This window comes from Cydia fagiglandana, chromosome 25, assembly GCF_963556715.1.
Source record: "Cydia fagiglandana chromosome 25, ilCydFagi1.1, whole genome shotgun sequence".
In the NCBI taxonomy this organism is placed as follows: Eukaryota; Metazoa; Arthropoda; class Insecta; order Lepidoptera; family Tortricidae; genus Cydia; species Cydia fagiglandana.
The window spans coordinates 3,044,048-3,116,136 of NC_085956.1; the positions used below are offsets into that span (position 1 = coordinate 3,044,048).

The 72,089-nt window shown below is 40.5% G+C and overlaps 2 protein-coding genes across 2 annotated transcripts; both read left to right on the top strand.

Moving 5' to 3' along the window:
* The first annotated feature begins 9,644 nt into the window (after positions 1-9,644).
* LOC134676738 (zinc finger protein 492-like) lies at positions 9,645-17,486 on the top strand. Its single transcript, XM_063535122.1, has 4 exons — positions 9,645-10,164; positions 10,663-10,995; positions 14,811-16,395; positions 17,474-17,486. Exons 1-4 carry the CDS (start codon positions 9,645-9,647, stop codon positions 17,484-17,486), a joined length of 2,451 nt encoding a protein of 816 aa, XP_063391192.1.
* A 13,636-nt stretch (positions 17,487-31,122) lies between these two features.
* On the top strand, positions 31,123-38,600 carry LOC134676797 (zinc finger protein 271-like). The gene is made up of 4 exons (XM_063535179.1): positions 31,123-31,642; positions 32,133-32,465; positions 32,995-34,964; positions 38,595-38,600. Exons 1-4 carry the CDS (start codon positions 31,123-31,125, stop codon positions 38,598-38,600), a joined length of 2,829 nt encoding a protein of 942 aa, XP_063391249.1.
* Positions 38,601-72,089: the final 33,489 nt, after the last annotated feature.

Consider the following 72,089-nt stretch of genomic DNA (forward strand, 5'->3'; position numbering starts at 1 on the left):
ATTAAAATAACTAACTCAAAATTGGGTGCAATATTCAAAATTTTTTTGAAAAATTCTTTTAAATAAATTTAGCCGCAAGTTGTTACAAGACCATATTTTGTAGGTTACTACGTTTTGATCTTTTTTACACAGTGCGCAAACTCAGTACCACAGTTCTTTACACAGTACCAAATGTATGGGATAGCATTTCCTTAAAATTTGTATGGACACAAAAAACGCAGTAATCCTCCTGAATATGACAAAAGATATCCGTAATAAAGTCGTAAACGTTGTGGTTTAAAAATTTTGGGTAAACAAAATGCTGTAACAGTATTTTTTTTCTTTTTGTAAGCAATTTAGAATGCATTTAATGTATTGCCAAAAATTTTACCACACCCTTAAACATGACTTTAATGGCATCTTAAAGTAAATTGCACGACATTTCCAATGACTAACTAACTAACTATCTATTTTGGCTCAGCGATCCAAAGAGAATCTTGGCCTCCGAAACGAGAGCGTGCCACCTGTCCCGATCCTGCGCAACTTCCTGCCAGTTACTGACGCGAAGCTGAAGCAGATCCGCCGCCACACTGTCTTCCCAGCGATACCTGGGCCGACCCACTGGACCCAATTTCCAATGTATACTTATAAAATGTGAAGATGTTTTCGGGATTCATAAAAGAACATAACACATCTATTATGATGATTTGAACTTTTAAAATCAATATAAGCATTCTTAAGACCAAACAAAACACATAACTTTTGTTTAATTTTCAAGAACATAATTAAATCTTATAATGTTATTGTAGAACCAACTAAAAAATAAGAAGTCCACTTTGGAAAAGACATATCGTAATGGGAGATCAAAATCTAACCAAAGTATAACAACGACGTTTGATTAAAAAAAAGTGGTTTCTACATCCTCTTATAAAATAAAAGTCCACTTTAGACAAAACAAACTTCCATCAGATACCATAAGACCAAATTTTATTTAAGTCACATAAAACCATAACCGACAGATACCAAGAGAGCAGGCAGGCTTCGTGAAGGGCAGAGGAACGCGGGAACAAATACTAAACGTTCGACAAATCATAGAGAAGAGCAGGGAATTCAACAGCCCCTTGGTTCTGTGCTTTATTGACTACAAGAAAGCCTTCGACTGCGTGTAATGGGACAAACTGTGGAATGTTCTACCCGAAATGGGAGCCCCTGAGCACCTCGTTGCTTTGATCAAGAGTCTGTACGCTGAAAACCGTTCGTTCATTAGAATAGGCACTGAATGCTCCAATATGTTCCAAACAAAAAAGGGAGTGAGACAGGGGTGCATCTTGTCTCCTGCACTTTTTAACATATATGGAGAATACATCATTCGGAAAACCATCGAAAATTGGGACAAGGGTTTCCCTATTGGTGGGAAAAGGTTATCGAATCTCCGATATGCAGACGACACCATTCTTTTGGCAACATCAATGGAAGACATGAGTGAATTATTTCAAAGACTCGAATTAGAAAGTGGCAACGTAGGTCTCGCTGTGAACAGAGCGAAAACCAAAGTGATGGTGGTGGATCGAGCCGGAAAGTTAGCAAATGTCACCTGCAACATTCCTGGCATTGATATAGTCGACCGCTATATTTACCTGGGTTCCCAAATCTGCAATGATGGCAAATGTGTGTCCGAGGTAAGAAGGCGAATCGGGATGGCAAAGGATGCTATGACCCGTTTAAATAACATTTGGAAGAAAAGGGGAATTGGTATCAAAACCAAGATCAGATTGATACGAGCACTAGTATTTATTCCCTATCTTCCTGTATGGAGTGGAAACGTGGACTATCCTGGCCAGAGAGAGAAAAAGGATTGATGCATTTGAGATGTGGTGCTGGAGACGAATGTTACGAATACCTTGGACGGCAAGACGTACTAATGCATCAATCCTAACCCAGCTCCGAGTGAAAACTCGTCTATCCACCATATGCCAACAGCGTATACTATCATATTTCGGACACACAGTGCGCAGAGGTGACGAAAGTTTGGAAAAACTGATAGTGATTGGACACACCGAAGGCAGGAGATCACGCGGTCGTTCACCAATAAGATGGACCGATCAAGTTAAAGACTCGTCATCCTCTGCTTTCTACACGGTCGTCGGAGACGCGTTGGACAGAAACCGGTGGAGACAGATCATCCGCTCTAGATGCAACCCTGATACTGACCACGATCCTCAGACATGAGGGACCGACCAAAGAAGAAGAAGAGAAAACCATAAAATCGATACACACACCAATTGCAATTTTACATGCTTACAACTGAAAAAAACTTCCTTTCTGAAATAAAAATAATCACTTTATCCAAAATCCCCGTAATATTTTACTTGACTACAAACACGTCGACTCACTTTCACCCCTCGAACCACACTGAGCGACGGCGCAAACGTTCCAGTAATGGCCGCGATAGCCGCGTTAAAACGAAATAAGGTGCAGAAGTTTAAACCTTACGCCCTACAACAGTGAAGTAATTATTATGTGGTTAGTTTTACTTGATCCTTGTAAACGTAGTAAAAGACATGTCTCTCATATTTTAATAGTGTGTGAATTTGTGTTAAACCACTACTCGACTAAACATTATTTCCCACCAAATAGCGTAACTGCAAGACATTCACATTCATGAGCGGCAAACACGTAGTAACCTACACTTGCGTCAGACCAACGGAGGTTGTAAATGACAAAAGTATAAATTATATGGAATTAAAAATGCTGTAAATACAATGATTTAAATTATTGAGTTTTTTTGCTATTTACTGCGTGTTTGCTGAGTACATTTCAAGAAAAAGGAGAACTTTTTGTGTTCCTATTTTCCCCATTTTTCATCGTATTGGCACGTGGATTCGACTTATCGACGCAGAAAAAAATGGAGATTCCAAAAATGCAATAATTTTTTTTGGCTTATTATTAACCGGACAACTAAAATATTAAACAGGAACTTTCATTGGGCATATAATAGTATAATTTGGCTGTGCATTAATATTTTAGCGCCATAAAAAATATATTAGCCTCAAATATAAGCATCATATTATTAAAAAACTGGCAGCAAAATCTTGATTTTTTTGGGTGGCTTGCCACCCAAAAAATTATGGGGAACTTAAAGTGGTAGGTTGGCGACTAAAATAATAAATTGGCAACTAATATGGTAAAGCGATTATAAAATTTAGCTTTCATCTAGTTTTTCACACCTAAGTAATCAACTATAGTCATAACTGAGCATGTCGTTTCAGCTAGGTAGTATTTTAACACGAAAGCAGTGAAGCAGTTAATTAATGTTGGTCACATTTTACACAAAACACCTCAAATTAATTTACCAATACGTAATGGTCAGTGTACTTATAGTCGAAATTACTAATTATGAAACGCCTAATGGCCGTTATACCACCAGATCTTTAAATTTTTAATTACTAATTTCAATAGTTACCACTGTCTTCTGCTAGAGTCAACAGATAGGTGCGACGAAGAGCGAAGCGAGGAGGAGCGTGTTAGGTTGACCGTGTAATGACCAAACAAAATATTTTAAAAGAACTTCATTTTTGAATGAATAGATAGCCGTTTTCTTTTTAAAATATGCTTCACAAATGGTCTTCAATATAATAATTCGGTCGCCAAATAAATACTTGGTACCTGCCTAAAAATAATCAAAAGCTGTAACTGCATTAAAATACAAATCATATTGATATATTTTAAGGCTCCGTTTTTGTTGCCAAACTATTAATTTTAGTACGCATTTCTATTTTTTTAAACTACCCAAATTCAATTATTTAGTTGACCGGTTAAATACGTGCCAAAAAATTTTTGACCTTCTGTGGGTTACTACGTGTTTGCTTTCGGGCGTCGATATGTATCAAATAAAAGAGCTCATTGTGAGAATCCAAATATAATTTTAGGATAAACATTTTAGAAATGTGCAGTCAAGCGTGAGTCGGACTTAATTACTTCGTTTTTGATCCGACCCTACGGGTTTTTCACTCACGTTTCACATAAAAATACATTGTTAAAAAATGTGTAATTGAATCTGACTCGCACTTGGCCGGTTTTTTTTAATTTTCAAGCAGATGGGTTAATTGATGGTGGCAAATATAAAACTGATTCGTTTTCTTGTATAAATAAATAATTGGTTGATTTTAATAAATAATAAAAGTAATTAATAATACCTTTTTCTATAATCATTCTAAAGCTGCTATAAAAAATATTAAATTAAAATTATAAAATAAAACATTGGAAACTATTTATTAACAAACAGGAAAAAACATGTAACAAACATACACTAATTAATTAATAAGTAGAAAAGTAATAAAAAGCAATAAACAAAAAAAAACATATTTCGGCGCACACAGCGTACTGCAGGACGCAAAATGATTCCTACGCAGCGATACGCTTCGCTTTTTCGAGGAAAGCACTGATATTCTGCCGGTTACAAATAATAATACTCATTTTATCTTGCTGCGACGTTTTCAATTTAACCGGTTTATTTCGTTCTTCAAGAACGAAACGAGAACGTAATTGGTGTAAACCGTTATTTCAAAAGAACAGTTCTTTAACCGGTAACCGCAAACGGAAACGAAATCCATTTCGTTCCCGGGCAAATGAACGAAACCGGTTTGAGCGTTGAGAACGGTTTCCGAGCCCTGGTTCGCGCTGATTCCATAATCATTGGGATATCGCGTTCGGCACGCGGGTTTTGTTCAGACGTGTGCGGTGCTGTTGTTTCCAAAGTTATCCCAAAATTATTTAGAAATGCTTTAAATTCATTAGTGCAGTATTCTCCGCCACAATCTGTACGTAGTACTTTAAGAGGACGTCCAAACTTGTTTTGAATTAGCCGTAGAAACTCCTTGAAGTTTTCAAAGACATCACTCTTGTCGTTTATGAAGTATGCGATTCTATAGCCGGTACATGCATCTTTAAATAGAACTAAGTATTTAAAACCAGATATCGAAGGTTTTGACATAGGCCCGCATACATCTAAATAAATAATTTCGCCAGGGCCGCAGACCCTCTTCTCAGAGTCTGGTTTGGCAGGAAATGGGAGTCGGTATTGCTTTCCACAGGCACATGCATCACAGAAAAAATCTTTAAAATCATTTTGAGAAATTCCTTGTAAAGTTCCATTGTCTATCAAAATTTTCAAATAGTTAATGTTTATATGGCAGAGCCTGTCATGCCAGAGTTTTAAATTACTGTCAGCTGTCACAACATTGACATGGCCACTCAGAGTTTCATGTAAAGCGGTTTTAAATAGTAACCGATACAAATTATTTGGTTGTTTGTGTGCATAAGCCACCAACCTTTTTTCGGCATCTAATACAGTGGAACCTGGATAATTGCAATCTCAAGGGACCGGCCATTTTTTGTCAATTAACCAGGTTTTTCATTTAAGCAGGTCGCGTCAATTAACGAGGTTCAAAAAATCGTTGTGTCAATTATAGAGGTTTTCATTAATAGAGGTTGCGTTCTGACAAATTTCTTTTATGGAGGTGCAAATAACCATTTAAAGTAGATTTACACGCTTACGTTCTGGGTTTCTGGTCTATATATTGCTTGTCTATACTTGCACTTTTACACTATATTAATTACCACTTTATTTTCTTATCATTTGGGTTTAAAAAATTCCCTTGAATTGTAAAAGAAAGTTTTATTAGAATGTAAAAAGCATACCTACTTTGTTTTTTATTGATCAAAACTATTTCACCTACTACAGGCTGTGATAGATACCCAATAAATAAATTGAATTCTGGATGGAGATATAAATAAAATGATCAGTGCTATTAAAATATTGTTTCTGCTGTCTACAACTACATTATTTCAATTACAGAGGTAATAAGTAAGACTCGTTTCAATAATAGAGGTAAAAACAAGAGCAAAAATAACGGATTTTTTTAGCACAGTGTCAATTATAGAGGTCTTAAGTTGCGATGTGGTCAATTATAGAGGCAAAATTACGAAAAGCACTAAAATCTAAATTGCAATTATAGAGGTTCCAAAATTTCAATTATAGAGGCCTTTTGGTCTCAAGGGACCGGGACCGGACTTTTGGTTGCAATTATTGAGGTTTTCCATTTATCCAGGTGCCAATTAACCAGGTTTCACTGTATATGTACATGCCACTTTTCTTTGATAATTGTATAGCCTTTTTCGGTTAAAACACCTTCAGAGATTAGGTTTTTCTTAAGTTGTGGAATATATAGTACGTTATTAATTTCAGAGTCGTACCACTGGTTATTAAGCAGCTTCTTAATATAGACTGTTCCTGCTCCTTCAACGTTCAGTTCAAAGTTGTCTCCGAGTTTCACTGTTTTTGTTGGGCATTCATCAATTTTATTAAAAAAATCTAATCTGCTGGTCATATGACCTGAAGCTCCACTGTCTAAATACCAGATGTCGTTGTCTCCCGCTTGTAAGTTTTCTGTATAGGTTTTGACCATGAATGTCGAGTACGTCATATTTGCTCCTGAGTTCGATTTGTTAAGGCTTCGTTTTCGCGAATAGCAATCATTTGCTATATGTCCTTGTTTTTGACAAAAGTAACAAATGGGAGGCCTTACGAAAGATCTTCTCTCAGGATATGTGCTCTTAGTAACAGTAGCTAAGGCAATAGGATCGGCGATGTCATCATTACCAAGGCTCGCTTCTTCATCCAGAAGCCTTGCAGTTAGGTTAGCTATTGTTTGTTTTGGAGCATCCAACGATAGCCATGCTTGTCTAACATTTCTGTATTTGGTTGGAAGACTGCCAATAATTTTTGTAATAATTGCTGCGTCGCTTACGGTGTCACCGGCCTCTTTTATTTGCTTTGCCAGTGATTCAACTTTTGCAATGTGTTGTGCAACACCATCTTTCTCTTTCATCTTATATGCGTAGAATCGTTCATGAAGAGACATTTTATTGAATTCAGATTTTTGAGCATAAATTGCGTCAAATTTTTCAATCATTTGCCTCGCTGATGTACAGTTTTCAATAATTACCATCTGTTCATATGTTAAAGATGATGTGATTATGAACATTGCGGCCGCATCTTGCCGATCTCGTAGGGCTCCGGCCGCCAGGGGCTCCCCAGTGCCGCTGGTGCTCGCACTCGTGCCAGTGGATTCACTTACTTCACTTTCTATAAACTGCCCTAGACCTTTTGCTTTTAAAGCGCACCTTAACTGGAACTTCCATTGTAGGTAGTTTTCCGCACTGAATTTCTGCAGCATGCCAATGCCCGCTATTAATTCTTTATCCATCTTTCTTTAGTGTAAGCCCATAACCGTTAGATAAAAACACGTAACTTCAATTGTATGTTTATTTTTTATACTGACATATTTGTTTATAAAAACAACCATGGTAACTAACCAGAATAGTGTAAGGAGGTTAGCGTACGTTGAATCCTACCTAATTCCAACAGTTAAGAGCACCCTAAACCGGCGAGCATGTATGAGGAATGTTATGAATGTGAAGGAAGCGAAAGAGGTATGTCAGGATCGTAGCAAGTGGAAATCCGTGGTCTCTGCCTACCCCTCCGGGAAATAGGCGTGATATATCTATGTATGTATGTATGTTATATTTACCTTATAATTTGACATGCCTTACGTCGTTATTATAAGTCAAATATAGTTGGTCAAATCAATTTGTCAGTAAATAGGAACCAAAAAAGCTATACTCAATATACTCATCCTTTTCTTTTGGGTACTAGTTTAAGACAAGGACAGTATGAGTCTCTCTGTCTATATTTGAAATGAGACAGTCCTTTGACACACTATAGTGCGCTCTTGCCGACTTTTGACTACTACAACTACATATTTTTGTTCTTTTCATTTGCTAAATGATATGGAAAATTACATGCGGTATCTTGTGAAGGGGTCGGGTTTCACAAGTGAACATGAAACCAGGATGTGTTCCCACGAAATTTGCATGTCAACCAGACAGAACAAGTTATTACAGGATGTCAATCCTCTTTGCAGTATGGGGACCAATTTAAAAGTCCAGGCACATCTTACACCTTTAAACAAGCAATTCTTATGTATTTCTATGTATATTTCGGGAATTTCCAAAACGGCTCTAACAATTTCGATGCAATTTGCTAACCCTCATGGTTTTCGGGAACAAAAAATTGATCTACTTAGGTTGTAGTTCTGTGAAAACGCGCATTTTTGACATTTGTATGTTTTTATGATTGGATACTTAATACGACACAACCACTTCTTTAAAACTGTCCTGGAGGGGGGATAGGACGCAAAAGGGGTAGAGGAAAACCCAGAGGCAGCTTTTTAGAACAAGTGAAAGAAACAGTAGGGGTTGTGTCGTATCAAAGAGCTGGTGCAAGATAGAAAATGCTGGAAGATACAAGACAAGAGAATAACTCTAGCAAAGCTCGGTCTCCCAGATATTTCATAATATATTTATTTCTGGTTTCATCAAGGTTGTTGTTGGAATTACTGTGAGCTGTAGACCTCGAGAGCGTAACTTAAAACGGAATAAATGTATGGCTCCGCTATTTTGAAATAATTCCAAAAACTGAATCAACAAATAAATTCTATTTAATCATGGAGCCTGTTTTTTATTTATAATTTTAGTTATTGTTATTGTAGTTAGTTGTAGTTTTTAATTTTATTTACACACATATCATAAACTGTCTATGATGCCTTCAAAATTCGTAAATAATGGCCAACATTACGATAAACTATTTTGTTACAGCAAATTTCTTATCTGTGAAAATGTGGTAATAGCTTCATTACTATATCAAAATCGATTTGGTAATGCATTTCAAATTTCGAACATCTCTGAATAAAAAGCAATTTGATTTGACCCCTATTCTAATATCAGTTGAGATGACGTTTTGTTCGAAATCAAATGACAATTGCATACAATATTGACAAATCTCGCATGTAAGTTGGTATCGGACGATATGGTAATCGACCCCGACTCTAGTTTGTCTCTGAATTAAAAAAGAACTATGGATGCGTGACGTGCGTGAAAAAGGTTTTCATTTGCCGCCATTTGACGTACAGTTTATCTTTTAATTAGTTAATAAGTAAAAAATAATTTGTTTTGTTGTTTTTAAAGGAACTATAACAAATGTTTCGTGTAAAATGTGGGATAAAGATATTTGGGAGACGCCATCTCATATCCGAGTTCCGCCAGAGAGCAAAGTCGGCTGTAATATGAAGTTAGTGAATATATCATAGAAAGTTTATAATATGTGTGTAGATAAAGCAGTGTATGTAACTGTACATAATTAGGCATTAAAACACTCGTGTGATACTATTACGAAACTCATTTCATTCGTTTCATAAACCCACACTCGTATTTTAATGCCTTTCATTATGTAGCAGTCACATAAACTACTATTAATTTACAATTTTTGCATATATTACTTACCTTATTTAATAAATTGATTTAATCATTGAACCTGCTCACAAAATTTCACAAAAATCTGTTGAGAAATGCGACCTGTAGAGGAGAACTGTACATAAGAAACCATTTTTGCCCAAGCTTAAATGGAGACCTTAGCTAACGGAATTAGTTTCACTTGTAACAAACTATGAAATAAAATCTTGCATTTCAATTTTAACCTTTTTTCCGAAATTTTACAAGTATACATATTTTTGGGCAGAAATGTAATACTTACTCGTCTAATTTAAATGCTTTTTAACTTGGCAGTGCACATTAAGGAGCAGACAGACTATATGCAGCATTCTGACTGTCAGATGGAGACACAGTGTGCGGAACAAATTAAAGAGGAGTCCTCATGCTCGGAAAGTGAGGAATGCAGCATGAGTAAGGCAGCATTGCCGGCTAGCCTGTGCACCGAACACAAACCCTTATATTCGGACAGCACAAGCTATGGTGTAAGCGAGGCAGAAAAGCTCGCTGATGAGCTAAAGGAGGAGGCACTGTGTTCAGACGGCATGGAGTGTGGCATGACTGGCATGAGCGAGTCAACCATGCTGGCTGGTGTGGATACTGACCATGATGTAAAGGATGAGTTTGTGCTCGGATCAGAGCATGTGAAGGAAGAGCCTTCATTGTCAGAGAGCGTAGAGTATGGAATGAGTGAGGCGGCCATGCTGGCAGACCTATACGCTGACCACGTCGTAAAGGATGAGTTAGTGCTGGGGCCGGAGCATCCACATCGGCCAGATGTTTCTCTGGTAGCCCTCGGTAAGTTATCCTGAGTTGTATGTATTTGTGAGATAGTCAATACTAAAATTTTTCAAGAATCAGTAAATAGGTAATTTTATATAAGTTATATAACAAATGTCAATACCAGTTATGTAATCGAATTTGTTCTGTCCTAAGTCATAAGTCGTACTAACTTAAGCCAAAAATATTGTGTGGTTAACCAAATTTTTTGGCTTAAACCAATTATGTAAATATATTAAAAAAATTTAAACATGAATATTTGTTCCTGAAAATCCTCTGTTATGTAACTATATACGTATATGTATCTGTTTATCTATTTTTGTCTAGTACAGTCGCCATCAGATATATCGGAGCGCTCATCAAGACGCTGACAAATATCCGAACACGCCTCTATTGTCCGATATATCTGGTGGCGACTGTACACAGGCCTAACAGGGACTAGGTTGATTTGTGTTCTTACACAAATCAACCTAGTCTTCAGTCAGTCTTCTAACTTCATGGTTTTATTCTGAGCAGACTGGGCGCTAGCTGACGAGGATGTTTGCCTGCTGGAGTCTCAGGAGCACACCTCACAGCCGGCACTGAAGGACTGCTGCGTGAGGCTCGAGCGCCTCCACTACGGAGCCCCTGCCAAGCACACCATGCAAGACACCACTCGCACTGACAGTGAACCTTATTCTGAAGATAAAATGTACACTAAAGTTGACTGTGAGAGAGTGACTGAACCGGTGTGTGATCTTTGTGGCAAGAAGTTTTCTTTAAATTCTGATTTATTGAAGCATGTCATGACCCACATTCACACGTCTAGTGTGGAGCAAGAAGGCAGCCGGCCTGTTGTCGCTGATTACGGTAAGTTCTTGATAAAATTCAAAAATGGCTGCAGCAGCCCTTATATAGTGGTACCTAGCGACCCGCCCCGGCTTCGCACGGGTTAACAAATTATACACAAACCTTCCTCTTGAATCACTCTATCTATTTAAAAAAACCGCATCAAATTCCGTTGCGTAGTTTTAAAGATCTGAGCATACATAGGGACAGACAGACAGCGGGAAGCGGCTTTGTTTTATATTTTGTAGTCACAGTAAATTTACTGCCATCTATCAACACAGGATTAAAACTGAAATGAAAATGTATAAAAGTATCGAAAAGATTATATGGATAAATGATTTTTTATTTTTTGAGAACGCCATATGACTCTGACCCATGTTCTTTCACTGATATGTGTTACAATTGGGTAGGTAAAATTTTTTGAAGATAGGCAAATTATATTTTTTCCCGATAGTATTCATTATAGCGATCACGGAAATGCAGCTCTTTTAATTTTATATCATTTTATTGATTAAATATAATTTTTTAAATGATCGATATGACGTTTGTGAGGTGAAATGGCAGATTCGAGTAATTAATTCCTTGGCGCGTAGTAAATGGGACGAGATAGAAAAAAAATCGATGTCAACTGTCAGTGTCATTCTTGGAAAATAATTTGCAAATAATTGGAAAATAATGGTCGGACGAAACATTTGTGTTTGAAAAACGAAACAATTGGATGACGGTGTGATTTCTAGAATAAGTATTTTTAACGTCCCTAGCACGATCAACACGGATATTTTGATAATAACGATTGCTTTCGACTACTTGGCACTGCTTCTTGGAGAACATTTTCATTAACGCCTCCACCACGACTCTTGGACTGCTACACGAGTCATTTTGGATCTCAGTATCAACACAATAGATGGAGACGATCCCGGAAACGTTCGAATGGAAATAGAATATTATAGAGATGAACTCAAAGTGCGGCGTACCGTCTTGTAGGAAGTACAGACGTTACTTTCCAAATTCAGCGTATTTGAGCACACCAAAGTCTTTAACAGCGATTCGGTGCCAAGCTTTGAAGATATATTGGCCAAAATGGTAACTTATACGTTTGTGAGGACTATATAAACTTGATTGTTGTATTATACATACATAATGATTAAGATTGTACTAGTCTTATAACTAGGTCGTTATTGGCTATTATATATGGGCTCGGCAAGGTGTTCACAATATCTGAACACGCACGCCCTGATAATAGAGGCGTGTTCAGATATTTATGAGCACCCTAGCTGCACCAATATATCTGATGGCGACTGTACTTTAGAAAACTTATAATATAAATCCAAAATAATATAATATAAATCCAGTAAATTTCGTTTCGTTTTATTTTATAAATCCACAAATTATTATCCTTAAGCATTAACATTACAACAGTATATAGAATCACGCTGTGCGGCGTGGCCTTGAAGAGAGTTGAGAGGTTCAAATATGGTCAATATGGATAAGTATGTCTGTAGGGTAAATGTGCTTCACGTTGGGGCCTGTTTACATATTGATTAGTGTTGATTGCGGGTTTAATACATTTGCCACTCTACACAAGTAGCAAGTGTATCAACTCGCAAAAATTCTACATTTTTGCTTCCATTGAGGTATACATAGTAAGCACTATTCTCAAATTATGCGAGGAAATAAAACAAATTCAATTTAGTAAAGCGTATTTAATAGGGGTAAAGTGACGCGAATACAATTAAAAAAACAACGCATATTCTTAGTTTATATTAAATGTAGATGGCTTTTTAGTTTTCACTTGGTCACAGAAATACGCTAAAAACCACTTTCAGAGTAGGTGTTTCTTGCGTTTTGGCTGTCCTTCTTGTGTCCTTCCACAGCATGAGCATGTCGTAAGTCCTGTTGTATTTGTCCCAGGACTTAGCAGGACTTATTCATTATTAAGTTTGCTTCTGCTTTCAAATGAGGCGGCGTGCCGTCTATTCCAGGTCGTTTTCGTCACTTGAACTCATTTTGTTTATTACGAGTATTAAAATAACAAGCGGTAACTTATTGAGTATTGCACAACGAATAAACTTTGCCGCCTTTTATTTGCATATTTTTTTAAATTATATTACCATAGATACAAAGCATACGGTACGCGCATGCGTCAATCCGCGCGCACGGCGCAGCGCCCTTTCGCGGTGCTAAAGCGGTATCCAGACGGGACTGATCAAATCGGTCGATTTGATCAGAAATGAAATTGGCGTCAATCTCCAATTTTAGATTTATGGTGATATTAGACCCATTTAAATTGAATAAATGCCCCATAACGAAAATACTAGCCTCACAAATTGGTGTTCTTGTGTCTGCACCTCATTTTATTGGTCATTATCGGCGGTTGAATTCGGCGAGCCAAATTGGCGTTTGCGTCCGTACGTCCCGATTCGATCGGGCAATTTAATCAGATTGGCGAAAAATTGACTAATCTGGATACGCCTTAAGCAACATCGAGTTCACGATAATTTGACATATAATAATAATAGATTTTTAGCATAAGTTGTATTTCATAAAACTTAACCCAAATCATTTGTACATTTTCAAGTCAAAGATAAAGACACGTTGGTTTTAAAATTTTAATAAGTATAGACACATAACATTGTCATGATCTTGTAACATTGTTAAAATAAGAGAGTCTCCCATTTTCATTTTATTGCATTTTTTATAAAATGTATTTAGATTCTCGGGATATCTTGGTCCTAATTCGATTGCTCTTTTTTATGGAAATAATTATATCCTTCAGATTCACAGGATGCTCGAGGCTTAGCCGAATAACACTGCAAGGAAGTATGTCATGGCTCAATGGTTCTAATTAGCCATCAGTATAATACCGCCAATGAATGTTTACATCCACCTGAAAATAAGAACAACATTCATAAAATGAGGATAACCACACAAAACTAACAGATGGTTGAAATTGTTAGAAAAAATTAGACCGATTTCTTGTTTACGAACTTAACAGCTCATGGCAATTTAATAATAAAAATCAAAACACAAGTGAAGAAAGTTTTATGTACCTATGTATTTCACGGATACGTACTCCTGTACGGCCATTGCTCCTCTAATTCAACGGCATTGTGCTTATCACTGTTATGATAATAATTTCAAATTTGTAGAATCTGCTCGCAATCTCGTATGAACTCGCTTATTTTTCTTGCAAAACTCTGTCCAAGGGTCAGCGTAGGGGCCGTCGTGTAGGGGTGGGGAAGAAAACGTTGTCCAATAATTATGCAGTGCCAAGTTATCGAAAGTAAATTCAATCTTTGTCCAAATACGCGCAGATGTCGTGGGGAATCAGAAATCCGTGGGTCGTGCTGAGGTCGTCGAAAATCTCAATGATAACATTAATAGCAATTCGCAAGGTAACATGAGGCTTGTCCGTTATTTTTCGGGAATGAGAGCTAAGTGACACTGACAGTTGACATCGTTTTTTTTTTCTATCCCGCCCCATTTACTACGTGCAAAGGAATTACTCGGGTCTGCCATTCCATCTCACAAACGTCATATCGATCATTTAAAAAATTATATTTAATCAATAAAATGAAATAAAAATAAAAGAGCTGCATTTCCGTGATCGCTATAATAAATACTATCGGAAAAAAATATAATTTGCCTATCTTCAAAAAACTTTACCTACCCAATTGTTAAATATCTATCGGTGTCGCCAACGCCATTTACACGACTATAGGCCTAAGGTGTGGCGCCAACTATTCGAACATAACTTTTTCTTGATTTCCGAGGCACGTGTTTTCCTAAGACTTATACGGAGTTAATTAACCGATTACTTAACAATGTGGTTTCAGTATTTGAAGAAAAGCCGTTACAGGAGCGCGTCCTTAGTGGAGACTCTCCGCTCGCGCTCCGAGACTGCTGCGTGCGGCTCGAACACCTCCAACACCACGAGGCGCTCGCCGGCAACGACACAACACGTACTGACACGGAATCTGATACTGAAAACATATATGCTAGAGACTGTATCGTTAACAATCGTACAACAACTAGTGGCACAGACAATGATAATGAAAATATATATGCTAGAGACTGTAAGAGGATGTTTATATGCGATCTTTGTGGCAAAAAGTTCGCTTTGAAGGCGGGTTTAATGAAACATGTTGTAATCCATATACATGTACCTACTAACGCTGGATCGATTGAACCAAATACTTCACAAGACAAAGTAAGCATAAATATCTTGAATGAAAACTCAGATATAGATGAATATGTGTGTGACACTTGCAGAAAAACATTTCGCCGCAAATATGACTTGATTCGTCATATACAAAACACGCACATGCAAACAAGTTCTAAAATAATAAAACCAGAGCCAACGGTCTATGAATGTAATAAAGAAGGTAAGAAAACATATTCCTGCGAGACATGTGGAATACAATTTACACAAAAAATGTATTTGATTACACATAAACGAATTCACACTGCCGAAAGGCCTTATTCGTGTAAAATATGTGAAAAACGGTTTAAAACTTCTGGTTGTTTGAAAATTCATGAACGTGTTCATCCTGGCGTAAAGCCATATTCGAGCGAACCATGTAACAAGCAGTTTCAGGATGTGCGACTATTAAACAAACATAAAAAAGTTCATACAGGTGAAAAACCATATATGTGCGAAATATGTAAAAAACAGTTTTCGAACATACTGTTTTTAAATATACACAAAGTTACCCACACGGGTATTACGTGTGAAATTTGTAAGGAACATTTTAGGCAATGGGAAAAATTTCGAATTCATAAGCGAACTCACACAGGCGGGACGATATATACGTGCGCGGTGTGTAATATGAAGTTTGCAAGTGTCTGGAAATTCAATGCGCACAATCGGACACATACAAACGAGAGGCCATACGCATGTGGAATATGTGGAAAGCGGTATACACGAGCTTCTCATTTAACGAGACATAATCGGTATCACACTGGTGAAAAACCGTTCTCCTGCAAGATGTGTAATAAGAAATATTCGGAACAAGATTCTTTGAGCAAACACATACTAAGCCATACTGGAGCGAAGCCTTATTCTTGCTATGTCTGCAAAAAACGGTTCGCGGATAAGGGCTATTTGAACAAACACATACTAAGACATACTGGAGCGGAGCCTTATGCTTGCAAAATTTGCAAAAAACGGTTCGCGCATAAGGGCAGTTTGAACACACACATACTAAGCCATACTGGAGCGAAGTCTTATTCTTACGAAATCTGCAAAAAACGGTTCGTGCATAAGGGCAGTTTGAAAACACACATAATAAGCCATACTGGAGCGAAGCCTTATTCTTGCGAAATCTGCAACAAACGGTTCGCGCGAAAGTTCAATTTGAATACACACATACGAAGCCATACTGGAGCGAAGCCTTATTCCTGCGATTTCTGCAAAAAACGGTTCGCACACAAGGGCAGTTTAAAAACACACATACTAAGCCATACTGGAGCGGAGCCTTATTCTTGCGAAATCTGCAAAAAACGGTTCACGCAAAAGGGTAATTTGAACACACACATACGAAGCCATACTGGAGCGAAGCGTTACTCTTGCGAAATCTGTAAAAAACGGTTCGCGCGAAAGTTCAATTTGAATACACACATACGAAGCCATACTGGAGCGAAGCCTTATTCCTGCGATTTCTGCAATAAACGGTTTGCACACAAGGGCAGTTTAAAAACACACATACTAAGCCATACTGGAGCGGAGCCTTATTCTTGCGAAATCTGCAAAAAACGGTTCGCGCATAAGGGCAGATTGAACACACACATACTAAGCCATACTGGAGCGAAGCCTTATTCTTGCGAAATCTGCAACAAACGGTTCGCGCTAAAGTTCAATTTGAATACACACATACGAAGCCATACTGGAGCGAAGCCTTATTCCTGCGAATTCTGCAAAAAGCGGTTCGCACACAAGGGCAGTTTAAAAACACACATACTAAGCCATACTGGAGCGGAGCCTTATGCTTGCAAAATCTGCAAAAAACGGTTCGCGCATAAGAGCAGTTTGAAAACACACATAATAAGCCATACTGGAGCGAAGCCTTATTCTTGCGAAATCTGCAAAAAACGGTTGGCGCATAAGAGCAGTTTGAAAACACACATAATAAGCCATACTGGAGCGAAGCCTTATTCTTGCGAAATCTGCAACAAACGGTTCGCGCAAAAGAGCAATTTGAATACACACATACTAACCCATACTGGAGCGAAGCCTTATTCTTGCGGTATCTGCAAAAAATGGTTCACGCAAAAGGGCTATTTGAACAAACACATACTAAGCCATACTGCTGCTTCTGCTGCTACTATTCTTGCTTAAGATCAGATATTTTAAGAATTTAAAAAACCATAATATGCGATGTACGTTAAATGAACTTTTAGCACTCGCCACGTTTAGAGTACATTTAAAATAAACAAATAGATAAAATAAAATAAAAAGCCTTTATTAATAGGGAGTATTACTGCAATGTTTTGCCGCCAGAGTGCAGCACTAGTGACTTAAGTATACCATAGAGTAACTTATACATACTGTACCTTAAACTGTTTTTGACAAGTTTTCACAGACAATCATTAATCAAATATGACATTGATACATCAAGGCGGTTTGTTTACAAAGGGCCTACCGGGAAACGCGAAATCGAACTTCAGCTACCTGCCTCTTTATCACTCGAATATGCAAGAGTGGTCTCTATCACTCTTAGAGGTTAGATAACAACATTTCGACTCTCTTCGTTTGCGGTAGTCCGTTAGATTTTGACTTATTGTGGGAGCGACGCCACCTACGCAGTTTGGCGTAATATTCCCTATTATGTGTTCCGTACTCCACATCGGATATCTTCATTGAGAGAGTAACGCGATCGTTGACCAATGATGCCGCTAGCGTCTATGTAGTCGCTCCGCCCCACGCCGTGACGTAGTTCCGCTTCCACTTCCTGCGAACCGTTGCTCGCTTCCCGCCACTCGCCACCGCCATGACATTGTTTCGTCGACCGTCTTGACCGATGGTCCGCAAATATTTTTTGCGTATATTTTTGCAGCATGGTGCTTTAACATTTCCGATCCAAAGCTCGGTCGATTAAATAGTGAGATATGGCAGAGATCGCCACTATTAGTCTTTTGGCGGTCTCGCGATCGAAGTCATCGAACGGTGCTTTTCGATTCTACCCACTTTTTTCTTGCTAAATTAATTTTCACATTCCATGCTGCTAAAATCGTTACCGTTAACTCGCATTTTCGAGATCGAAGTAGGAAGTGCGTCAGTGGTTTTTGTTAACAAGACGTAACAAGTCGCTCCGCATCGGAGAGGGAACGTGCGGTCATCGTGCCTGCGGCGGCGGCGGCGGCGCGGCGGCGGACGGCCTGCGCGCGCTGCTTTCGGGCGCCGCGCTTCGCTGATAAGGAGGTTTGGATTGTCTCGAACCATCCGGTGAGCCAGTTTAAGATATTCTAATTTTATTGGCGTTCAGAAGTTACTTCGTCACTAAAGGAGGGTTCTCAGGCAGTAGCCTGGGAGTACCTCGTGTTGTTAGTTGCGGCGCGACCGGGGCGCCCCGTCCCCCGGCGCGGGGGCGCGGGCCCGGCGCCCGCCCCCGCCCGCGCGCGCCGCGTCTTCTGCTGTCGTCCAAGGTGACTCCGAGACACCGCGCCGCTGCGGGCCACGGTGGACGCCTCCAGTCCGCAGGACTCGGAGAGACGTCACACGCCCGCTCCTGTTGCTGCAGTCGCGGTGCGGACGCCTCCAGTCGCGGTGCGGACGCCTCCAGTCCGCGGGACTCCGAGAGACGTCACACGCCCGCTCCTGTTGCTGCAGTCGCGGTGCGGACGCCTCCAGTCCGCGGGACTCCGAGAGACGTCACACGCCCGCTCCTGTTGCTGCAGTCGCGGTGTGGACGCCTCCAGTCCGCGGGACTCCGAGAGACGTCACACGCCCGCTCCTGTTGCTGCAGTCGCGGTGCGGACGCCTCCAGTCCGCGGGACTCCGAGAGACGTCACACGCCCGCTCCTGTTGCTGCAGTCGCGGTGCGGACGCCTCCAGTCCGCGGGACTCCGAGAGGCGTCACACGCCCGCTCCTGCTGCTGCAGTCGCTGTGCGGACGCCTCCAGTCCGCGGGACTCCGAGAGACGTCACACGCCCGCTCCTGTTGCTGCAGTCACGGTGCGTACGCCTCCAGTCCGCGGGACTCCGCGAGACGTTACACGCCCGCTCCTATTGCTGCAGTTGCGGTGCGGACGCTTCCAGTCCAGCGGGACTCCGAGAGATCCGCGTGGCTCTGCGCGTCACACGCCCGCTCCTGCAGCTGCGGGCGCATCGCGGGTGGATCGCGCCAAGGTGAAGGCGGACCGCTTCTGCGTCCCGACTGCTCGAGCGGAAGGAAGGTAAGTTACGTGTAAGCAGTGGAAAGGCTACGAGTACAGCGACGATCGCCGCGTTGGTTGCCGGCCGTCATGACGTCGCTGGTGACCTACGCGCCGGTGGTGGCCACCACGATGGCACCGCCGAGGGCAACAGCGTCGCCGTGATGATGCGTGCAACTACGAGCCTAGCCATCGGCGCCTCCCGTGCCGGTAACGTCCGTCACGCGCACCGGCGCCTGTCGAGCTGGCCGCCACGACGGCGCCTCTCGCACCTGAGCCTGGCGACGGTGGCCGCCATGATGGCGCCGCCCGCTCGATGACACCGCCTGCCCCCCGAGCTGGCCGCCACGATGGCGCCTCTCGCATTACGCATCGACGCGGCGGCGGCGGCTGCCACAATGGCGCTGCCCGCCACGATGATGCCGCCCGCCACGATGGCACCACCACCTGCGCACTGGCGCCTCTCGAGCTGGCCGCCACGATGGCGCCTCTCGCCTCACAGCAGTGCCTCCCAGACCAGCCAGCCAGACGGCGACCGCCTCATGCACCGGTGCCTCCCGAGCTGGCCGCCACGATGGCGCCTCTCGCCGCACGCACCGGCGCCTCCCGAGCCGGTGGCGGCGGCCGCCACGATGGAGCCGCCCGCCTCACGCGACAACGCCTCTAGAGCGGGCCGCCACTATGGGTCCTCGCCTCACGCACCAGCGCTTCCCGAACCAGTGGCGGCCGCCATGAGCCGCCCGGCCTCAGGCACCGGTGCCCCACCCCCCCCCCCCGAGCCGGCCGCCACGATGGCGCCCCTAGCTTCACGCACCGGCGCCTCCCGAGCGGCGGCGGTTGCCACAATCACGCCGATGCTGTCCACCGATGCTGCAACTACGACGATGTCGTCCCTTGCTCGCTGGGCGCCACAGTATCAGTTTTGTCCTGTCCACATGGTTCCATTGAGGTACGCAGGCGCCTATAGCTATGGTGCAGGTATAGGTATGGTATGGTACAGCACGAACAGACCGCTAAGCTCTTGGTTTCGGTTAAAGAATCCTCCGGCGACGGCAGACGAGGTCGTAAAGAGCCCCGTCCTAGCGCGGCTCGACTGCCCGGAGTTGAAAGCGGTAAGATATGTCGATACTCAGAGGAAAATACGTCGTGTTCCCGGGCTTCATAAAGGTGCTGATCGACTTCGCTGTGTCGCTTCGAAGCTCCTACGACTTCTCGAGGCCATGGAGTGGTCCAACCGGAGAACAGCTAGCGACAAGGCCCTGTGCGACCGCTCGAAACCGAGGTGAAAGGCATCGAAAAGGTCTGCAGACTTCACATAATTATCTCTACTTGCTCGCGCTCTCCAGCTTAAGTTCCGTCTTACAAAGACGAACTCGTGCGAAAAGCCATAATAAACAAAATGGGACAAATAAACCCGCTGCGCCTGAACAAGCTTGAGTTTCCGGTGCTAAGAGAAAGGGGCCAGGAGGACTCCAGCAGTTTCCATCTGTCTGTATTCGACTTTATCGAAACAGTTTTGTTACGCAAAGCGCCAAAATCGATTTTAGACTTGATTTCATCAGTTCGATTTCCTTAAAAGCATGCTACTAACTCGATGCCCTATACTAACTCGATATAGGGTGTCTCTTCGGATAAAGCGAATTAGACCATCACGCTCCTAGACATCACGTGGGACACGCGGCACAACACACCGATTGAAAGTTTTCTTTTTCGCGACATACAGGCCTGCCTTGCTGCAGAGTTTCTCGCAGAAATGAGACTCAATGCCTTCTGTTCAGTCTCAAATTCGCAAACTTTAGTTCATGGAGGAAGGTGAAGCCTTCGCAGTCCCCAGCAACACGGAGCTGCCGAAAGCCTCGCACCACTTTCTTCCTCATCTTATGCAAGCAGTCCGTTACAATCTCCAATATTGGTAGACAATGTACGAGGTAAGGCCCTTTCAGCGAAGAGTAACCGTTAACGGGCCGCATCTGCAGCGCTGACGACAGAAGTGTAAACATACAACCGCACCGGTACAGTATACATAAAACGACGGCGACACTACATCCCTTCCGTTACTACGGCTGTCGCAAAAACTGCTGATGCCAGCAGATCGTCTACTGGTCGCGCTGGTTGCTTGCTACTTGCCAGGTCGGTACAACCCCCGAGGGCAACGGTTTATCAAGAAGTCACTGCGCGCCCGAGTGGCAGCTGCGCCCAGCAGCCGCCGAGACTGTCTTCACCTGACAGGCGCCTTGTTGGCCGGCCTCCGCTTTCGAGAGCCCTCGCACTGTGCCACGGTATTTCTTAACAGACTCATTGAACTGCTACCACGACCTTTGACAGCTGCCTGTGAGACTTGGCATGGATGTCTCCACCTCCCAGCCTAGTCTGTGTACTGCGACGGCGTGATAAGGAGTCTTAAAGCAGCTGTGGTAAGCTTGCAATTTACTGGCGGTCCTAGTGAACACAACGTCAGACCGCCCTCCCTTACGAGTCAACGACCTTAAGAATGAGGCGTACCTCCTGTCAGATAGGACGCTCCAACACCGAGCTGGCGGGATCAGGAGTGACGTCCGCTACTGGCGTGACTGGCGCATGCATATAACATGCCAAGGTCTAACGCTACGTAGCGAACGAAACGTAACTGTCACTGTCTCACTAATATGGAAGAACCGGATATTCCCGATTCCGGTACTGTGTTTGTATAGAAAACAGTAACGGGAGCCCCTAGATCGTCCGCTTGTCTAGGCTGCATGTACGGCCACAATGTAGAAACGGTATTTGTGGTGCATCAAAAATAAGATCAACTGCCAGGTACCTCTATCCAGTGAAGTAGCGAGCTATCTCAGACGTCTATTTCTATTATCCATGTTAGCTTTCAGAACGATACTCGTTCATAAGCCTCTCACAAGTGCTGTGTATGAACCACTATCGGACACTATGCCTTCTTCCAACGCCATTAATAGCGAGACCAGCGCCTCCCAAAGCACCAGCTTGGGACGCGAGACATCTACTTGCCCTAATTTAAATAGCCCTACAACGTTAGGTACGTTAGAAGAAGTACGATAGAATAGCTGCCGCACTTTTGCTGTTAGCATCAGGCCGCAGGGTCAATGACCTTACTCTACTACACTGTAGCCCGGGCAATTATATAGATAACTTTAACGCTATTATTTTGTGTCCGAAATTCGGCTCTAAACCAGATAACGTGTCTTACCGACTGGACTCTTAGAAGCTCCGGAATAAAGTATAGACCCAGTATAAGTAGGTAGTCTGGGTACGTCACCTTGCGAGAATTACACAAAATGTTAGGGGACACTTCGCTTATTTCTTTCAGCCACAGTCTCATCCAAGCCGGCCTCGCCTACGATTGCTTTTGATCCACGATGTACTTAATAACTAAATTGGCTGGAAAGCTATTCACTTAGCGATATTTTCGCTTATGTTAATTGGGAACATGACTCGCCGAGATTCTGCGGATCGGATGCGATTTCGAATGAGAATTCTCTTAAACCAGTTTAAGTCAGATTCGAACCTGAGATTACAATTTCAATTCTCAATTTCCTGTAATTCACATTATAACGAGTCACTGTGATTTCATGGGTTGCAATATGGTGTATACATATTTATTCGTTCTCTGAGTTCTATGACAGTAGGTGTAGCCCTATCGCTTGCGCGCCCGCTAACTCGCCACCAGGAGATAATAAACAGGTCTCAATGAAGATATCCGATGTGGAGTACGGAACACATAATATAAAAATTTTACCTTCCAATAAAATTATTATTATGTTTCCTATCCACATCGGATATCTGAGTAATGCCTTCCTGGCAGGCTACTAGGCTACTTTTATGCCGACGGTACTTCTCCTCAACAATGACATGGCGGTGGCGAGTGGCGGGAAGCGAGCAACGGTTCGCAGGAAGTGGAAGCGGAACTACGTCACGGCGTGGGGCGGAGCGACTACATAGACGCTAGCGGCATCATTGGTCAACGATCGCGTTACTCTCTCAATGAAGATATCCGATGTGGATAGGAAACATAATAATAATTTTATTGGAAGGTAAAATTTTTATATTCTCTACGAAATTAAAGTATGTTGTATGGAATATCATTAAGTATGTTTTAAAAAAGTTTGTTCGTAAAGACCCTAGGGGGCAGATTTTTGAATTTCTAGTTTCGTTCGTTTTCGAATTTCGCTCGATTTCGTCACACCGAAATCGGTGGAAAAGGGCGAAATGCTAATTTTTGAAATACGACCGATAGAAATTAGGAGAGTCAAGTGGTATTGACCACTCGTTTTAAATTATATTAGTAGAATTTAAATGCAATGTAGTGGAGATATTATTGAACGAAATACGCGAAATCAAGCGGTCGAACTTCAAAAATTGCTCCCCTGGGCCCTGTTTGGCTGAGCGCCTTCTCCAGTTTTCGCCAAGTTTTTCTATTCTTGGCCTTCTGTGGCCAGTCCTTGCCAGCTGTAGCCACTATTTCATCGGTCCACCTTTCTTTCGGCTTCCCGTGTTTCCTGGTCCCGGTGGAACCACGCCATAGCGTGGTTATTATTGACTTCAACTTTAACTTCAAATATACTGTATTCATGTCGGCCTAGCAAGTAGCAACAAGCAATAATTATATTATCTTAAGAGGGGGTAGAGGAGGGTAAATTTTCGGATTCTGTCAAATTATCCCATTACACACAAACGCAGTTCACGCACACTACCTCAATTCACTGGGACAGGTCAATGACCCCTAATGTTTTTTAAAGGTGCTGTTTCGAGTTTGGTATTAACCACTGGCCTCCTTTGAGGAATTGAAACTGGCAAAGCGTTCCTTGAAATGAAATGAAATATTTATTTGTAAAAAAGAAATGGGTATATATAAATGATCTTATTTTATAGACAGTGTCTCCATTTTCTACCTATTACAGACATACAAATTAAATAACCTTACAACTATATTTACAGAACTTTTTATCTATTTTTACATTATTGCTTCATTGCGAAATGGCAAAGTGTTCCGAATTGTTATAATACATTTTTTCTAAACACCAAAGAATATAATACTCACTAGGAGAAGAACGATAACTCCATACAAAAAAATGTCCCCTTCAAAAGTTCGTTTATACTACTAGCGCTCGGTAGGATACCATTGTAATTAGAATTGACAACCCGTTTAGCCTAGCGCCCCTAGTGGGTATTGGCAGTAATCCAGTTCAGGAAGCTAATGGTCCTGGGTTCGAATCCCGGAGAGGGAATTTCTTTTTGTATTATTTTATTTTTTGTTGGGGTCAGGTTTTTAAGAGCCCATCAACGTGCACACTAGCGCCACTGCTGAATACATTAAACTAATTTTATGTTACTGGATTCGTCAACCTACCCGTTCAAAACTAAAGCGGCCGTTTTTGTTTTGAGCTCATAGATTGATGAATCCAGCAACATAAAAACTAGTTTGATGTATTCAAAAGGTACTTAAATACACAATACAGTCAGTAGCGGCCACTTTTTTAAATACCTGTAAAATTTAAATTTAACTTAAATAATCACGATTATTTATTTTAGCAGTGGTGCTAGTGTGCACGTTGTTGGGCTCTTAAATTAGCATATCACAAATAAATAAAGAAATACGTTATAAGATAATGATTAGGTACTATATTTAAAAATTTAAAAATATAAAAGGTTACAAAAAGTTACGAATTATTAAGATATAAATATTTTCATTCCTATTAGGATTAGTGTATATATGTTAGGAGCAATACATATGAATACATACATTGATATGGCAAATGGTTACAAGTTGTTATTACATCTATCCGGTTATCGGACATTTCTGCTCCACAGCTCCACGCAGCGTTCTTGGTCACCGGAAAACTAGTCTGTATATGCAGCAGATACGTGCCCTTTGAGCTTTTTCCAAGAAATCATATGACGGGCCAGGATTATATTATTATCTCACGCTCAAGCCATGATTCACTTTCTAAAACAAAATAGTCACAAATTAAACAATATAATCTAACTTCCTAATTACTAACGTCGCTAATTCCTAAGGTCTAAATTTACCAGCTTACTCGTAAACAATGAGAGGTTTTACATCTATGATGAATTTAGATTATAATTTCGGACGCGATATAGCGTCCGCGGGACTTACGGGGATAGTAAGATTAAATTATTATATTTGAATTTGGTAATTAGTACGCTCATTTTTATTTAAAGATTGATATATTTCTTACCTTGAAATTATCGCTGTTTCTGGTTTACTACAACGGTTTCCACACACACATTAGGGCTTTTCATAATCCGGATAAGAATTGTTGATGAAGTCGCCATTGCCGGATACATAATACAGCAAGGAAGGAAGAGCGACAATGGTTTAAATTTAACTAAGTCTGTGCGAAGACGCATTTAGATATGTTGCTCGTACATATGAATAGTTTTTATTTTTAAATTAATAGGTAAATAAATATATTTCAAGTGAATAAATCGTTTTATATGAAAATTTATATTTTTGGCGTTAAATGACTTAAATGACAGCATTGACATTACAGACTTTTGTCTTTTCTATGTTCTTACCGGCCAGACTCAAATCAAGGCCTATCAAAGAGGCATATTGAAAAAGATTTTTTTTAAATTTTATCAAGGAGGGTAGAGGCACGTCTACCCTTCATAGATTTTATGAACATAGACAAAGACAAACTGAAATAGATAATAATTTACATATTTCAAAAAATAAATAATAATTTACATATGACTTTGACTACTTCATAAAATACAAATCAAAATATATTTGATAAAATAATTGGATTTGTTCCTAGAAATCGTATAGACAAAGCCAGTTCTAGCAATGTTGCTGTAGTAAAATATTTTTATGGTAATTACTGGCAATACAGCTCTAGAAACGGAGCACACATGTACAATTATGAAGGGTCACGTCATTCCAAGGAAGTCAATAGGCCTTGCTAAACACCATCTAAAAATCTACCTCTTAATCAGTTTAAAACGAGTTTGTATGCCTGGATATGTGACTTAAATATTTGTATACTATTCATGAGTTTTTTAATGTAAAATGTATATAATAATGGCATGTTGTAGGATAAGACTTGTAAATAGACTAAGTCTCTGTATCTTGTTGGATCATTAATTTACTAACAATCCACCAAAATACAGATTATTTTTTGCATGCTTGTCTAAGTAGAATATGGTGAGCTTGTAAATAGTATGTTAATACCAACCCTATGTAACCCGTATTCCGCAAATTAAATTAATTAATGAATTCATTATAACTTAATTTTTAGGGCTTTATTGAAAATAAGGTTTTTTTTTCAAAAATTTATTAAAAATATCCTTGACCATATTTCTTTAGGCAACCCTATTGATTTATGTTCTGAAATACATTTTCTTTCATATTTTCATAGTTTCATCCGTCAGACAGATTGGTGAAGGTCGACCATATATGTGGGATCTCCTACTATGATGGGCTCCATAACTTGCTATCAGTTTTGTATTTTTGTTTTACGCCATTGTACCTATCGCCTTCGCCATTTCATCTTTTGGCCCTCCTTGTATTGGCAGCCATTCCCTGGACGAATGGCAATGTTTGCTGAAGCCGTGAAAGTTAATCTGAATATTGTAGGTATAGCTGGTCAAGCAAAACTTGACAGTAGAAAAAGGCGCGAAATTCAAATTTTCTATGGGACGATAACCCTTCGCGCCTACATTTTTTAAATATGCCGCCTTTTTCTACTGATAAGATTTGCTTCACCATCTATAAGAAACTCAATCATAGAAAATACGAAAGTATGTCTGTAGAACCACGTCACATAATTTTGTCTGTAGAGCCCGCTCCACACTCGTGCGCGAATCGCGGCGCGAAGCCGCGAACGCGAGTCTGGAGTCGATTTCGCATATCAGCGAACTAGACTCCACACTCGCGTTCGCGGCTTCGCCCGCGATTCACGCGCATAGTCTGGAGGGCGCTTAGCATCAACGAAGACAACCGAGAGCATAGAAGGTAGGATCCTATAGAATTGGTACACGCGTGCCTCCGTGAGGGACTAAACATAGGCAATGCAACACTATGATTGGTCGAATTTATTTGTTGCCCACTATAATATAGATGGTCAAGCAAATCTTGTCAGTAAAAGAAGGCGCGAAATTCCAATTTTCTATGAGACGCTATCCCTTTGCCTACCTTTTTCAAATCTCAAATATGGAACCCCTGCTATTCTACATATACTGAAAGAATAGAACGTATTCAACGTAAATTCATTAAATTTCTGTGTTTCAAAACTAAATCTCCTTATAGCTCATCTAACTATCTATTTATTTGTAAAAGACATCACTTAGTTCCACTTCAAAAACGGCGGGAAATAGCTGACATAACTTATTTACTTAGTATCACTACTGGTTTGGTGGATAGTCCTGAGTTACTTTCCAATATCTCTTTTAATACTCCCACTCGTTGTAAAAGGTATTATCCTCCTATTTCCGTTAAATTTTCATCGTCTAAATACAGACAAAATAGTTTCTTGTCGCGTGCGAGTAGAGCTTTAAACAATCTGGCAAACCAATTAGATATAGATATATTTAATTGTAAGATACCTTTGGTTAAACATTATTTGACGCTAAAATGTTTTGATTGAGCATGTGTAATAAGTATTTGTTTGCTACTTTTCTATTGTATTTCTGATTGTAGGTGTTTTTTTTTTTTTTTTTAAATATTGTCATTTTTGGATTGTACTTAATATTTACTGTAAAAAAAAAGAAAAAACTCTTATGTTGTGTGTTGCTGTGTCCGAGCGTCGACACTTTTCATTCAAGTAAATTTGAATGTACAATCTGTAGCTACATGTGTGATCCTGTAATTGGCTTTCCATCTCTTATTAATGTGGCATACTCTGTATAGATAGCTGTTGGATCTCCATAACATAAATAAATAAATAAATAAATAAATAAATAAACACACTATCGCACCGCACCAAGGTCTTTGTGCGACGCACCGATAAGTAAGAGCGAGAAGGAGATATCGCTTTCTCGCTCTTACTTATGGGTCCGTCGCACAATGACCTTGGTGCGGTGCGATAGTCTGTTACCACTATTATATTCTTTGACCGAGAGTTACCGAGAAATGGCCGATCGTCGTAATGCAGTCCTGAGACAATTTTTCGCCAATCTGATGAAATTGTCCGATCAAATCAGCAGGTGCGGACTTAAAAATGAAGTTAGTGTCTATGGAATGCAAATTGGTGATTAATGGCCTGTGCACACCGGCTGCGTGTGCGTGACGTGCACGTGCGCGAGCGGCGTTGTAGTATACAGATTCATATGAGAGATGGCACACCGCTTGCGTGACGTGTGCGTGTGCGGCTCCAACATTTTAGCGCACGCACACGCGCACGTCACGCACACGCAAGCCGGTGTGGCTCGGCGTTTAATTTTGTGTACGTGTGGACCATAAGCGCCCTCCAGACTATGCGCGTGAATCGCGGGCGAAGCCGCGAACGCGAGTGTGGAGTCTAGTCCGCTGATATGCGAAATCGACTCCAGACTCGCGTTCGCGGCTTCGCGCACGAGTGTGGAGCGGGCTATAGAAGTAGCATCCTATAGAAGTGGTATACGCGTGCCTCCGTGAGGGACAAAACATACGCAAATGCGACACTGTGATTGGTCGAATTCATTTGTTGCCCACCATTATCAATACTAAAAAAAGGTGGGGAACAAATAAAATGTGAGACTGTGACAAGGACAAACAGCGCTTACGCTGCTACTCCTACTGAAAGATACATAAGACTATCCCGTTCTGTCAGTTATCCCCACCACTCATGCCCAATCCAGTTTAATACTAGATTCATGGTGTGGACGCTAGATGAGATTGGCGTCACTTATTTCCTAATCAAATCGGTCGATTTGCCCATCTCCTCAGGTTTCTACTTTACGCGGTGCGGTGCGATAGTGTGTTATCACTTTTAATCCTACCGAAGACGAGGCAGTTTGGCCTATGGTCTTAACCCGTCTAGAAGGACAAATAAAAAAAAACAATCATTGTCAAGAATTGAGAATGTCAAAATTGTCAAACTCCCACAATAATGTTTTGTGAAGATCACCTTTGATGTAAGTATTGTTTAATGAATGAGATGCCGTATTAAGTACGGTTCACACCGAACGGGCGGTCGGGCGCAGTCGAAGCGCATTTCACATTTGTACGGCCGCAAGCCGGTCCGCTACTCGCGGACGCGTCCAGACGAATTCAATCGCTTCTGCCTTACCCACATAATGTTTAGACACATTGAAAATGCGCTCCGGCGTTGCCCGACTCTGCCCAGTCGGTGAGAATCGTACATTACTCAAAAACTTTGTTTCAAAATGAAATACTTAAGCTTTAGGTTATGCCTGTTTTGACCTTAGCTATCATTTCAATGGACTACTAGTTACCAGAGGTTGGAAAGGGTGAGCTATTTACCATCTATTTATATTTACCTTCTAATTTGACATGCTTTACGTCATATTATAAGGCAAATATAGTTGATCAAACCAGTTGTCAATAAAAAGAAACCATAAAAACTATACTCATCCTTTTGGGTACTAGTTTAAGACAAAGATATGATTCTCTATGTCTATATTTGAAATGAGACAGTCCTTTGACACACTATAGCGCACCCTTGCCGACCTTTGACTACTACAACTACATATTTTTGTTCTTTTCATTTGCTAAATGATATGGAAAATTACATGCGGTATCATGTGAAGGGGTCGGGTATCACAAGTGAAAATGAAACCAGGATGTGTTCCCACGAAATTTGCATGTCCACCAGACAGAGAGCCAGTTATTACAGGATGTCAATCCTCTTTGCAGTATGGGGACCAATTTAAAAGTCCAGGTACATCTTACACCTTTAAACAAGCAATTCTTATGTATTTCTATGTATATTTCGGGAATTTCCAAAACGGCTCTAACAATTTCAATGCAATTTGCTAACCCTCATGGTTTTCGGGAACAAAAAATTGATCTACTTAGGTCTTAATTCTGTGAAAACGCGCATTTTTGACATTTGTATGTTTTTATGATTGGATACTTAATATGACACAACCACTTCTTTAAAACTGTCCTGGAGGGGAGATAGGACGCAAAAGGGGTAGAAGAAAACCCAGAGGCAGCTTTTTAGAACAAGTGAAAGAAACAGTAGGGGTTGTGTCCTATCAAAGAGTCAATGAGCTGGTGCAAGATAGGAAATGCTGGAAGATACTCCACCGACAAGAGAATAACTCTTAGCATAGCTCGGTCTCCCAGATATTTCATAATATATTTATTTCTTGTTTCATCAAGGTTGTTGTTGGAAATACTGTGAGCTGTAGACCTCGCGAGCGTAACTTAAAACGGAATAAATGTATGGCTCCGCTATTTTGAAATGATTCCAAAAACTGAATAAACAAATAAATTCTATTTAATCATGGGGCCGGTTTTTTATTTATAAATTTAGTTATTGTAGTTAGTTGTAGTTTTTAATTTTAATTTATAACTTTTTGCATATATTATTTACTTATTTCAGAAATTTATTTAATCATCCAACCTGCTCACAAAATTTCACAAAAGTCTGTTGAGAAATGCGACCTGTAGAGGAGAACTGTACATAAGAAACCATTTTTGCCCAAGCTGAAATGGAGACCTTAGCTAACATAATTAGTTTTACTTGTAACAAACTATGAAATAAAATCTTCAATTTCAATTTTAACCTTGTTTCCGAAATTTTACAAGTATACATATTTTTGGGCAGAAATGTAATACTTACTCGTCTAATTTAAATGCTTTTTAACTTGGCAGTGCACATTAAGGAGGAGACAGACTATATGCAGCATTCTGACTGTCAGATGGAGACACAGTGTGCGGAACAAATTAAAGAGGAGTCCTCATGCTCGGAGAGTGAGGAATGCAGCACGAGTAAGGCAGCTATGCCGGCTAGCCTGTGCACCGAACACAAACCCTTATGTTCCGACAGCACAGGCTATGGTGTAAGCGAGACAGAAAAGCTCGCTGATGAGCTAAAGGAGGAGGCACTGTGTTCAGACGGCATGGAGTGTGGCATGACTGGCATGAGCGAGTCAACCATGCTGGCTGTTGTGGATACTGACCATGATGTAAAGGATGAGTTTGTGCTCGGATCAGAGCATGTGAAGGAAGAGCCTTCATTGTCAGAGAGCGTAGAGTATGGAATGAGTGAGGCGGCCATGCTGGCAGACCTATACGCTGACCACGTCGTAAAGGATGAGTTAGTGCTGGGGCCGGAGCATCCACATCGGCCAGATGTTTCTCTGGTAGCCCTCGGTAAGTTATCCTGAGTTGTATGTATTTGTGAGATAGTCAATACTAAAATTTTTCAAGAACCGCTAAAAAGGTAATATTTTTATAACAAATGTCAATACCAGTTATTTAATCGAATATGTCCTGTCGTAAGTCATAAGTCATACTAACTTAAGCCAAAAATATTGTGTGGTTAACCAAATTTTTTGGCTTAAACCAATTATGTAAATATATTAAAAAAATTTAAACATGAATATTTGTTCCTGAAAATCATCTGTTATGTAACTATATACGTATATGTATCTGTTTATCTATTTTTGTCTAGTACAGTCGGCATCAGACATATCGGAGCGCTCATCAAGACGCTGACAAATATCCGAACACGCCTCTATTGTCCGATATATCTGGTGGCGACTGTACACAGGCCTAACAGGGACTAGGTTGATTTGTGTTCTTACACGAATCAACCTAGTCTTCAGTCAGTCTTCTAACTTCATGGTTTTATTCTGAGCAGACTGGGCGCTAGCTGACGAGGATGGTTGCCTGCAGGAGTCTCAGGAGCATACCTCACAGCCGGCACTGAAGGACTGCTGCGTGAGGCTCGAGCGCCTCCACTACGGAGCCCCTGCCAAGCACACCATACAAGACACCACTCGCACTGACAGTGAACCGTATTCTGAAGATGAAATGTACACTAAAGTTGACTGTGAGAGTGTGACTGAACCGGTGTGTGATCTTTGTGGCAAGAAGTTTTCTCTAAAGTCTGATTTATTGAAGCATGTCATGACTCACATTCATACGTCTAGTGTGGAGCAAGAAGGCAGCCGGCCTGTTGTCGCTGACTATGGTGAGTTCTTGATAAAATTCAAAAATGGCTGCAGCAGGCCTCATATAGTGATACCTAGCGACCCGCCCCGGCTTCGGACGGGTTAACAAATTATACACAAACCTTCCTCTTGAATCACTCTATCTATTTAAAAAAACCGCATCAAATTCCGTTGCGTAGTTTTAAAGATCTGAGCATACATAGGGACAGACAGACAGCGGGAAGCGGCTTTGTTTTATATTTTGTAGTTACAGTAAATTTACTGCCATCTATCGACACATGATTAAAACTGAAATGAAAATGTATAAAAGTATCGAAAAGATTATATTGATAAATGATTTTTAATTTTTTTATAACGCCATATAACTGACCCATGTTCTTTCACTGATATGTTGTTAAATATCCATCGGCGTCACCAACGCCATCTACATCAGTAAAGGCCTAAGGTGTGGCGCCATCTATTCGAGCATAACTTTTTCTTGGTTTCCGAGGCACGTTTTTTCCTTAGACGTTACTTATACGGAGTTATGACTTTACAATGTGGTTTCAGTATTTGAAGAAAAGCCGTTAGAGGAGCGCGTCCTTAGTGGAGACTCTCCGCTCGCGCTCCGAGACTGCTGCGTGCGGCTCGAACACCTCCAACACCACGAGGCGCTCGCCGGCAACGACATAACACATACTGACACGGAATCTGATACTGAAAACATATATACTAGACACTGTATCATTAACAATCGTACAACAACAAGTGGCACAGACAATGATAATGAAAATATATATGCTAGAGACTGTAAGAGGATGTTTATATGCGATCTTTGTGGCAAAAAGTTCGCTTTGAAGGCGGGTTTAATGAAACATGTTGTAATCCATATACATGTACCTACTAACGCTGGATCGATTGAGCCAAATAATTCACAATACAAAGTAAGCATAAATATCTTGAATGAAAACTCAGATATAGATGAATATGTGTGTGACACTTGCAGAAAAACATTTCGCCGCAAATATGACTTGATTCGCCATATACAAAACACGCACACGCAAACAAGTTCTAAAATAATAAAACCAGAGCCAACGGTCTATGAATGTAATAAAGAAGGTAAGAAAACATATTCCTGCGCCACATGTGGAATACAATTTACACAAAAAATGTATTTGATTACACATAAACGAATTCACACAGACAAAAGGCCTTATTCGTGTAAAACATGTGAAAAACGTTTTAAAACTTCTGGTTGTTTGAAAATTCATGAACGTATTCATACTGGTGTAAAGCTATATTCGGGCGAACCGTGTAACAAGCAGTTTCAGGATGTGCGACTATTAAACAAACATAAAAAAGTTCATACAGGTGAAAAACCATACATGTGCGAAATATGTAAAAAACAGTTTTCGAGCATACAGTTTTTAAATATACACAAAGTTACCCACACGGGTATTACGTGTGAAATTTGTAAGGAACATTTTAGGCTATGGGAAAAATTTCGAATTCATAAGCGAACTCACACAGGCGGGACGATATATACGTGCGCGGTGTGTAATATGAAGTTTGCAAGTGTCTGGAAATTCAATGCGCACAATCGGACACATACAAACGAGACGCCATACGCATGTGGAATATGTGGAAAGCGGTATACACGAGCTTCTCATTTAACGAGACATAATCGGTATCACACTGGTGAAAAACCGTTCTCCTGCAAGATGTGTGATAAGAAATATTCGGAACAAGATTCTTTGAGCAAACACATACTAAGCCATACTAGAGTGAAGCCTTATTCTTGCTATGTCTGCAAAAAACGGTTCGCGGATAAGGGCTATTTGAACAAACACATACTAAGCCATACTGGAGCGGAGCCTTATGCTTGCAAAATCTGCAAAAAACGGTTCGCGAAAAAGGGCAATTTGAAAACACACGTAATAAGCCATACTGGAGCGAAGCCTTATTCTTGCGAAATCTGCAAAAAACGGTTCGCGCATAAGTGCAATTTGAACACACACATACGAAGCCATACTGGAGCGAAGCCTTATTCTTGCGAAATCTGCAAAAAACGGTTTGCGCAAAAGGGCAATTTGAAAACACACGTAATAAGCCATACTGGAGCGAAGCCTTATTCTTGCGAAATCTGCAAAAAACGGTTCGCGCATAAGTGCAATTTGAACACACACATACGAAGCCATACTGGAGCGAAGCCTTATTCTTGCGAAATCTGCAATAAACGGTTCGCGCGAAAGTTCAATTTGAATACACACATACGAAGCCATACTGGAGCGAAGCCTTATTCCTGCGATTTCTGCATAAAACGGTTCGCACACAAGGGCAGTTTGAGCAGACACATACTAAGCCATACTGGAGCGGAGCCTTATTCTTGCGAAATCTGCAAAAAACGGTTCGCGCAAAAGGGCTTCTTAAATATACACATACTAAGCCATACGGGAGCGAAGCCTTATTCTTGCGAAATCTGCAAAAAACGGTTCGCGCATAAGGGCAGTTTGAACACACACATACTAAGCCATACTGGAGCGAAGCCTTATTCTTGCGAAATCTGCAAAAACCGGTTCGCGCATAAGGGCAGTTTGAACACACACATACTAAGCCATACTGGAGCGAAGCCTTATTCTTGCGAAATCTGCAACAAACGGTTCGCGCGAAAGTTCAATTTGAATACACACATACGAAGCCATACTGGAGCGAAGCCTTATTCCTGCGAATTCTGCAAAAAACGGTTCGCACACAAGGGCAGTTTAAAAACACACATACTAAGTCATACTGGAGCGAAGCCTTATTCTTGCGAAATCTGCAACAAACAGTTCGCGCGAAAGGGCAGTTTCAACACACACATACTAAGCCATACTGGAGCGAAGCCTTATTCTTGCTTAAGATCAGATATTTTAAGAATTTAAAAAATCATAATATGCGATGTACGTTAAATGAAGTTTTAGCACTCGACACGTTTAGAGTACATTTAAAATAAATATTTTTTTTATTAATAAGGAGTATTACACTAGTGACTTAAGTATACCATAGAATAACTTATACATACTGTACCTTAAACTGTTTTTGACAAGTTTTCACAGACAATCATTAATCAAATATGACATTGATACATCAAGGCGGTTTGTTTACAAAGGGCCTACCGGGAAACGCGACATCGAACTTCAGCTACCTGCCTCTTTATCACTCGAATATGCAAGAGTGGTCTCTATCACTCTCTAACAACATTTCGACTCTCTTCGTTTGCGGTAGTCCGTTAGATTTTGACTTATTGTGGGAGCGACGCCACCTACAATTGCCTCCAGAAACTCGCGAACTAAATTGACACGAGTTTGACAAATAAAATGATACCAGGAATAGCAAAGAAAAAATAGTCAGGGGCATATGTCGATAAAATGATATCGATAAGTAAGATACCCACTACCCATGTCATAATTATAAAGGGGTCACAACCGATTTCGATTCGTATGAATGTGACGAGAAAAGTGGTTGATTCGATTGTAAGATTGTGACGTTACCGATCAAATCAGGAGGCGCGGATGCGAAACTGACAAATTTCAATGTTAGTATGCAGGTTTGGGGGCAAGTTGTTTATTTCAAGAGCTATAAATCTAAAATTGGTGATTTAATTTTATACATTGTGGCCTGTAGATGACATTGATCGTTAATTAAAGTTAGACCAAGAAAAATCTGCAGCGATTTTGATAGTCCACGCAGTGCAACTGTTACTTAATACGTCATACTCATAGAAGTTTGACGTTTAATACTACTACTTACACTGCGTACTTGCACTGCGCAGGCTATCAAAATCGCTGCAGACTTTTTTTGGTCTAACTGTATTTAAATCTTGCGTCTGTATTGACATCTTGCGTATCGCTTTGGAACAGGCCGCCAAGGATATAATACAAGACTTAAACAATTTAAATTAATATCTCTTAGTAGTAGGCGTATAATGCTGGACCTGATGTTCATGCATAAGCTTCTAAACGACAAGATTGATTGTATGCATATGGTTAGTCAGATAGGGCTAAAAGTGCCGTCTCGTTTGCCACGTTATCCTTGTGCCTTACTCTATGTGCGTCGTAGTCGAACTAACCTATTAGCTCACTCCCCTCTGCCTCGCCTGGCTCGCCTATACAACAAGCATGCTAACATTGTCCCCTCACTGGATGTGTTTCACGACAGTGAAGCCTCATTTAAAAACAAATTATTATCTGCTGGCAACCTCAGCTAGCTCGTCTAACTCACCTTAGTTACGTTGTGTGGAAAAATTATTGTTAATATTGAGTTGTTAATTAGTATTTTATAGTGACTTATTCTAATTATTGTAACTTATACTTAGTTAGTTTTTTCTTGAGTGTTAACTTAAATGTGTAAATTATACATTATAATACTTAATGCATGCTGTGATTGCCTGTAAGTGGGGGAGCAATAATAAATGTGCCCTCTTAGTATGTTACTTATATTTAGTATGTAAATTGTATCTTCTGTTGGTGATCCTAATAAATAAACAAATAAACAAATAAATTCTGACCTAATTGTCAACTTGAATGTCCACTATGTCCAGTTTAGGGCTGGTCTTCTTTACAATCGAAGCAATAGGGATCACCGAGACGATTTAATTTTTACGTCCACACCAAACAAATTAAACGAGAAATCTTATCTTACTTCCCCGTCTGGGTCGGCCTTTTTTTGTATTTTGAGCCAAAATCACTGTTTTTATGTTGTGACCTACAATTTGTTACTCTAGCTGTAAGTTTTCGTAACAAATAAAATAAAATATTTGATTTGTTAATCCAATATCCTTGTTATTACGCGGATACGAGGTTCCGCAGCAGCAGGGCGGTGGAGAAAGAATACTCACTGTTCGCACAATGCACATGAACTTTATTGTCTAGTAAATAATATATGTTAATACAATTATGGGAGCTAAAGCTTACGCGTCCGACCATCAACGCAGCCGAAACCAAAGAGCGGGAGCAAATAGAGTAGCGACATAGACTGAAGAACATAAAGAGTCATTCACACATGCGTACATTCATTGGTTGGTATTATAAGGGTGTACATACAAGATTCAATTTTCTAACACTTCCCCTCACACTTATAAGACCAAATGTCTCATGCTTAAACACAACATAAGTACACAGAACACTATACAAAACTAACATGTTGTCAATGTGTATTGGCACATCCCTGATAAAAGGCTTGAACTTAATATAATATCAATTATATTAGTTAACATTTACAATAATGCTTGCCCTAAGTAGAGACTAACTCTATCCATATACACATTCGTATAATAACATGCTTTCACGAGATACAAACATGGACTGAGTGAAGAAAGAATGCATGCTATTTTTACGATTGCACATGTACATTTGTAAACAATATAAACGATTATATAATGATTTTACACGCACATAATGCAAACATGCCTACTCATTTAACTTTATATTCATGCTTTGAATAAATTTGGAATGTTTATAAAGACTCAGCGGCTTGGTAAGTACATCGGCTATCATTACTTCTGTTGCTAAGTATTTTAAAGTTAACACATTATTATGTACCAAATCTTTTATATGGTGATACCGTACATCTATGTGTTTGGTACGCTTATGTGAATATTCTTTACAAAGTAAAAGCTTGTGCACACTCTGATTGTCATTGAACACAGTGATGTTAAGTTTCACATGTAAAATTTCGAACAAAATATTTTTGATGAAACATAGGTCTTTACATACATCATTAATTGAAATAAATTCACTTTCAGTAGAACTGAGTGCTACACAACGCTGTTTGCGTGATTCCCAATGTATACAATTCGAGCCTAACTTTATTACAAAACCAGTAAGTATAAGAGCGTCTATCTACATCATTAGCCCAGTCGGCATCAGCATATGCAGTTAAATCCAAATCTCTACTCTTTATGAAATATAAGGAATAGTTAATTGTTCCCGCTAAATACCTTAAAATATGTTTTGCTGCAAGCCAATGACTTTTATTAAACTTTGAATTATACTGACTTAAATGGCTACAAGCATATGCTATGTCTGGCCTGGTACAAACAGCTAAGTACATCAAGGAACCAATAAGTTCTCTGTAATTATAAGTTTCATCACATAAATTTTCTCCTTCTGATTCAAATTTACATCCTACAGACATAGGTGTAGAGACAGGTTTACAATTTTCCATATTAAACCGCTTGAGTACTTTATTTATTTATTCATTCGTATGGCAAACAAAATAATACAATCGTTCACAATATGATATATACGAGTATAATATATTATAGCAGTACGCCCAATTGCTGGATCCATTGGGTGACATTGTTGTCTAGGGTGAACAAGTCCCCGGGGTTGCCCTGGTATTTGGTGAGTGGGCATTCGCGGATAATGTGGTCCATGCTCTGCACCGCAGCTCCGCATTCGCATGCTGGCGACTCTCTCCAGCCACATCTGTGCAGAAACTCACAGTACTTTCATAATATAGTCGCTTTGATCTAACTTTAATACATATCCCTCCCTTACAACATTGATGCCCAGACAACTTTTTAAATTTCCTAAATTCTTACAATGAAATTCACTCTGTAGTAAATTAAAAAGATTATTTTTACAGGATTCGTTATTCGAGAAAATGTAAAAGTCGTCTACATAAAGCGCTACTATTACTAAACTATTTTTATCTTTACTTATATAGGTACAAGGTTCATGTTTACTTTGAACAAACCCATTTTCACACAGTAATTTATTTACTTTGTTATTCCAAATTCTACTAGCTTGTTTAAGACCATAGATCCCTTTTTGCAACAAACAAACTTTATTTTTATGGTTATTATTAAAACCTGGTGGAAGCTCCATATAAATGGTTTCCTCAAGGTCTCCATTGAGAGAAGCTGTGGTCACATCAACGTGATCTATGCTTAAATCATACTCACAAGCTAAAGCAAACAATATTCTCATTGTACTATGTCTAACAACTGGTGAAAATGTGTCTTTATAGTCCACACCAGGGACTTGTGTATAACCCATGGCAACAAGACGCGCTTTAAATTTATCAAAGTTACCCGATGCATCTGTTTTGATTTTATATACCCATTTAGACTTTATTACGTTCGTATTATGTGGCCTATCAACTAATCTCCAAACTTTATTAGCTATGAGAGAGTCAAACTCACATTTCATTGCGGCAGACATTCTGCACTAAGGGGAGCAGTGACAGCATCCTTATACGATAAGGGTATGTCTAGGCTGTGGACAGACGCAGCATCGTGCGCTACCATGGAGTAGTCTGACGTGTAATCAGCATACCTTTTGGGTTTTTGTGACCTTGTAGTACGTACGGGACGCGAGGAATGTACAGCCGGCGCATCAGCTGGGGGCAGGGCTTCCTCTGAATGTGACGGTCGCGGCGACAGCACTACAGACTCGCTCGACGAGTCACCTGAGCCCGAAGTAGAGCAGCCTGGCTCCTCATTCTCGCTTCCGGTACAGAATTCCTCCGAATCTGAAAAAACCATGGAAGAATCATTAGGTTTTTGAGTACACATTTGTTTTTCACTTCCTGGGTTGCAGATTGGAATTTGCTCACTTTAAATAGACATTGAATCCACATCAGTTTCACTAGAGACTAGATTTTCATTACATTGACTAGGGATTTCAATTACATTATTCTTATTTTGATTCTCATTATTTTTATTAGGAATTCCAATATTATTATGACTAGATTTATCATTATCATTAGAAATAAATTCAAATTCATAAAATATATTCTCATTGTCAGATTGGTTAAAACTTAATTTATCTAAATTGTTGTAAAATTTATCTTCTAAAAACACAACATTTCGAGACAAGATCACTTTCTTAGGGTTCAACGGATCCAAAAGCCTATAGCCTTTTGTTGTTTCACTGTAACCAACAAAAATATAAGGTTTGCTTCTAGGATCAAGTTTGCGACGATTTTCTTTAGGTATTAAGGAATAGGCAATGCAGCCAAAGACGTGTAGATGCCTGAGGTCTGGTGTAGAACCTGTCCAGAGCTCTTCAGGGGTACGTCCCGACTAGAGATGGGTCGCGGGTATTTACCCAATTTACCCACCCAGGTAAATACCCGGTAAATACCCATCTACCCGGTATTTACCCGTATCTACCCAAATGGACGGGTAGATTCATTTCTTGGTGCACATGTAGATTTGTGTTAAAGTGGAGATATAAACCGAGTTAATGGTTGTAATTATTGTGTGTCATGTAAAATAAAATGGTTTAGTGAAACTTGCAGTTGAAACTAAGGAATTTTTAGCACAATTTTGATAAATATAAGAAAAGGCCGTCATAAGCAGTGATCGGGGATTTCTATGCCACACCGCGGGATATCAAGTCGAAATGGTAATATGGATACGCCGCTTGGCCCGCGAAAGGAATAAAACTGTTCTAAAAGTAAACGCTATTTCGGTGTTGGTAATTCGTTTATAAAATAAAGGACTGTAAAAAAACAGTGTTGGTTATGATTTAAAGAAAAAATATTATTCAAAAAAATTATTAATTATACAAACATGTTTTTATAAGTACATATAATAATTTAAGCAAAACATTAAAAAAAAACCGTACATATGTACGTACGTATTTCTATTTTAACAGTTACGTCGGGATGTTGTTTGTCATTAAGACACGTTGTATTTTTGCACTTAATAATATAATGAGTGCAAAAAGCAGCTGCAGTGCGGTTTGTATTTACAATGTCATTCTACGGTGCTAATAATTAGTAGATAAGCGTTTGAAGAAGTGATTCAGTCGGCTTAGATAATGCATGATTAATTGATTAACAGTAACATGCCAAAACACTCTCCTATATCGCACATGAATATCTATATCCCGGAATCCCGCGGCATATCCATACTAGCATAATGATTGAGGTCATTCACCCCAAGTGGCATAGAAATCCCCGATCACTGGTCATAAGAGTATTTTTTTTTAGATTTGAGTAAATGATCCTACTTATACGTTGATAATACACATTCGAACTTCGGTCGGTGGGGGGTGTGATTGGGGGGAGGGGGGTGAAAGTGTTTTTTTTCTTATTTCTTGGAATCTGTCATTAATATCGAAAAGTGATGTATGTACAAACTAAAGTAGACAAAATTTCCCATAAAAAAGGTTATATACATTATTGTCCTAAAACTAACTATATTTGACTTATGAGCTTCCCAAGTTGTGATACTGCACAATTTTTTTTATTATCATTCATAAGTATTCTTTTTTTTTCATATTTTTAATGTATATTAAAAGCATTTCAAAACATTTCCGGAAGCCAGGAAATGATTTTACACTATTTTCATAATTAGGCTGATATGTTAAAATCGAACTTCACCGCATAGCAACCTTGTCGTAATTAGTTTGAACATACATTTTATGTAACATTATAAAAAAATACTTAAATTAATCTTATTTATAATCACATACCATTAAACACATCAAATTTAGAAGAAAAACGAAAATACCCGCGTATTTACCCGCGGGTAGGTAAATATCGGGTATATACCGGGTAAATACCCGCTCTCGGGTATTTACCCGGGTAGTTACCCATCTCTAGTCCCGACAATGCACTTGTTGGACTCCTATTCTTTAAGTATGCAGCAGTCATAACTGCTTCACCCCAAAAACACTTGCTGAGACCAGCTTCATATAGCATACATCTAGCCTTGTCAAGAAGAGTCCTATTAAGTCTCTCAGCAACACCACACTGCTGATGGCAGTAAGAAACACTCTTCTGATGAACAATACCTTCTCTTCTAAGAAAATCAGCAAAACTTTTGTTACAATATTCAGACCCAAAATCTGTCCGAAGAGTTTCCAAATTGGCAATCCTAATTGTTTTTCTACTAAATTCTTGTAAGTAATAAAATGTTTAATTACCTCGGATTTATGACGCATGAGGAAGATGTGTGACTTCCTGGTGTAGTCATCAGTCATGGTAACCATGAACCTCGCACCTCCAATGCTGTCTTCTTGAAACGGACCTGCTACATCGCTATGCACTAGTTGCAAAGGTACGTGTGCACGTGTAGCCTCGCCCACGGGATACGGCAAGGCAACTTGCTTCCCAAGCAGACAGGTCTCACACTTCGCACCAGAAGTTTCCTGAAATTGTATACCAGTTGCAGGATCATCCCTTAGAGTACACATGCTTTTAAAGCTGAGGTGACCTAAACGGGAATGCAGAAGTTGAACTGGCAGAGAAGAAACAGCTACATTAGCACTCTGTGTATCTTGCCTATTATGCAAAAACATGGAAGAGTGCACTTCTTGCGAAGTTCCTTTTCCTTGACTACACCCATCCCATTCATATAAACCATTCCTATTAAATTCTGAGGTAATAGGGTTGCCATGAATTTTACAACTATTGTATATATTACATTTCTCTTTGGTAAAAACTACAGTATAGCCTACATCACACAGTTTACTAACAGATAATAAATTAGCGGTCAAGTTTGGAACATATAATACCTTATTAAGTTTATCGATGACGCCTCCCACTGGCAGTTCCCCGACGCCTTCAGCCGATATAGAGTCATCGTTGGCCAAAGTCACTTTACTTCCTTCGCCCGGCAGCTCCTTGTAGTCCTTCAGGATTGTCTTGTCGTTGCAAAGATGATTGGAGCATCCAGAGTCCAGGTAAAAGGATGACTTCTTCACAAAAAAGGCTTTTGATGACTCGGTAGCCAGAAGCGACCGATTCTTCACCTTGTCCTTCCTATATTTGAAGCACTTGCTTTTTATATGGCCTGATTTTCCGCAGTAGTGACAAGTAACCTGTTTTTGTTGTCTGGGTACTGTGTTTCTTGCCTTGGAGAACAGGGCGGCTTCATCTACACAGGAAGATCCTTCCATTTTCCTCGATTCTTCTTGAAGAAGGCGAGATCTCACCATATCAGCGGTGAGGTTGGTGTCGGCGATATTTGCAGTCTCGAGGTTGCTTACCAGCGCGTCGTATTCGTCTGGCAGTCCGCTAAGGAGAAGTTCCACCACTTCTTTATCTTCTATGTTTTTGTCAATATCCGCCAATTGATGAACCAGCGACATCACCGCTTCCAGGTAACGGGACATGCAGTTATATTGCTTGTACTCTATACGATGCAGCTGCCGCAATAGCAGCACGCGCCTGTACAAACCTTTGTTTTCAAAAACAGTTTTTAGGTTATCCCACGCTTCTTTAGCGGTCGTCGCCTTTCTGATGTGTTGTAGGCACGCGGTCGAAACGCTGAGGCCGATGCGAGCCAATGCTCGTTTGACGTGCGAAGGGTCAACGTCCGTCCCTTCCACAGTCTCCCACAAACCGTCCAGGGTCAGCAGCATCCTGATCTGGTACTTCCATGTCTGGTAGTTTTCCGAGCCACGTAGCTTTTCGATCGAATGGTTGGAGTAGCTGAGAGGTTGGTTTTGATTCACCTCGGCCATGATGAATGCGCTTACCGGCGATCATAGGATGATGAGTTGATGACCCACGTGTGGATGGCGTGATGGCGAACAGTGAATATATATCAATCGTGACTGGGCCCAGAACCTATTACGCGGATACGAGGTTGCGCAGCAGCAGGGCGGTGGAGAAAGAATACTCACTGTTCGCACAATGCACATGAACTTTATTATCTAGTAAATAATATATGTTAATACAATTATGGGAGCTAAAGCTTGTAGGTGCAGGAGTGGCCTTATCTAGGGTAGACATCGTGGGTATTTGGGCAATGAACGTGATTAAAACACTATGTAATCAACTAGCATTTTAATTTTCAGGTTAACAATCAATAAATCACCATATATCCACTAAACTCACACTCGTTATTAATTCAGGCAAGAACTTAACTAAATTAGGACAATTAGGAATTACATACAATGCAACTATTAGCGATTCGTCGAGGACGTGGTGCGCGTGCGACCGTTAGGTTTTTCTTATTATTCAATTTGATTAGCTTTATGTCATAACGGTCGCCTCGCTACCATCGATACGACGCTTCGCTAGAGCGAACCCACAGCAGACGAGCAAGTTCGCTCTTGATCGGATAGATGGCGCCACTGTTGTGCGCCGTTACATCACTACAATCCATACGACAATCAGCTAGTGAATTCACCAATCCAAGTCCAATCTTATTAGGGTAGATGGCGCTACTGCTAAGCGCCGTCACGGCCAAACTGACTGTCGACCGTCCTCGGGCGCTATTTTGTGAGTGGTCCTGCAACAAACCAACAACTGACCCATCTATCCGCTCGTCCAACCTGACAAGCTTAAGTAATCAAACATAGTAATTAACTTATATTCAATAGGTATCCTCAATCCTTATTTTTATAGTTAGGTATTCTCTTGTTGATTTGGACCGGACGAGTGTGTCCCTTCGATCAGCGATAACTTAATGAAAAGTAGGGCCTGAACCGGACGACACTGTCCCTTCGACCAATCAACACACACGCAACATAATGCGAATAGAGAAGTGCATCCCTTCAACCAAAGACCCTTTGGCCCGGACGACACTCTCTAGCAACCATCACATCTAAAAGTCTGGACCGGACGAGTGCATCGCTAACCAGACTCTGGCGTCGAAAGCACTGTCCTTTCGACCAACTTTCATCACCATTATAACCATTTATACAACAAATTACATTCAAGTATTATATAATAGCTAAAACTACGGAGTATCTTGTTCAGCATGAACTTCAACTTCGCACTGTACTTCCATCGTCTCAGGATCGGAACATACACTATCGGTATCGGAACCTGCAGTAACTGTTTCAGATCGACTTACAGATATGGTGTCTGAACATGCAGTTAAAGTTTCACAACTATTTCTAGAAATTCTATCTTCGTTACTGTCTAATTCTAAACTATCTTCTATATTTATTGGCGCCGTCACGGTCTCCTCTTCATTTAATAAATTAGTTGAAATCTCAAGTAAACCTTCGTGACCTGGAGGTACCGCGCGCAAATTTTCATGAGCATATTTAAATATACGATGGGGATTATTTAAACTTTTTAGCTCATATCTGTCATTATCAAGAACGGCGGTTATAAGATACGGACCTTTGAATTTTCTAGCTAGTTTTGTTTGACTGCGTTCACTACTTTTTATAAACACGTACTCTCCTTTAGAAAACGGTTTGATGATCGCACGACCGCGATTAAAACGTTCGATTTCTGATGTCGCAGCTCTGTTAATATTATTTAAAGCATCCTCTCTGATAACATTAAGTTCTAATCGTGTGTGAGAATTTGTTGGAACAGGGTCTATACTCGATATTCCTAATGATTGAGCCTGAATCCCGAACATCAGTTCCGTGGGGGTATATTTAGTTACAGCAGACCTAGTGCTATTTATCGCGAGCTGTACATTCCCTAATTCATCACGCCAGGTTTTATTTGCATCGTTTTCTATAATTGTCAGTAGGCTCTTTAAGGTTCGCATCACACGCTCGACCTGACCATTAGCCCTACTGGATCCCGTCGCAATAAAGTGAAGTTCAATATTGTTCTTAGCACAATAGGATTTAAATTCCGAGCTAACATAACAACTGCCTTGATCTGCTATCAGCCGTTTCGGGGCCCCAAAAAGGGAAAGAGCCCTGTCAAGCGCTTTGATAGCACTATTTGCATCGAGGGATGTAGTGTGCTCAAGAAGTACGTACTTAGTAAACGCGTCAATTATAACCGAACAGTATTCCCTCCGGTCACTCTTCCCACTCAACTTTCCAGTGAAGTCCACATGAACAGTGTGCCAAGGCACCGGGATTTTTGGTATCGGATGTAGTTGAATAGGTTGAGCACCGGAAATACCTTTTGATGACTTGCAAACTATACAAGAGTCAATAAATTTGCGTACGCATTTTGACATTTGAGGGAACCAATACTGTTCGTATAATTTGTCTAGGGTCTTATCTTTGCCTAAATGTTGTATCTCGTTGTGAATATGATTTATCAGTGTCCAAATCAGGGAACGTGGAACTACTGGCAACCACGAGACGATTTTATTTCGCACTACTTTTCTGTAAAGTATTCCATCCCGGACGTCATATGTATGTGCTACAGTTTCAGGTAGCTGGTCATTATTGAATTTTGTGATCAAATCCTGAACTTCGCTGTCCCGTTTTTGCTCGACCGATAACCAGCCCTGATGGAGTTCGACAAATTGAACCGATTTAGTTTCTGCTTTATCACAACTTGAAGCATTTACTAAGGGTGTCAAGTTTCGAGAGAATTAAGTAATCGGCGTGCTCCATTCCACGGCCTTCACGGTAAATAATATCGAAGTCGTACGCCTGTAAATAAGCCCACCAGCGATGAACACGTGGCGTAAGGTCGACCTTGGATTTTGACGCTTTAAGGGAATTGCAGTCGGTATATACCTGAAACCGGCGACCATAGAGATAATGGCGGAAGTGTTCTACTGCGCGTACTACCGCAAGAGTTTCTAACTCGTACGAATGATACCGTGATTCAACTTCGGACGTACGCCTGCTAAAATACTCTACGACGTGAGGTAAATTATCTTTTCTTTGAATAAGGATCGCGCCGTAACCCTCAGAACTCGCATCAGTGTGGAGTTCCACAGGTAAATCAGGGTTGAAAATTGTCAAAACCGGCTCAGATGTTAAAATACTAACAATCGAATTACGAATCTTTTCATGTTGTGAGGTCCATTGTATAGGTCCTTTCAATTTTGTTAAAGGGTACAGTGGACCGGCCAATTGAGAGAAGTTTGGAATAAATTTGCGGAAGTAAGAGGCAAGACCCAGGAACTGTCTCACTTGTGTTGCCGTTTTGGGTTGGGGGGAGTCTATCAGAGCTTGGATTTTTCGCGCGTTCGGTCTGATTTCACCAGATTGAATGGAATAACCTAGATAGTTAACGTTTTGTTTCATGAAGTGACATTTTCGCAAGTTAAACGAAAATCCAGCCTGAGCGAGTGCTGCCAAAACATCGTCAAGACGCTGTAATCCCTCGGTTACAGTAGTTGAGTGACACAGAACGTCGTCCATGTATATCAGAGGCCTGTCCTTAAGGTGTTGCAACGCCTTCGTAATACACCTCTGAAACACAGAAGGTGCATTGCGCAACCCGAAAGGCATGGCAAGGTATTCATATTGGCCCTCAGGTGTTACGAAGGCCGTTTTTTCTATAGATTCAGGATGAATTGGAATTTGAATAAGAATAGAATAAGAATTTGGTGGAATCCAGATGCCATGTCTAAGGACGAGAAATACTTGGAACCTGACAGATGGTCAATTTGTTCCTCAATACGAGGCAGCGGGTAATGTTCTGGACGTGTGTTGGCATTGAGCCCGCGATAGTCTACACAAAGCCTATCTGAATCGTCTTTTTTCTTCACTAGTAGTATTGGGCTGGCAAAAGGTGAAGTGCTTTCCCTAATCACCCCAGATTTTAAAAGCTGCTCAACTTTTTCCCTAACTATTTGTTTTTCAATTGGTGCTAATCTATAAGGACACCGTTTTACAATTTTGCTTTCGTCAATTAAGTCTATTTTGAGCTCTCCCGTTGTAACACGATTAGTAGGTATACCATCAGTAAAATGTTCAGCATACTTATTAAGCACTTTCAAAAGAGCCTCTTTATCTTCCCCTTCTAAATCAGTATCGACATCTGTAATTGCCCTTTTCGAAGATAGATCGCATAAATTTGCCCTTTGTTTGTAATTAAATATTAAATTATCATCGTCTATATAAACGCTAATTCCTTGCTTCAAAATATCCCTGCCAATCATAACCGGCATTGATAAGACGTTATCAGGCACAACATGAAATAACAGTGTCGCAGCCACCTTACCAATTACAACCTTACTGAGGATCTGAGATATACATCTTACATCATCTTCTCCTATACCGCTAAGATACACTAGATCATCGCACTCAGTCCCTGGGAAAAACTTACGATAGCTTTCTCTTACAAGACAACAAGATGACCCGCTATCAAATAAAAAGGAGACACGCTCACCGGAAGATGTATCCAAGGTTCCCCTCGAGGATCGATGCTCACACAGGTTGACAGTTTTGACCACGGCTGCCTTACTGCTGCTTCTGTCTGGACACGCAGGAGCCAAGTGCCCGGGTTTGCCACATGTGTAACAGGAAACAGCAGGTGCTTTATCAACCGGACGCGTTGATTTCGAAGAATCCTGTGACGTAGATGTTCCAGACGCGGAGTCTTCTTGTCGTCGTTTCCTACAATCAGCTTGTCGATGACCTGCTATGCCACAATAATGACATTTACCAATAAATTTATCATTAGCAGTGCGAGGGCGTTTTATTTCTGGTTCCAGCTTATCGGTTCCTTCATACCGTCGCTTTAGAGATATTCCACCGAGTATTCTAAAAAGTTGGGCCCTGGTTGTGATCGTATGAGCATTTAATTCACGGCGTATGAGGTTATCTTTTTGGCATAATACCGATATCACAAAGCCAGTTGTTATTTCTTCAAGCATTTCTAATTTGGGGATGCGGTCAATCAAATTCCACAAACGCATAGCTGCTTCAGATGCCGTTTCTTTGGCACCAATTTCAAACCGCAATATATCATCAAAATGATCTTGATATAATTTTGGTTTAGAGAATCTGGCGATCAACGTTTGTTTTATAATATCCCATGTCAATTCACTGAGGTTTAGCTTGGTAAGACATGTGGATGCACGTCCCTTTAACGCCCTTGTAAGAGCGACAAGCAAATCAACACCTTCAAGCTGCTTGCTTTTTATAATTAATTCCGATACGTTACACCAACCATCTATGTCCGCATCCGAATCATCAGGATTAAATTCCAAAAGTTTAATCGATGTATTAGTATTACTCACAGTTTGCGGCGTCGCTAGCACGCGCGATAATAATACTTCCATATTGCTCAATAGTTTTGAGGCAGATGATTCTTCAGTTTGCGCCTGTTTCTCCTCATTTTTTTGCCCAGTGTCTCCAACTTCTGATGTAGGTGCAGGAGTGGCCTTATCTAGGGTAGACATCGTGGGTATTTGGGCAATGAACGTGATTAAAACACTATGTAATCAACTAGCATTTTAATTTTCAGGTTAACAATCAATAAATCACCATATATCCACTAAACTCACACTCGTTATTAATTCAGGCAAGAACTTAACTAAATTAGGACAATTAGGAATTACATACAATGCAACTATTAGCGATTCGTCGAGGACGTGGTGCGCGTGCGACCGTTAGGTTTTTCTTATTATTCAATTTGATTAGCTTTATGTCATAACGGTCGCCTCGCTACCATCGATACGACGCTTCGCTAGAGCGAACCCACAGCAGACGAGCAAGTTCGCTCTTGATCGGATAGATGGCGCCACTGTTGTGCGCCGTTACATCACTACAATCCATACGACAATCAGCTAGTGAATTCACCAATCCAAGTCCAATCTTATTAGGGTAGATGGCGCTACTGCTAAGCGCCGTCACGGCCAAACTGACTGTCGACCGTCCTCGGGCGCTATTTTGTGAGTGGTCCTGCAACAAACCAACAACTGACCCATCTATCCGCTCGTCCAACCTGACAAGCTTAAGTAATCAAACATAGTAATTAACTTATATTCAATAGGTATCCTCAATCCTTATTTTTATAGTTAGGTATTCTCTTGTTGATTTGGACCGGACGAGTGTGTCCCTTCGATCAGCGATAACTTAATGAAAAGTAGGGCCTGAACCGGACGACACTGTCCCTTCGACCAATCAACACACACGCAACATAATGCGAATAGAGAAGTGCATCCCTTCAACCAAAGACCCTTTGGCCCGGACGACACTCTCTAGCAACCATCACATCTAAAAGTCTGGACCGGACGAGTGCATCGCTAACCAGACTCTGGCGTCGAAAGCACTGTCCTTTCGACCAACTTTCATCACCATTATAACCATTTATACAACAAATTACATTCAAGTATTATATAATAGCTAAAACTACGGAGTATCTTGTTCAGCATGAACTTCAACTTCGCACTGTACTTCCATCGTCTCAGGATCGGAACATACACTATCGGTATCGGAACCTGCAGTAACTGTTTCAGATCGACTTACAGATATGGTGTCTGAACATGCAGTTAAAGTTTCACAACTATTTCTAGAAATTCTATCTTCGTTACTGTCTAATTCTAAACTATCTTCTATATTTATTGGCGCCGTCACGGTCTCCTCTTCATTTAATAAATTAGTTGAAATCTCAAGTAAACCTTCGTGACCTGGAGGTACCGCGCGCAAATTTTCATGAGCATATTTAAATATACGATGGGGATTATTTAAACTTTTTAGCTCATATCTGTCATTATCAAGAACGGCGGTTATAAGATACGGACCTTTGAATTTTCTAGCTAGTTTTGTTTGACTGCGTTCACTACTTTTTATAAACACGTACTCTCCTTTAGAAAACGGTTTGATGATCGCACGACCGCGATTAAAACGTTCGATTTCTGATGTCGCAGCTCTGTTAATATTATTTAAAGCATCCTCTCTGATAACATTAAGTTCTAATCGTGTGTGAGAATTTGTTGGAACAGGGTCTATACTCGATATTCCTAATGATTGAGCCTGAATCCCGAACATCAGTTCCGTGGGGGTATATTTAGTTACAGCAGACCTAGTGCTATTTATCGCGAGCTGTACATTCCCTAATTCATCACGCCAGGTTTTATTTGCATCGTTTTCTATAATTGTCAGTAGGCTCTTTAAGGTTCGCATCACACGCTCGACCTGACCATTAGCCCTACTGGATCCCGTCGCAATAAAGTGAAGTTCAATATTGTTCTTAGCACAATAGGATTTAAATTCCGAGCTAACATAACAACTGCCTTGATCTGCTATCAGCCGTTTCGGGGCCCCAAAAAGGGAAAGAGCCCTGTCAAGCGCTTTGATAGCACTATTTGCATCGAGGGATGTAGTGTGCTCAAGAAGTACGTACTTAGTAAACGCGTCAATTATAACCGAACAGTATTCCCTCCGGTCACTCTTCCCACTCAACTTTCCAGTGAAGTCCACATGAACAGTGTGCCAAGGCACCGGGATTTTTGGTATCGGATGTAGTTGAATAGGTTGAGCACCGGAAATACCTTTTGATGACTTGCAAACTATACAAGAGTCAATAAATTTGCGTACGCATTTTGACATTTGAGGGAACCAATACTGTTCGTATAATTTGTCTAGGGTCTTATCTTTGCCTAAATGTTGTATCTCGTTGTGAATATGATTTATCAGTGTCCAAATCAGGGAACGTGGAACTACTGGCAACCACGAGACGATTTTATTTCGCACTACTTTTCTGTAAAGTATTCCATCCCGGACGTCATATGTATGTGCTACAGTTTCAGGTAGCTGGTCATTATTGAATTTTGTGATCAAATCCTGAACTTCGCTGTCCCGTTTTTGCTCGACCGATAACCAGCCCTGATGGAGTTCGACAAATTGAACCGATTTAGTTTCTGCTTTATCACAACTTGAAGCATTTACTAAGGGTGTCAAGTTTCGAGAGAATTAAGTAATCGGCGTGCTCCATTCCACGGCCTTCACGGTAAATAATATCGAAGTCGTACGCCTGTAAATAAGCCCACCAGCGATGAACACGTGGCGTAAGGTCGACCTTGGATTTTGACGCTTTAAGGGAATTGCAGTCGGTATATACCTGAAACCGGCGACCATAGAGATAATGGCGGAAGTGTTCTACTGCGCGTACTACCGCAAGAGTTTCTAACTCGTACGAATGATACCGTGATTCAACTTCGGACGTACGCCTGCTAAAATACTCTACGACGTGAGGTAAATTATCTTTTCTTTGAATAAGGATCGCGCCGTAACCCTCAGAACTCGCATCAGTGTGGAGTTCCACAGGTAAATCAGGGTTGAAAATTGTCAAAACCGGCTCAGATGTTAAAATACTAACAATCGAATTACGAATCTTTTCATGTTGTGAGGTCCATTGTATAGGTCCTTTCAATTTTGTTAAAGGGTACAGTGGACCGGCCAATTGAGAGAAGTTTGGAATAAATTTGCGGAAGTAAGAGGCAAGACCCAGGAACTGTCTCACTTGTGTTGCCGTTTTGGGTTGGGGGGAGTCTATCAGAGCTTGGATTTTTCGCGCGTTCGGTCTGATTTCACCAGATTGAATGGAATAACCTAGATAGTTAACGTTTTGTTTCATGAAGTGACATTTTCGCAAGTTAAACGAAAATCCAGCCTGAGCGAGTGCTGCCAAAACATCGTCAAGACGCTGTAATCCCTCGGTTACAGTAGTTGAGTGACACAGAACGTCGTCCATGTATATCAGAGGCCTGTCCTTAAGGTGTTGCAACGCCTTCGTAATACACCTCTGAAACACAGAAGGTGCATTGCGCAACCCGAAAGGCATGGCAAGGTATTCATATTGGCCCTCAGGTGTTACGAAGGCCGTTTTTTCTATAGATTCAGGATGAATTGGAATTTGAATAAGAATAGAATAAGAATTTGGTGGAATCCTGATGCCATGTCTAAGGACGAGAAATACTTGGAACCTGACAGATGGTCAATTTGTTCCTCAATACGAGGCAGCGGGTAATGTTCTGGACGTGTGTTGGCATTGAGCCCGCGATAGTCTACACAAAGCCTATCTGAATCGTCTTTTTTCTTCACTAGTAGTATTGGGCTGGCAAAAGGTGAAGTGCTTTCCCTAATCACCCCAGATTTTAAAAGCTGCTCAACTTTTTCCCTAACTATTTGTTTTTCAATTGGTGCTAATCTATAAGGACACCGTTTTACAATTTTGCTTTCGTCAATTAAGTCTATTTTGAGCTCTCCCGTTGTAACACGATTAGTAGGTATACCATCAGTAAAATGTTCAGCATACTTATTAAGCACTTTCAAAAGAGCCTCTTTATCTTCCCCTTCTAAATCAGTATCGACATCTGTAATTGCCCTTTTCGAAGATAGATCGCATAAATTTGCCCTTTGTTTGTAATTAAATATTAAATTATCATCGTCTATATAAACGCTAATTCCTTGCTTCAAAATATCCCTGCCAATCATAACCGGCATTGATAAGACGTTATCAGGCACAACATGAAATAACAGTGTCGCAGCCACCTTACCAATTACAACCTTACTGAGGATCTGAGATATACATCTTACATCATCTTCTCCTATACCGCTAAGATACACTAGATCATCGCACTCAGTCCCTGGGAAAAACTTACGATAGCTTTCTCTTACAAGACAACAAGATGACCCGCTATCAAATAAAAAGGAGACACGCTCACCGGAAGATGTATCCAAGGTTCCCCTCGAGGATCGATGCTCACACAGGTTGACAGTTTTGACCACGGCTGCCTTACTGCTGCTTCTGTCTGGACACGCAGGAGCCAAGTGCCCGGGTTTGCCACATGTGTAACAGGAAACAGCAGGTGCTTTATCAACCGGACGCGTTGATTTCGAAGAATCCTGTGACGTAGATGTTCCAGACGCGGAGTCTTCTTGTCGTCGTTTCCTACAATCAGCTTGTCGATGACCTGCTATGCCACAATAATGACATTTACCAATAAATTTATCATTAGCAGTGCGAGGGCGTTTTATTTCTGGTTCCAGCTTATCGGTTCCTTCATACCGTCGCTTTAGAGATATTCCACCGAGTATTCTAAAAAGTTGGGCCCTGGTTGTGATCGTATGAGCATTTAATTCACGGCGTATGAGGTTATCTTTTTGGCATAATACCGATATCACAAAGCCAGTTGTTATTTCTTCAAGCATTTCTAATTTGGGGATGCGGTCAATCAAATTCCACAAACGCATAGCTGCTTCAGATGCCGTTTCTTTGGCACCAATTTCAAACCGCAATATATCATCAAAATGATCTTGATATAATTTTGGTTTAGAGAATCTGGCGATCAACGTTTGTTTTATAATATCCCATGTCAATTCACTGAGGTTTAGCTTGGTAAGACATGTGGATGCACGTCCCTTTAACGCCCTTGTAAGAGCGACAAGCAAATCAACACCTTCAAGCTGCTTGCTTTTTATAATTAATTCCGATACGTTACACCAACCATCTATGTCCGCATCCGAATCATCAGGATTAAATTCCAAAAGTTTAATCGATGTATTAGTATTACTCACAGTTTGCGGCGTCGCTAGCACGCGCGATAATAATACTTCCATATTGCTCAATAGTTTTGAGGCAGATGATTCTTCAGTTTGCGCCTGTTTCTCCTCATTTTTTTGCCCAGTGTCTCCAACTTCTGATGTAGGTGCAGGAGTGGCCTTATCTAGGGTAGACATCGTGGGTATTTGGGCAATGAACGTGATTAAAACACTATGTAATCAACTAGCATTTTAATTTTCAGGTTAACAATCAATAAATCACCATATATCCACTAAACTCACACTCGTTATTAATTCAGGCAAGAACTTAACTAAATTAGGACAATTAGGAATTACATACAATGCAACTATTAGCGATTCGTCGAGGACGTGGTGCGCGTGCGACCGTTAGGTTTTTCTTATTATTCAATTTGATTAGCTTTATGTCATAACGGTCGCCTCGCTACCATCGATACGACGCTTCGCTAGAGCGAACCCACAGCAGACGAGCAAGTTCGCTCTTGATCGGATAGATGGCGCCACTGTTGTGCGCCGTTACATCACTACAATCCATACGACAATCAGCTAGTGAATTCACCAATCCAAGTCCAATCTTATTAGGGTAGATGGCGCTACTGCTAAGCGCCGTCAAGCTTACGCGTCCGACCATAGACATAATATATATATAGACGGTGTCTCAGCGAGCTGTCACTGTTGCCACTTTTGTTTAGTGTACGATTAACAATTTAACACCACCTTGCTGTAGCCATGTCGATAAAGTCATATCGATAAACTATCGACATTTCTTACAATTTTAATTTTACTTCAAAGGTTTGACGATATCTAAAATGAACAAAAACGCTTTTATTCTTTATTGTGGTTATCAGATCACAATTTTATCGTCACGCCCCAGCAGGGAACCAAGGGAAAGTTCAGATATTTAATTAAAATACATAAATACCTACTAAGATATGTGTTCCGCAATAATTGAAATATTTTATTATATTTATTATTCATTAGCATTTCAATTATATATATGTTTAACGAAGATATTGAAGCTTCAATTAATAGCTATTTCGTTCCGCTGTGTAGCGTTTATCGATATATAACATGATTAAAATCGACTTTTCACATCCCTAAAAGAACACACATACACGCTTTTACGCACACATTCACAGCCTGGATGCATCAAAAAAGGCAACACTTGATTTGAAGTTCACCTTGTCAGCCTCGGAGTAATTAACAATGGAGCCGCCATTAACAGGCGTTCCCCTCTGTCGAAAATAGGCGGCCAATGGTCAACCATATGTATGGACTGACGTTTATCTGACATGACGTACCTATACATTTGATGTTCCCCTCCCCCGCAAAAAACGGCAGACCATTTTGTACCGAAAATTTTAGACATGGCGTCTCCATTGGTTATATCCTCCAAGTTGTCAGCAGTATGGTTGTCCTTTTTTGACAAATGGCATTTTAAAAGAGCGAGGAGAGAGAAATGATACTAGTTGCTGCGCCGTCAAATAGAACAATAAACGTAGGGGCCTTGCGTCCGACCATCAACGCAGCCGAAACCAAAGAGCGGGAGCAAATAGAGTAGCGATATAGACTGAAGAACATAAGGAGTCATTCACACATGCGTACATTCATTGGTTGGTATTATAAGGGTGTACATACAAGATTCAATTTTCTAACACTTGTATCTATTACTATAAAATTGCACAATTTTCGAAATACCAAGTAACATTTGTAAAATAACTTAAATTACTTACGGATACATTTTAATTCAAACTTTCTTATATTCTCTAATTCAAACTTTTTTGAAAATATCGATATGAACAGCACTGGCCAAACTATGGTATCATTTGTGCACATTGACCTGTCAATTTAGTTCGCGAGTTTCTGGAGGCAACCTTAAGCCCGCTCCACACTCGTGCGCGAATCGCGGCGCGAAGCCGCGAACGCGAGTCTGGAGTCGATTTCGCATATCAGCGAACTAGACTCCACACTCGCGTTCGCGGCTTCGCTCGCGATTCACGCGCATAGTCTGGAGGGCGCTTATGATGAGATTGGCGTCAATTTTTTCCTTATCAAATCGGTCGATTTGCCCATCTCCTCTGGACTCCACTTTACGTGGTGCGGTGCGATAGTGTGTTACCACTTTTAATCCTACCGAAGACGAGGCCGAGGAGTTTGGCCCATAGACTTATGATATATATAGACGGTGTCTCAGCCAGCTGTCACTGTTGCCACTTTTGTTTAGTGTACGATTAACAATGAGGCCCACGTTGCTGTAGCCATGTCGATAAAGTCATATCGATAAACTATCGACATTTCTTGCAATTTTAATTTTACTTCAAAGGCTTAACGATACCTAACATGACCAAAAACGCTTTTATTCTTTATTGTGGTTATCAGATTACAATTTTATAGTTACGCCCCAGCAGGGAACCAAGGGAAAGTTCAGATATTTAATTAAAATACATAAATACCTCCTAAAATAGGTGTTCCGCAATAATTGAATTATATTATTATATTATAATATATTCATTATCCATTAGCATTTCAATTATGTTTATGTTTAACGAAGATATTGAAGCTTCAATTAATCGCTATTTCGTTCCGCTGTGTAGCGTTTATCGATATATAACATGATTAAAATCGACTTTTGACATCCCTAAAAGAGCACACATATACGCTTTTACGCACACATATACAGACTGGGCGCATCACGAAAGGCAACACTTGATTTGAAGTCCACCTTGTCAACAGTATGGTTGTCCTTTTTTGACAAACGGCATTTTTAACGAGCGAGGAGAGAGAAATGATACTAGTTGCTGCGCCTTGAAAGAGAACAGAAAAGGTTGGGCCCTTGGTTTGGCCTATGGTCTTAACCTGGCGAGAATGACGAATAAAAAAAAACAATCATTGTCAAGAATGTCAACTTGACTTTTAGATGCATACCCGTAGTGATTATATGCTCTTTGTGCATACCGACTTCCACAATATATGGTTTTGTGAAATTCGCTTTGATGTAAGTATTGTTTAATGAATGAGATGCCGTATTAAGTACGATTCCCACCGAACGGGCGCAGTCGAAGCGCATATCACATTTGTACGGCCGCAAGCCGGTCCGCTACTCGCGGACGCGTCCATACGGACTCAATCGCTTCTGCCTTACCCACATAATGTTTAGGCACATTGAAAATGCGCTCCGGCGCTGCCCGACTCTACCCAGTCGGTGGGAATCGTACATTACTCAAAATATTTGTTTTAAAATGGAATACTAAAGCCATTTTTTAGGTTATGCCTGTTTTGGTCTTAGCTATCATATCAATGGACTACTAGTTACCAGAGGTTGGAAAGAGGAGCTATTTACCATCTATTTATATTTACCTTATAATCTGACATGCCTTACGTCGTTATTATAAGTCAAATATAGTTGGTCAAATCAATTTGTTAGTAAATAGGAACCAAAAAAACTACTCATCCTTTTCTTTTGGGTACTAGTTTAAGACAAAGATAGTATGATTCTCTCTGTCTATATTTGAAATGAGACAGTCCTTTGACACACTATAGTGCACTCTTGCCGACTTTTGACTATTACAACTACATATTTTTGTTCTTTTCATTTGCTAAATGATATGGAAAATTACATGCGGTATCATGTGAAGGGGTCGGGCATCACAAGTGAACATGAAACTAGGATGTGTTCCCACGAAATTTGCATGTCCACCAGACAGAACAAGTTATTACAGGATGTCAATCCTCTTTGCAGTATGGGGACCAATTTAAAAGTCCAGGTACATCTTACACCTTTAAACAAGCAATTCTTATGTATTTCTATGTATATTTCGGGAATTTCCAAAACGGCTCTAACAATTTCAATGCAATTTGCTAACCCCCATGGTTTTCGGGGACGAAAGATTGATCTACTTAGGTCTTATCTCTATGAAAACGCACATTTTTGAGATTTATGTTTTTTATGATTGGATACTTAATACGACACAACCACTTCTTTAAAACTGTCCTGGAGGGGGGATAGGACGCAAAAGGGGCAGAGGAAAACCCAGAGGCAGCTTTTTAGAACGAGTGAAAGAAACAGTAGGGGTTGTGTTGTATCAAAGAGTCAATGAGCTGGTGCAAGATAGGAAATGCTGGAAGATACTCCACCGACAAGAGAATAACTCTTAGCAAAGCTTGGTCTCCCAGATATTTCATAATATATTTATTTCTTGTTTCATCAAGGTTGTTGTTGGAAATACTGTGAGCTCTAGACTCACGAGCGTAAGTTAAAACGGAATAAATGTATGGCTCCGCTATTTTGAAATAATTCCAATAACTGAATCGACAAATAAATTCTATTTAATCATAATTTTAGTTATTGTAGTTGGTTGTAGTTTTTTAATTATAATTTATAATTTTTTGCATATTTACTTACTTGTTTACATTTTTAATAAATTGATTTTTTTATATATATATATATTTTTTTTTTTTTTTAAATAAGCGCTGGTGGCCTAGCGGTGAGAGCGTGCGACTTGCAATCTGGAGGTCGCGGGTTCAAACCCCGGCTCGTACCAATCAGTTTTTCGGAACTTATGTACGAAATATCATTTGATATTTACCAGTCGCTTTTCGGTGAAGGAAAACATCGTGAGGAAACCGGACTAATCCCAATAAGGCCTAGTTTACCCTCTGGGTTGGAAGGTCAGATGGCAGTCGCTTTCGTAAAAACTAGTGCCTACGTCAAATCATGGGATTAGTTGTCAAGCGGACCCCAGGCTCTCATGAGCCGTGGCGAAATGCCGGGATAACGCGAGGAAGAAGATTTTTAATAAATTGATTTAATCATCGAACCTGCTCACAAAATTTCACAAGAATCTGTTGAGAAATGCGACCTGTAGAGAACATCTGGACATACTAAACCCTAATAATTTTTGCCCAAGCTGAAATGGAGACCTTAGCTAACGCAATTAGTTTCACTTGTAACAAACTATGAAATAAAATCTTGCATTTCAATTTTAACCTTTTTTCCGAAATTTTACTAGTAAGTATACATATATTTGGGCAGAAATTTAATACTCGTTTAACTTAAATGCTTTTACCTTGGCAGTGCACATTAAGGAACAGACAGACTATATGCAGCATTCTGACTGTCAGATGGAGACACAGTGTGCGGAACGAATTAAAGAGGAGTCCTCATGCTCGGAGAGTGAGGAATGCAGCACGAGTAAGGCAGCTATGCCGGCTAGCCTGTGCACCGAACACAAACCCTTATGTTCAGACAGCACAGGCTATGGTGTAAGCGAGGCAGAAAAGCTCGCTGATGAGCTAAAGGAGGAGGCACTGTGTTCAGACGGCATGAAGTGTGGCATGACTGGCATGAGCGAGTCAACCATGCTGGCTGGTGTGGATACTGACCATGATGTAAAGGATGAGTTTGTGCTCGGATTAGAGCATGTGAAGGAAGAGCCTTCATTGTCAGAGAGCGTAGAGTATGGAATGAGTGAGGCGGCCATGCTGGCAGACCTATACGCTGACCACGTCGTAAAGGATGATTTAGTGCTGGGGCCGGAGCGTCCACATCGGCCAGATGTTTCTCTGGTAGCCCTCGGTAAGTTATCCTGAGTTGTATGTATTTGTGAGATAGTCAATACTAACATTTTTCAAGAACCGGTAAATAGGTAATATTTTTATAACAAATGTCAATACCAGTTATTTAATCGAATATGTTCTGTCGTAAGTCATAAGTCATACTAACTTAAGCCAAAAATATTGTGTGGTTAACCAAATTTTTTGGCTTAAACCAATTATGTAAATATATTTAAAAAATTTAAACATGAATATTTGTTCCTGAAAATTATCTGTTATGTAACTATATACGTATATGTATCTGTTTATCTATTTTTGTCTAGTACAGTCGCCATCAGATATATCGGAACGGCCAAGGCGCTGACAAATATATGAACACGCCTCTATTGTCAAGGCGTTAGAGTGCGTGTTAAGATATTATGAACACCTTGGCCGCTCCGATATATTAGTAGAAGAGCCGGCCGCAAATTTTCTAACCGACTTGATACCACGATGAAATGCACAATGGTTTCCCATAAAAATGATGCTAAGTCCGAATTCGATAGTCTGCCACGGCGGAACTTGCCGAAAGTACGAAAAAGAAGGCCACTTCCGGTGCCAAAAAAGGGGGTTGATTTAACCCATCTGATACCGAAATAATAATTATGGCAGCAGTTAGAAATTTACATGTAGACCCATAAAAGCGAAGTCTGCCAGTATTTTTTTTGCCGGAAGTGCTTGGCAGACGCTCTCAAAGGTGGCCACCGGGACCCCTAATTTAACCCATCTGATACCACCATGAAACCAATTCCAGTCGGTAGGTATGAACCCTCATGTCAGGAATATATAAGTCTGCCAAGGCTTTTCCTGCCGAAACACCTTGGCAGACGAGATTATGTGAGCAAGGTAACCATCGGTTACCATACACTAACCCATCTGATACCACCATGAAACCAATTCCAGTCGGTAGGTATGAACCCCCATTTTAGGAATATATAAGTCTGCCAAGGTTTTTCCTGCCGAAACACCTTGGCAGACGAGATTATAAGCAAGATGGCCATAGGTTACCGTACACTAACCCATCTGATACCACGATGAAACCAATTCCAGTCGGTAGGTATGGACCATCATTTCAGGAATATATAAGTCTGCCAGGGCTTTTCCTGCCGAAACACCTTGGCAGACGAGATTATGTTAGCAAGGTGTACATCAGTTACCCTACATCAACCCATCTGATACCACCATGAAACCAATTCCAGTCGGTAGCTATGAACCCCCATTTCAGGAATATATAAGTCTGCCAAGGCTTTTCCTGCCGAAACACCTTGGCAGACGAGATTATAAGCAAGATGACCATCGGTTACCGTACACTACCCATCTGATACCACGATGAAATCAAGTCCAGTCGGTAGGTATGAACCCTCATTTCAGGAATATGTAAGTCTGCCAGGGCATTTCCTGCCGAAACACCTTGGCAGACGAGATTATGTTAGCAAGGTGTACATCAGTTACCCTACATTTACCTATCTGATACCTTGTTTGACAAGTCCAGTCTGCCAAGTCAAGTCTTCTAACGCCTTGGCAGACTTATATATTCTTTAAATGCGAGTTCATACCTATCGACTGGAATTGGTTTCATGTAACTGATGTACATCTTGCTAACATAATCTCGTCTGCCAAGGTGTTTCGGCAGGAAAGGCCTTGGCAGACTTATATATTCCTGAAATGAGGGTTTATACCTACCGACTGGAATTGGTTTCATGGTGGTATCAGATGGGTTAGTGTACGGTAACCGATGGCCATCTTGCTTATAATCTCGTCTGCCAAGGTGTTTCGGCAGGAAAAGCCTTGGCAGACTTATATATTCCTCAAATGGGGGTTCATAACTACCGACTGGAATTGGTTTCATGGTGGTATCAGATGGGTTAGTGTACGGTAACCGATGGTCATCTTGCTTATAATCTCGTCTGCCAAGGTGTTTCGCAAGAAAAGCCTTGGCAGACTTATATATTCCTGAAATGGGGGTTCATACCTACCTACTGGAATTGGTTTCATGGTGGTATCAGATGGGTTGATGTAGGGTAACTGATGTACACCTTGCTAACATAATCTCGTCTGCCAAGGTGTTTCGGCAGGAAAAGCCCTGGCAGACTTATATATTCCTGAAATGAGGGTGCATACCTACCGACTGGAATTGGTTTCATGGTGGTATCAGATGGGTTAGTGTACGGTAACCGATGATCATCTTGCTTATAATCTCGTCTGCCAAGGTGTTTCGGCAGGAAAAACCTTGGCAGACTTATATATTCCTAAAATGGGGGTTCATACCTACCGACTGGAATTGGTTTCATGGTGGTATCAGATGGGTTAGTGTAGGGTAACCGATGGTTACCTTGCTCACATAATCTCGTCTGCCAAGGTGTTTCGGCAGGAAAAGCCTTGGCAGACTTATATATTCCTGACATGAGGGTTCATACCTAACGACTGGAATTGGTTTCATGGTGGTATCAGATGGGTTAAATTAGGGGTCCCGGTGGCCACCTTTGAGAGCGTCTGCCAAGCACTTCCGGCAAAAAAAATACTGGCAGACTTCGCTTTTATGTGTCTACATGTAAATTTCTAACTGCTGCCATAACTATTATTTCGGTATCAGATGGGTTAAATCAACCCCCTTTTTTGGCACCGGAAGTGGCCTTCTTTTTCGTACTTTCGGCAAGTTCCGCCGTGGCAGACTATCGAATTCGGACTTAGCATCACTTTTATGGGAAACCATTGTGCATTTCATCGTGGTATCAAGTCGGTTAGAAAATTTGCGGCCCGCTCTTCTACTATATCTGATGGCGACTGTACACAGGCCTAACAGGGACTAGTTTGATTTGTGTTCTTACACAAATCAACCTAGTCTTCAGTCAGTCTTCTAACATCATGGTTTTATTCTGAGCAGACTGGGCGCTAGCTGACGAGGACGGTTGCCTGCAGGAGTCTCAGGAGCACACCTCACAGCCGGCACTGAAGGACTGCTGCGTGAGGCTCGAGCGCCTCCACTACGGAGCCCCTGCCAAGCACACCATACAAGACACCACTCGCACTGACAGTGAACCTTATTCTGAAGATGAAATGTACACTCAAGTTGACTGTGAGGGAGGGACTGAACCAGTGTGTGATCTTTGTGGCACGAAGTTTACTCTAAAGTCTGATTTATTGAAGCATGTCATGACTCACATTCACACGTCTAGTGTGGAGCAAGAAGGCAGCCGGCCTGTTGTCGCTGATTATGGTAAGTTCTTGATAAAATTAAAAAGCGGCCAAGTGCGAGTCGGACTCGCCCATGAAGGGTTCCGTAACAGCAAGTAACATAATAAAATTGCGGTTTACGGTTTATGACGTATTAAAAAAAAACTACTTACCAAATCTTGTTCAAACCAATTTTCGGTGGAAGTTTGCATGGTATAATGTACATCATATATTTTTTTTAGTTTTATCATTCTCTTAGTTTAGAAGTGACAGGGGGGGGGACACACATTTTACCACTTTGGAAGTGTCTCTCGCGAAAACTATTCAGTTTAGAAGAAAATAATATTAGAAACCTCAATATCATTTTTGAAGACCTGTCCATAGATACCCTACACGTATGGGTTTGATGAAAAAAAAAATTGAGTTTCAGTTCTATGTATGGGGAACCCTAAAAAATTATTATATTTTTTCTATTTTTGTATGGAAATCTTAATGCGGTTCACAGAATACATCTACTTACCAAGTTTCAAAAGTATAGTGCTTATAGTTTCGGAAAAAAGTGGCTGTGACATACGGACGGACAGACAGACAGACAGACAGACAGACAGACAGACAGACATGACGAATCTATAAGGGTTCCGTTTTTTTGCCATTTGGCTACGGAACCCTAAAAAGGGCTGCAAGCAGGCCTCATATAGTAATACCTAGCGACCCGCCCCGGCTTCGGACGGGTTAACAAATTATACACAAACCTTCCTCTTGAATTACTCTATCTATTAAAAAAACCGCATCGAAATCCGTTACATAGTTTTAAAAATCTAAGCATACATAGGGCCAGACAGTCGGCGGGAAGCGACTTTGTTTTATATTTTGTAGTCACAGTAAATTTACTGCCATCTATCGACACAGGATTAAAACTAAAACGGAAATGTATGAAAATATCAAAAAGATTATATGGATAAATGCTTTTTATTTTTATTTTTTCGAACGCCATATGACTCTGACCCATGTTCTTTCACTGATATGTCTTACAATTGTTAAATATCTATCGGTGTAGCCAACGCCATATACACGAGGATAGGCCAAAGCTATTCGATCGAAGCCATCTATTCGAGCTTAACTTTTTCTTGATTTCCGAGGCACTTTTTTTCCTTAGACTTTACTTAATAAAATAAAAATAAAATAGCCTTTTATTTCTTGCAATTATGACATTTTAGAATAGTTTTTAAAAGTTAATATTTAGCAAGAACCCCGTCTTCGCAGGTGAAGGCCTCCTCCAGAGTTATCCACTCATCTCTATCTTGAGCTATTTGCATCCAGTTTTGACCAGCGATATTTTTTATTTCGTCTTCCCATCTAGTCACAGGTTTTCCTATACCCCGTTTTCCTAGTGGCCCTTTCCATGACGTCACATTTTTGGTCCAACGCTGGTCCGGTATCCGTGATACATGTCCCGCCCACTTCCATTTCAGTTGTTTGGCGTGTCTAAGCGCGTCTTTGGCCTTAGTTAAGTTTCTTATCTTTGTATGTCTTATTTTTTGGATTTTTTTGATGCCGACCATACTACGCTCCATTCCCCTCTGACAAGTTCTTATTTTGTCTTTGACTTTTTTTGTGAACTTCCATGTTTGGCATCCGTAAGTTAGGCCTGGTAGTAGACAAGAGTTCATAATTCTAGTTTTTAAGGTTATGGGCATAAATAAATAAATATTATAGGACATTCTTACACAGATTGACTGTCCCACAGTAAGCTCAAGAAGGCTTGTATTGTGGGTACTCAGAAACGATATACATAATATATATATAAATATATACTTAAAAACATAGGAAACAACCATGACTCAGGAACAAATATATGTGTCATCACACAAATAAATGCCCTTACTGGGATTCGAATCCAGGACCATCGGCTTCACAGGCAGGGTCACTACCCACTAGGCCAGACTGGTCGTCAAACATCAGCAGCAGGCATGTTACTCTTGAAGATTTCTTTCAATTTCCAGTACTTGTTCCACGTGCTTTGTATTCTCCTTTCGATTTCCAGTTCATTATTTTTCTTATTGAAACTTATTTGCTTGCCGAGGTATATACAGGGTGATCAATCCAAATGGGTCAGTATGGAGAAGTCAAAAACTATGAGAGATAGCAAAATCTGTTCTTAGGAACCATGGCTTCGATTTTAGATTTAATAATAATGGCATTCAATTTTTTTTTAAATCTGTCATACATAACCGGGATTCGAACATGGTCAATATTCTTGTTGTTTGTTTGTATGGCAACTTTTAAACGATGCGTGATAGGTGGGGGGTGCTCGACCAAATATCATAGAGAGCCCCGAGACAAAACAAAGTACATTAAAAAAAAAACAAAATGGCCGACTTTTTTTTTAATTTTTTCAAGTTGGTCCGAGCGCGCTGAAATTCGGCATGCGGCGAGCCTGGAAGCCCAAGATTACAATGTCAAAAAAATATTTTTGGAAAAATTTAAAATGGCGGCGGACACGGGCAAAGTAAAATTTTCAAGTAGGTTAAGCGAGCCCGAAGGGCGAGCTTCATGCCGGGAGGCCGAAGGCCGACCCCGGTGGAAGACCGAATGCCCTGAGCCTCCACCCCAACTCCCAAAACGCGAGGCCGAAGGCCGAACTGCGTGAATTCGGTGCTTCCAAGCGTTCTACCAAGTCAACTGTCTTGATGATCGAAGCCGGGGGGCCGAACGCCCCGCGGCTCACACGAGAGGGGGAAGTTGGAGCTTAAACACGACCCAACACTTTTCCTATTGGGAGTCGCTTTTTGGGCGTCGGGGTGGAGGCTTCGGGCCTTCGGCCCTCCACCGGGGTCGGCCTTTGGCCTCCCGGCCTGAAGCTCGCCCTTCAGGCTCGCTTAACCTACTTGGAAATTTGTCTTTGCCCGTGTCCGCCGCCATTTTGGATTTTTCCAAAAATATTTTTTTGACATTGTAATCTTGGGCCTTCAGGCTCGCCGCATGCCAATTCTCAGCGCGCTCGGACCAACTTGAAAAAATTAAAAATAAAGTCGGCCATTTTGATTTTTTTTAATGTGCTTTGTTTTGTCTCGGGGCCCTCTATGATATTTGGTCGATCACCCCCCACCTATCACGCATCGTTTAAAAATTTCCATACAAACAAACAACAAGAATAGTGACCATGTTCGAATCCCGGTTATGTAAGATAGATTTAAAAAAAAATTGAATGCCATTATTATTAAATCTAAAATCGGAGCCATGGTTCCTAAGAACAGATTTCGCTATCTCTTATAGTTTCTGACTTCTCCATACTGACCCATTTAGATTGATCACCCTGTATATACCTCGGCAAGCAAATACCTACCCCCTTATTCATAAACGTTTACTAAAGTTAACAAGCCGATAATAATCGTTTGTCCCTTTCCGACGTATTGGTACGATGGAAAGGGACAAACGATTATTATCGGCTTGTCAACTTGAGTAAACGTTTATGAATAAGGGGGCTAGACTTACTTATACGGAGTTAATTAACCGACGACTTAACAATGTGGTTTCAGTATTTGAAGAAAAGCCGTTAGAGGAGCGCGTCCTTAGTGGAGACTCTCCGCTCGCGCTCCGAGACTGCTGCGTGCGGCTCGAACACCTCCAACACCACGAGGCGCTCGCCGGCAACGACACAACACATACTGACACGGAATCTGATATTGAAAACATATATACTAGACACTGTATCATTAACAATCATACAACAACAAGTGGCACAGACAATGATAATGAAAATATATATGCTAGAGACTGTAACAGGATGTTTATTTGCGATCTTTGTGGCAAAAAGTTCGCTTTGAAGGCGGGTTTAATGAAACATGTTGTAATCCATATACATGTACCTACTAACGCTGGATCAATTGAGCCAAATAATTCACAATACAAAGTAAGCATAAATATCTTGAATGAAAACTCAGATATAGATGAATATGTGTGTGACACTTGCAGAAAAACATTTCACCGCAAATATGACTTGATTCGCCATATACAAAACACGCACACGCAAACAAGTTCTAAAATAATAAAACCAGAGCCAACGGTCTATGAATGTAATAAAGAAGGTAAGAAAACATATTCCTGCGCCACATGTGGAATACAATTTACACAAAAAATGTATTTGATTACACATAAACGAATTCACACAGACAAAAGGCCTTATTCGTGTAAAATATGTGAAAAACGTTTTAAAACTTCTGGTTGTTTGAAAATTCATGAACTTGTTCATCCTGGTGTAAAGCCATATTCGAGCGAACCGTGTAACAAGCAGTTTCAGTATGTGCGACTATTAAACAAACATAAAAAAGTTCATACAGGTGAAAAACCATACATGTGCGAAATATGTAAAAAACAGTTTTCGAGCATACAGTTTTTAAATATACACAAAGTTACCCACACGGGTATTACGTGTGAAATTTGTAAGGAACATTTTAGGCAATGGGAAAAATTTCGAATTCATAAGCGAACTCACACAGGCGGGACGATATATACGTGCGCGGTGTGTAATATGAAGTTTGCAAGTGTCTGGAAATTCAATGCGCACAAACGAACACATACAAACGAGAAGCCATACGCATGTGGAATATGTGGAAAGCGGTATACACGAGCTTTTCATTTAACGAGACATAATCGGTATCACACTGGTGAAAAACTGTTCTCCTGCAAGATGTGTGATAAGAAATATTCGGAACAAGATTCTTTGAGCAGACACATACTAAGCCATACTGGAGCGAAGCCTTATTCTTGCTATGTCTGCAAAAAACGATTCGCGGATAAGGGCTATTTGAACAAACACATACTAAGCCATACTGGAGCGGAGCCTTATGCTTGCAAAATCTGCAAAAAACGGTTCACGAAAAAGAGCAATTTGAAAACACACGTAATAAGCCATACTGGAGCGAAGCCTTATTCTTGCGAAATCTGTAAAAAACGGTTCGCGCAAAAGGGTAGTTTGAGCAGCCACATACTAAGCCATACTGGAGCGAAGCCTTATTCTTGCGAAATCTGCAAAAAACGGTTCACGCGAAAGTTCATTTTGAATACACACATACGAAGCCATACTGGAGCGAAGCCTTATTCCTGCGATTTCTGCAAAAAACGGTTCGCACACAAGAGCAGTTTAAAAACACACATACTAAGCCATACTGGAGCGGAGCCTTATTCTTGCGAAATCTGCAAAAAACGGTTCGCGCGAAAGTTCAATTTGAATACACACATACGAAGCCATACCGGATCGAAGCCTTATTCTTGCGAAATCTGCAAAAAACGGTTCGCACACAAGGGCAGTTTAAAAACACACATACTAAGCCATACTGGAGTGGAGCCTTATTCTTGCGAAATCTGCAAAAAACGGTTCGCGCATAAGGGTAGTTTTAACACACACATACTAAGCCATACTGGAGCGAAGCCTTATTCTTGCTTAAGATCAGATATTTTAAGAATTTAAAAAATCATAATATGCGATGTACGTTAAATGAAGTTTTAGCACTCGACACGTTTAGAGTACATTTAAAATAAATATTTTTTTTATTAATAAGGAGTATTACACTAGTGACTTAAGTATACCATAGAGTAACTTATACATACTGTACCTTAAACTGTTTTTGACAAGTTTTCACAGACAATCATTAATCAAATATGACATTGATACATCAAGGCGGTTTGTTTACAAAGGGCCTACCGGGAAACGCGACATCGAACTTCAGCTACCTTCCTCTTTATCACTCGAATATGCAAGAGTGGTCTCTATCACTCTTAGAGGTTAGATAACAACATTTCGACTCTCTTCGTTTGCGGTAGTCCGTTAGATTTTGACTTATTGTGGGAGCGACGCCACCTACGCAGTTTGGCGTAATATTCCCTATTCTCTACGAGATTAAAGTATATTGTATGGAATATCATTAAGTATGTTTTAAAAAAGTTTGTTCGTAAAGACCCCAGGGGGCAGATTTTTGAATTTCGAGTTTCGTTCGTTTTCGAATTTCGCTCGATTTCGTCACACGGAAATCGGTGGAAAAGGGCGAAATGCTAATTTTTGAAATACGACCGATAGAAATTGGCAGTCAAGTGGTATTGAAATGACCACTCGTTTTAAATTATATTATCTAGTAGAATTTAAATGCAATGTAGTGGAGATATTATTGAACGAAATTCGCGAAATCAATTGAACTTCAAAAATCGCCCTCTGGGCCCTGTTTGGCTGAGGGCCTTCTCCTGTTTTCGCCAAGTTTTTCTATCCTTGGCCTTTTGTGGCCAGTCCTTGCCAGCTGTAGCCACTAATTCATCGGTCCACCTTTCTTTCGGCTTCCCGTGTTTCCTGGTCCCGGTGGGACCACGCCATAGCGTGGTTATTATTGACTTCAGCTTTAACTTCAAATATACTCTATTCATGTAGGCCTAGCAAGTAGCAACAAGCAATAATTATATTATCTTAAGAGGGGGTAGAGGAGGGTAAATTTTCAGATTCTGTCAAATTATCCCATTACACACAAACGCAGTTCACGCACACTACCTCAATTCACTGGGACAGGTCAATGAGCCCTAATGTTTTTTTAAAGGTGCTGTTTCGAGTTTGGTATTAACCACTGGCCTCCTTTGAGGAATTGAAACTGGCAAAGCGTTCCTTGAAATGAAATGAAATATTTATTTGTAAAAAAGAAATGGGTATACATAAATGATCTTATTTTATAGACAGTGTCTCCATTTTCAACCTATTACAGACATACAAATTAAATAACCTTACAACTATATTTACAGAACTTTTTATCTATATTTACATTATTGCTTCATTGCGAAATGGCAAAGTGTTCCGAATTGTTATAATACATTTTTTCTAAACACCATCTAAAAATCTACCTCTTAATCAGTTTAAAACGGGTTTGTATGCCTGGATATGTGACTTAGATATTTGTATACCAATAATGAGTTTTTTAATGTAAAATGTATATAATAATGGTATGTTGTAGGATAAGACTTGTAAATAGACTAAGTCTCTGTATCTTGTTGGATCATTAATTTACTAACAATCCACCAAAATACCTACAGATTATTTTTTGCATGCTTGTCTAAGTAGAATATGGAGAGCTTGTAAATATAATGTTTATAGCAACCCAATGTAACCTGTATTCCGCAAATAAAATTAATTATTTCATTCATTATAACTTAATTTTAAGGGCTTATTTAAAAAAAAAACATCTTATAAAATTATAATTTTATAAGTCAGTTAGTGATGCTTACATTGATTACTTATAACTTATAGGCCTTGTTAAGAAAAAAAAACCTCATAATTATAATTATTAAAATATTTAAGTGTATTATTTCATTTCATCAAAGCCACGCTGATAAGACTTATAACACCTCATAATTATAAACGTTCACTGAAAAAAAACCAAAGGCATTTCTGATAGTTCTATTTCGTTTCCGAGTTATCGTTTTGCACAGAATATCAATAAAATAAGTTCAAAAACTAAAACCCGACTACTGCAAATCGCGCTCTAAAAAGTATGAAACAAGATAGAATTCTTATCTAAAATGATCAAGCAGGAATTATTATAAATGTTACCATTTCTTTATATAAAAATACAACGTAATATAATTTACTGAATTTTTTATATATTTACAGAGATTCAGAGGATCGCCGTGGTCGTATGCCACGATTATAAACTTAAAAGTAATGTGGCATACGACCACGGCGATCCTCTGAATCTCTGTAAATATATAAAAAATTCAGTAAATTATATTACGTTGTATTTTTATATAAAGAAATGGTAACATTTATAATAATTCCTGCTTGATCATTTTAGATAAGAATTCTATCTTGTTTCATACTTTTTAGAGCGCGATTTGCAGTAGTCGGGTTTTAGTTTTTGAACTTATTTTTTATTTAATTAATTTTGGGGTCTTTTGCGAGGGCGTCCTCAGTACAGAAATGCACGCAGAGCGCCGCCTATATCGGGCTACGCCCGACTCCTTTAGTGCCTATGAGGGCGCCGATAGCGGCCGTCTTTGGAACGCGTACGTCGGGCTACGCCCGACTCTTTTAGTATGAGGGCGCCGAAGGCGCCCGGTTTTGGAACGCGTACGTCGGGTTACGCTCGACACTTTTAGTATGAGGACGCCGAAGGCGCCCGACTTTGGAACGCGTATGTCGGGCTACGCCCGACTCTTTTAGTATGAGGGCGCCGAAGGCGCCCGGCTTTGGAACGCGTATGTCGGGCTACGCCCGACTCTTTTAGTATGGGGGCGCCGAAGGCGCCCGGCTTTGGAACGCGTACGTCGGGCTACGCCCGACACTTTTAGTGTGAGGCTTTGGAACGCGTATGTCGGGCTACGCCCGACTCTTTTAGTATGAGGGCGCCGAAGGCGCCCGGCTTTGGAACGCGTACTTCGGGCTACGCCCGACTCTTTTAGTATGAGGGCGCCGAAGGCGCCCGGCTTTGGAACGCGTACGTCGGGTTACGCTCGACACTTTTAGTATGAGGGCACCGAAGGCGCCCAGCTTTGAAACGCGTGCGTCGGGCTACGCCCGACTCTTTTAGTATGAGGACGCCAAAGGCGCCCGGCTTTGGAACGTGTACGTCGGGCTACGCCCGACTCTTTTAGTATGAGGGCGCCGAAGGCGCCCGGCTTTGCTTCGCGTACGTCGGGCTCCGCCCGACTCATTTAGTATAAGGGCGCTGAAGGCGCCCGGCTTTGAAACGCGTACGTCGGGCTACGCCCGACACTTTTAGTATG

Coding starts and splice junctions, on each gene's coding strand:
- LOC134676738 (XM_063535122.1), top strand. CDS start 9,645: ATGCTTTTTAACTTGGCAGTGCACATTAAGGAGCAGACAGACTATATG. Junction 10,165..10,662: donor TGTTTCTCTGGTAGCCCTCG/GTAAGTTATCCT, acceptor TATTCTGAGCAG/ACTGGGCGCTAGCTGACGAG. Junction 10,996..14,810: donor GCCTGTTGTCGCTGATTACG/GTAAGTTCTTGA, acceptor ATGTGGTTTCAG/TATTTGAAGAAAAGCCGTTA.
- LOC134676797 (XM_063535179.1), top strand. CDS start 31,123: ATGCTTTTTAACTTGGCAGTGCACATTAAGGAGGAGACAGACTATATG. Junction 31,643..32,132: donor TGTTTCTCTGGTAGCCCTCG/GTAAGTTATCCT, acceptor TATTCTGAGCAG/ACTGGGCGCTAGCTGACGAG. Junction 32,466..32,994: donor GCCTGTTGTCGCTGACTATG/GTGAGTTCTTGA, acceptor ATGTGGTTTCAG/TATTTGAAGAAAAGCCGTTA.